A 60,948-nucleotide genomic window follows, 5' to 3' on the forward strand; every position below is an offset into this window, starting at 1 on the left:
AATCTTGTTTCTATTTGATAATTTTTGGAGTTATGTGTACTATGAACACTGTAAAGCTGATTTATAATTTTATTTTTATCTCCAGCTTGGAGACACTCCAAAATGTGACAGATACGATAATATTCTAGAAGCACTAAATAAAAACAAAACCATGTAAGTGTCAACAATTACATTTTGTACTTCTTGATTGCGCTAAGGTGATTGGAAAGATTATTATTTTTTTTTTATCTAAAAAGTGATGGTCTTTATTTGTACAGTGTTAACATGTCAATTTTAATCTTTTTAAGGTTTATGTCTGGGAAAGAAATAAAGAAAAAGAAACATTTGTTTGGGCTGAGAATTCGTTTTCCTCCTGCTCCTCAGAATACAGACTCGAAAACAGCACAAGAGCCAGAGAGAGCCTCCCATGAAATCAAAATCAAGGGCAGAAAGTCTACAAAGCCTCTACCAGACAGCAGGTAAAACAAATGTTCTAATGCTAGTGCATTTCAAAAACATGCATGCAAATGCATGTCTGCCAATCATCAAGATTAAGACGTTACTTCGGTAAAGTTCTTTTTATATATTTTTTTAATCCTTTGTTATTTTTTTGTGTATAATAAGCTTTGGACAATGAAAACATGAATGATTAAATAAATGTTCTTTAAGGTTTAAATACAACCTTAATTTGTTTTTATTTATTTATTTTTACCAGTGAAGTAACAAATGGAGTAGGAAGAAAAAGAAAGTATGTAGGTCATTCACATGAAACGCTTGCAAAACTGAGACGGTCCTCAGAGCTCTCAACCCAGGTTAGTATAAAAACCCTGTAAGTGGGACTTGTTTGTATGCATGTAGAATAGCATTTGAAACTTGCCAGCGAGATCTCGTGCTCAAGTTTCTTGTCTTTTTTTTTTTTAATGCTAGGATCTGGACGAACCACCGGTCTTTGAAAACAATTCCTTGGATCTGCTTTCTTTAAAAAGGTGGTTGTTGTTGTTGTTGTTGTTGTTAGTAGTAGTAGTAATAATAAAAAGTTATTTGCTAACATTGGCAGACGTTATGTTTTCATAATTAGGAGTGATAAATCTGCACAGTCCTCGAGTACCTCGGATGTGGAATCGACTGGTGCTGCAAGCACCACTGAAACTACCTCAACAAGCATTTCAAGACAGTCAAGGTAACTCACTAAACTAAGCAACTTTATGGTGCAGTCAGCACTTGGATTGAATATGTTTCCTTTCTTTGCTTCCATGCAGTTGTATGCTAATTGGCTGTATTTTTGTTTTAGTTATTTTAGCTCCAGCAGGAGAACCCGTGCAGGCAGACTGTGGCCCATCGCTCGCCCCCCTCTGAGAAGAGGGAGGAGGCGAGGACGGCGACCTCGAAGGACACTCCAGACTTCAAACCCAGAGATCGATGGAGAAGAAGAACCCAAGGACGACTGTCAGTTCTCAGGATTAGACACCGACCTTGTTAGCAATTTAGATCAGGAGGTGCAGCTAAATCACCTGAAGAATTCCATCACTAATTATTTTGGTGCTGCTGGAAGAATGGCTTGTGGGGAAAAATACCGTGTTTTGGCTCGTCGTGTAACTCTCGATGGGAAAGTGCAGTATCTTGTGGAATGGGAGGGAGTTACTGCATCGTGAGCTTGGAGTCGCATTATGTTCACTGCAGATATTCATTCTGTAGAGGCATGTTATGTGGCTGAGAAGGAATTAATAATGTGACTTTTTTTTAATATATATATATATATATATATATATATATATATATATATATATATATATATATATATATATATATGGATATCACAGTCTGCCGGTCAGTTTATTCAAGACCAGTCGTGCACTACATGTTCACCTATATATTAACCGCAGCTGAATTTCAGTATCCTGTGAAGTCTAGCTAGGTTTTATGTTGTACAATCTGATTCTTTTACTAAATGAGCAGTATTGCTTTACCCAATTTTACTTTGGCTGTTGGTATAAATATAAAAAGAGGATCCAAAAATAAGAGTGAACTTTTCACATATACAAATCCATGTAGATTTGCCCTTTCTTTAAAAGCTGATTAAAATAAATGAAGGTAAAAAAAATAAATTAAATTGGTTTTGTGATTTGGATAAAATTATAATTCAGCAGATGTTATCGGACAAGTGTTTTGACACCACAAAATATTTTACGCATTTCATGTATTGTATTACATGTATTTCTTGATTCTTCTGAAATGTGAAGGTTATATCTGTTACATTAATAAATTATTGGGAATCTTGATTAACAGGAATATTTTAAACTGCAAAGTCATTTTTTTTCCCAGACAAAACATTTTGATCATCCTTTTTGTAAACAGTTTGATAAATTGATTTTGCTCAATTGTAATGCAGTTTTAATTCGTAACAAATGTCAAACACAAGTTACACAGGCAAAGTACCATGTTATTGCTATTGTCCAATGTGAAGTGTGATATAGCTTTGCATATGTAAACCTCTTAAATGTAAATCTTTTATGTGACTAGCAGTAAATGTCTTAACATATTTTCTTGCTGGTTTGTATTTTAGTAATTTGTTTCCTATGCAATTGAAAGTGTTGAAGAAACATAAGACTAGAGCAATTTTCAAGTTAAATGGTTTTGCCATAACTACTTCCGGACGAGTTTGCAGTTTTTAGTTACATTTTGACTCGAGCTCTAATTTCTGGTGCTATTTGTTGCAAATTTGCATTTAGAACTGGTACATACACAGACAGTTTACCTCTCAGGATGTCATCAGAAACGTTTATTGTACATATTTTTTTAAACCTTTTTGGAAATGATATGGACTGCATTTTGATGAATAGTGGACAAATGTGTCGACAACAAAGCAGCACAGTGCTGGTTTGAAACTTATTTTCTCAACAATATAATGCTTGTAGAAACTTTGCCAATCTCATGCCCTGTATATATTGTTTAATGTTCTCATGTACTTTCAGTAGCCTTTTAAATGTAATGTGTTGTATTAAGTGCAGTGTTTTTGAAGAGTACATTTGAGGCTACAGTCTTTTACCTTGACATTGATACCTCTGTCTCTTCTTGTTTTTTTAAATCAATAGTATCAAGGATTTTTTTTTTTTTTTAATATACAGGTAATGAAGCTTTTTTTCTGTTTTGCCAGTGTTGGACTTTAACTGTTTTTTTGTTTTCTGCTGGCTTTGAACAGGCTTCTTCGGCCAAAGAATAAAACCTCTAAAAAAGAACAAAACTTTTTTTTTTTTTTTTTGTACTGCTGTGTTTAATGAAATGTCCATCTAATGTCTATCATTACCTTCTACTACAATTTAATGTCTGTCTAATAAGAAGAGGCACATTTTAGATTAAGGTAAATTTATTCTGTGGGAAAAAATCAACACAATTGTATTGGCGTAAGAATAACAAACATTGTTAAAAATACTCGGATCCCCACTACACCCTAGTATTACTGTAGATTCAGCCCATGATCGTTACACCAGGAGTGCTAACCAAGTTAATTAAAAATGAAAGGCAAGTAGGATTTGATACAAATTTGATACAAAACTGAAGAACTTACTAGCAAAATGTGCAGACGAGGAGACTTTCTAGGTCTTGAAAGCTAGTGATTTTTTTATTTTTTTTAATTTTAAATTTTAATTTTTTTTTTTTTTTTTTTTTTTTTTATCAAAGTTTAATCTAATAACCGCTATCAAATGCTCAAATCTCGATTAACTCCCAAAACAAATCTCTCTATATAGTAATATCAAAGTGAAAGACACTACACTGCCTTAGTTTAACATTACTTAAGCCGAGACTGGTAACTGTAACTCGAATAATAATAATAATAATAATAATCTTACAGTATGTGCACTAGAAAGTAAGCAGGATTATGTCTGTATTAGCTCTAGGAAAATGAAATATGTCAATAATATGTACCCTGCTTTCGTTGTTTGGTATGGCAATTTTAATATGACAGAACCCGAAACGAGATCTACACAATAGAGAAAAGGCATCGGTTCTGTCGAACCCAGGTGTTGATCTACGACACAACTGTACAATTAAATTTATCTGATTTCTCTCCCTGGTTTATTGCAACCCCTACTATTTTGCATGAAGTTTTATTTTTCTAAAACTTTTAATGACCTAATTGTAATTTCTTTCATAAAATACAGGGCATCACTGCTTGGCAGAGTGCGTTATAAATGTTCCACAACAGGGAAGAAAACCTGACAGCAAATGTGGTGGCTAATAAAGAACGACTGAAGAGCACAGAAAAGAGCCTGCAGAACTTAGACAAATCAAAGTAAGTTCTCTCGTTCTCTCATTCTCTCTCTCTCTCTCTCTCTCACACACACACACACACACACACCCCTATATATATATATATATATATATATATATATATATATATATATATATATATGAAGCAGAATCTTTATCAAGAAGCCAACACAACACAAGGAGCTGCAGAATGGCTGAACACAAGAGGCCTTCGAACAGTGCTGCAGCCAAAGCCAGTTTCAAAGTAAGAACCAATTGCCAGGTGCATTGCCACAATTGCATGACCTTGGGAAATAGTTTACAATTGATAATCTTGATGAACGGTACATCTTGGACTTAGATGTATATGTAATTAGATGCCTTTTTTAGGCAAATAAATACAACTGTTGTACACAGAACCAGCCCGTGTGCCTTGTCCTGTGATTAAATAAGGATGCCCATTCCTGCCACTTTCACAGATCTTAAATGAATCACCAAAGACAGATTCTGCTCCTGGAGTTAACCCTTATATCTAAAGTTGTCAGTGTGCCAGAGTTGGAAGATCAGATCATTGGAATGCACTAAGGCAAGCATCTCCTGCTGCACATTTATTAAAAAGTTCAGTGTAATAACTGTTCTTTGTCATTGTGGGGGATTAGGGAATTCATGACTACTCCTCCTTTCATCGGTAGACTGGCAGTATCTAAAACTGGGAGGGGCATGAAGACTGATCTCCTCTATGCCTGTGGAAGGTGGTTCTATTTGGGGAAGCTTGCCATACGATTGCCTATGCCATGTGGATCCATTGAAAGTTTTACGGTTTTAAAAAAACTTATTTTTTTCTGTTTCGTTACCACAGATGCAGAAGAGAAGCTGGAAGAGAGTCATCAGACTGTGAAGACCATGGAGAGAGCAATGGAGAAGATGAAGGAGGAATTGAGGAGAGTGAATACTGAATTCTCTGAGAATTCTAGACTGGGGAACAGGTATGTTTTTTTTAGTTTTAGTTTTTAGTTAGAGTTTATTTTTTGCATCATCTGTCTAGCTACCATTTATAGAATTAGGGTAAACAAAGACTTGAGTTTATGTTTTGCAAGCCATAGCTCAATACATGGATTATTATTTGAAATTTATTTTGGTGAAGTTGGCATTTATAACTGTTTAATTATCATGTTCTATAACCAAATATACTCCACACTAGGTGACATTCTGGTATCAATAACAGTTTGGTGACATTTCATTGGTCATTCTTAAATAATTGAATTAATGAACAGACTGCGATTCATCATATTTAGAGGAAGTCACCAATCTCCTATAGACAGATGTATTTATTTATTTCTCAGAGCTGAACAACAAAGGAATGAAGCCCTGATTAACACAGAAAAACTGACTGTAGCTTTTCAACAAAACAAAGACATATTTTCAGAAAAACTGAAGAAGATCAAGTAACGTTTAGTAATGTGGAGGCTGAAAAGACGGAGCTGTTATCTGCCCTGACTGAATCCAACCAGAAGATTTCTAAACTAGAATCAGAGTTGACAGCTAAGGATAGGATTCTCGAAGAAAAGGGCTCCTTGAAGAGGGAAAACCAGGAACTGAGAACTCTCACGACTCAGCATAGTGAGAGACTGGTTGCGTGCCAGAGAGAAATTGAAGAGACGCAGTCTGAACTGGTCAGCCTGGAGTCCATCTTGTCACAGTTAAATAACAGAGAGGTAGCTGCTGATTTCAAAGGCTGCAGATTGTTAGCGTTCTGTAGCCATGCAATTAAGTGAAGTTTTAGTTATTGCATACAGTATTCAGTACTTCTGCATAATTATGTGACAAAAATATGTTTTAATCTGTTTTTTGTTTTAATTTGTTTTTTAAAGGATATGACTTATACATCTGGTAGTCTTTCCTTATGATTGCTTTGCTGCTGGCCTCAGTGTGGATGACACTAGTTTACTGTGCAACCATAACACAATTGGCCTTTAGCAGATATAGACGTGTTCCGATCAGGATCATTTTAAAAATGTTGATTTGAAAAACCTTTACTGTATTTCGATTTCATGTGTTTGAAGTGTTTTATAATGTTTGAATGTGGTTGTCCCTTAATGTTTTCTTTGTTTTTAAAGGTGGAAGTTGGAACAGTAAATGCAAAACCCAGCAGTTCAAACCACTCCCTGTCTTCAAGCCTGGGCAACAGTAGTGAACAAACAAAAGCACTGGTTCAGGACCTCCGGTATACTAAGAAATGTGAACTGTATTGTACTGTGATGTTGAAAGATGTTTATACAGGATATGTTGCTGAAATTAAACATATTCCAGGATTTAATTATCATTTTGGCACTATCCTCTCCTTAAAGGCCTTTAAAAAGTACCAAATAATAAAACAAACAACAACTCGACCCCTTTTTGGATGGCTGACTTCTGACTGACCCTGGAATGAACTGAAAAAAACATCCAGTCCGGGGCACACTGTTCCTCTTATAGAGCACCCTCACAGGTCGGGAGGGAGATTGTTGGCTCATTCGCTTTCTGTCACAGTCTTGATTTGCTTTAGTAATTCTTACATGTTTCAAAGGTCAGTTGCACAAATAAGAAATAAAAAAAAAAGTTAAATAGTTTAAATCTTGAATTTCAGATTGAAGGAAGAAATTTGGCCTTGTAGTTATTTTTTCCCTTTGAAACGTTTGCCACGTTTTCATCAAGCCACCTGGTGCCACTGTTTGCTAAGTAAAAATCTCCAGTTGCCAAACTCCAAACTGCAGTTGCAAACTTTGTCTATTTGTTGCAATGTGTGTTATGCTGCCACTGTGACAAACAGCTATAAGATTTTATTTAACCTTTATGTACCTAACTGTGGCCATTATTTGGACTATATAATATATCACTAACAAATTCTCTTTTATTTTCTGTTTTCATAGGAAAACAATAACCAAATTCAAAGCTTGAAAAGGACTTTTAAAAAAGAACAGAAGGATATTCTGTTGGCATGTGAAAATGCCCAAAAAGAACTGGAGGGCAAGATTGAATGTGTAAACTTTTTATTATTTTGTTTTAATCGGTAACACTAATAGTTATATCCATCACTAATAGTTATTATTATATCAAAATACTGATTCACAGGATTGGCATGTAAATGGTTTATATGCTTATAAATCCATTAGTGATCATATAGTTTACCCTCTCATGAGTACTTTAGTAGTGCTGCTTGTGACCCTGTAAATATAATTAAATATAATTAAATATAATAAGTTTACACTCCTGCTTGATTTTTGTTCTCTGAAGACAGAGACATTCTTTGCATTTGTTTGCATGGGGTGTTCTCACTAGCTCCAGAGTGATGTTAAGCAGAAGCAGCTGAAACTGAAAGAGCAGGTGAGAATGCTGTCCATTCTGCAGCAGAACAACCAGGCCAAGTACCAAAGAGTAGGGTCCCTGGAATCAGCGCTGGCACATACTCAACAGGTGGGCTGGGCTGGGCTGGGCTGGCAAGGGTCTGGCTGCCAGGACCTGGCACTATTGAACTGGTCCGCTTTTTCGTGGGTGTAGTGTGTCACACATAGTTGCTTTGCATTTGGTAGTAAATTAATAACATTTAGCATGGTGCTGCACTCTCTCCAAAAATCTTTTGTAGGTATTTCAGGGTCGAACATTTATCATTTCAGCAATTACAGAATAGTTAGCAATTTGACACCCAATGGACTATAAATGCACAAATTAAAATAGGAGCAGTTACATGTTTTCAGTTGCTTCTCGCTACTTTTATACTTTCAAATAGAGCCCAAGGAGTCAGTACATCCTGTAATGTGCAAAATTGCAAGTGGAAAAGAGAGTTGGTTATTTTTCTTTTGAATTGACTGGATTTTTGCATATCTAAAGTTCCCAATGTTCCATTACCTGCTGCCAAAAGTAGAATAATCTTTCCAGAATTTGTGCTTGCAGGGAATACAGGGATGAATAAAATATCCCTCTACTGCATTCTGTCATGCACACATGATAAAGGGATCAAAATGTACCCCTTCCTGACTCATAGGGGTAACACATTGTCATACTGACATTTCACATTTCTTCTAGAGAAGCACATTTTAATAGCTGACATGCTACTTAGTGTAATGCATCTTCATGTAAGGCCTTTCCATCTTCAAGTAATACAGAAATGTGTTTAGTTTGAGTTCAGATAAGTTACCTCTGTTTGTCATACCATGGTCCTAATCTAGATGGCAGCAATGGACAAATGCGATTCATATCAATACAGAAACTATAAGTCTTTTGATTGTCATTGAATTTATTAAGTTTCTTTTGATTTTTCTAAATAGCTTTAATTTAAAAAAAATGATTACAGTTTAGTTGTGTGTGTGTGTGTGTTTTTTTTTAATTTTTTTTATGGATTTAATGTTTTATCACATTATCTATAAATAAGCCTCTCCCAATAATGTGTATTATTTCAGTTGGCCTGATTGTTTCAGAAAAAAAAAAGTAACATACGAGATAATTTAACAGGTATTTTTCAGATTTTGGGCTGCAGCCATGAGTAACAAAAGGAAAAATGTTATAACGTGCCAAAGCTTCCTCAGTCTCTCGTGTTTAATAACTTTAAAACAGTGTGTTGGAAAATGTTGGGTACCATGGATGGTAACATGACCATGGCTGTTTTGATTTATGTATTGGTAAGAATTTGCTATGTGTTGACAGGAGCTGGAAATAAAAAATAAAAGGAAATACGAAGCATTCCGGGATTTCCAGAACAAGCTGAACAAGCGGCAGAGAAGGTGTGTTTCATTTAAAAAGTACACCTAAAGGACTGCACATTTTTCACAAAGTTTCAGTATTTCTAGACATGCCAGTAGAGTAAATGTGTTGTATGTACAAAAATCAAGCTTCTTTTCTTTTAAAAAGTGACCATGGTGTTTTATCTTTCTGAATCTCTATAGATTAGGTACCTTGAGGCAGCACTGTCAGCTTGCAAAGATGAGTTAAAGTTCTACCTGCGGGAAGTGGAAGACCACAAAGAGCATTTTGAGATGCAGCTACAGAAAAAGTCTGAAGAGGTGAACCAGCTTCTCGTTAACACGTTCTGTGTACTAGATGCAGGGTTTAGTACTCACAACACTGCGTTTAGTTCAGGACTTGCATAAAGTGAAAGACTTCTGTTAACCAACTTGTGTGACACAAGCCTAGATCTATTTCTGTTTTTTTTTTTTTTTTTTTTTTTGTAAGATGTTAATCACTAGTCTGTGTGAAACCATTCATGAACTTTGAACGAACGACCCCCAGACAGACAGGAACACTCAAACACACATGTATGCAAAAAAAAAAGAAAAAAAGAAAACCTACCTAAGAAAATTTTGCAGGTTTGTTTTTCATCATTAATTTTAATAAAAAAAAAAAAAAAAAATATTATAATAAAAATACCATCAATGGTTGTCTCTAACCAGCTTTCTGTTGCAATCACTGCTGTTGTGGACTCTAACTAACTTTCTAACTTTTTTCTGTAGGCATGTGAGTTTACTGAATTTAGCTGAAAGGCTTGTGATATCGGAGCAGCAGAAGTTTGCATTTGAATCTGTTTGCTGTTCAAAGTGCCAACCAGTAGCCCATGGAATGCTTGCTTGTTGTTGAGTGTGTGCGTGTTCTTCAGGTTCATCTCCTGCAGAAAGAGATGAAGTGCAGCATGCTGACCCTGCAGGAGACCAGCTGACAGAACGTGCTCCTGCAGCAGACCCTCCAGCAGCAGCTGCAGATGTTACAGTAGGGGAGCTGCCAGATCGGAGAGCTGGAGGACAGGCAGGCGGCGGAGCTCGAGAGACAGGTACCCACGGGAGTCAACAAGTGAGCCATGTGGAGCTGCTTAGACCAGCTGGCCAGATTGCTTAATACTTACAAGTGGCCTTTTCAACATTTTTGGTTATAAAAGTAATAGTAACAAGCCCTTGTCAAGGTTACTATAAGGCCTTGAAGGGGCACATTGCCCATTACAGGAGTAATTTGACTGCAGTGTAAATTTCACTGGATAAATGTCAAGCTTTTGGTTATTTAGGCTTCATAAGAACAATCCCATCTATGTGAAATCAGTTTAAAGAAATTTAAAAATCCTTTGGAATGAACCAGTTTTCCGTTAGAAAACCTGATTTGGGTGGAGTCGACTGCTGTGGATCTGTTTACTGTGGTTTCAGATTTCCTAGTGGAATTGGGTCAAAGTGACTGAAATGTTTATCAGCTATGAGCTGTCTTGTGAACCCTCTGGTAAAAACCTGCCAGGGGTGTGAGCAGTCTCTAACTGGAGTGGAATGGTTTTCCACGTCTGCAGGAAAATGTCATGAAACACATGGCATGCGTATAAAACAAGCCTTTGTATAGTACTCTGTTTAGGCACAACTTTCAAAAATTCAAATAACACATTTGCTGGCTGTTAAGTGTAGACTGTGCTTGTAGAGATAAGGCATATTCAGATGATATTACCAATAACTCCTTGAATTACATCCCTTGTTTGAGATAAAAAAAAGTAGTTGCTGTGCTTGCCTCAAGCCAGATGTGCACATGGTAGTCCTATTTCTTTGAGGATATTGTGCTCTGACAGCATTGTATTCTGTCCTAAATTCCTCTAAGTCACAATCCTTCTTTGGAATTGAGTTCAAATTTTAAAAAAAAAGACATTCTTCGGAATAAAACAGCTGCAAATTTTATTTTTACTTTGTTTTTTGTTGTCTTTTTTTTTATCCGTTTAGGCAGAGATTTGGCAAGTATAAGGAAATGAGCTTAACTTACATACCAGCCTAAGCTGTAAATGCAAAATTAGAGTCATCATTATTGTGCAGATCATTATTTCTGGGAAATGCTTGCTATGCTAAAAGAAATGCTAAAAGGGGCTCTAGCACTTCTTTTTTACATTATACTTCTGCTTTGGCTCGATATTTCATTTTCCTCTGCATCAAGCTGCCCCAATCCCTATATAACAGTGGGGGGTTGCAGTTAAAGAGAAGGCGCTAGTGTTACCTCGCTGCCATGTTATTCTGCAATGCTCGTATTCTAAAAGGTGGATTTGATTTTTATTTTATGACAGGTCTCCAAATTAGAGCAAGAACTTCAGAAGCAGAAGTAGGCCCGCGAAGGAAGAGCTGAGGAACACAGAAGAGAAGCTTTGGAAAGTCTGTCAGGAGTCTGAAGATAAAGAAAGACAAGTGGTCTGACTTTCTTCTGCTATGAAGTAAGAGTGTTTCATCAAATCAGCCTGTGGGCACAGCGGAGAAAATGACCTGACCAGTGTTCAGTGCAGTGGGCATTACTGACAGTTCTCTGACCAGTGATGTCCTCTCCATTGAGTATTGTTACAATGTTTTTTGTTTTTTTGTACTGGATTATATTAGGGTGCTAAACACCATTACAGTGAGAGACTCCAGTAAGATTATGAGCCCTTAATTATGGCTGACCGAGTGTTAAAATAAGCTTTTAGTGTTTGGTGTTAAAAAGCTTATGTCTGCAAAATCCTAAAAAAAGTGACAAGTATGTATCTCTATAGCTTACAGAATCAAATTATAACATGGAACTGTAAAGATTAATTTTCCCGAATTCCAGCATATGACAGCTTTCAAGGAATTTAAGCTTTTCATTTCAAAATGTTACAGTGCTTATAACATAGACCTGTGACCTTAATATGGATGCTATATTATGACCATGTGACTTTTCGGCTTCTATATGTTAAAGATTCTGTGCGTTAGGATGTTTTTTTTGTGCAAGAAAAAACAACCCTACTGTGGCAGTATTTTTACAAAGATGCCAGCACTGCAGCGCTGTGGTATATGCGAGGTTACACAAGCAAGGCAAGCTAAATTGAACTCTGACCCAACATGTCAGAGTTCAGTTTGTGGTTGATGGGGGTGCTTCAAGATTTCGGTATGGAATCCTAAATCTAAACAAAACGTATTTTGTAAAACATGACAAGGCTCATGACTTCCAGTTCATGCTGATGTGAAATGTTAAGCATTTCAGATGTCTTGTTTACATGCCTTGTGATTGGAGCTTGACGAATACAGTACTGCATTGTGCTTATAAATGTGTCCAGGAATCTTTCTTTTCTGAACATGACTACTGAATACCACAGTAAATAAATAACAAACACCCTGTTTTATAAATATAGTTAATTGCTTTGATATAATTACATTTTCCACAGTCATTATCCCCTGTGGGTTATTCATATTCCCCACAGCTAGGCTATTTTTAGTTTGTACACATTCAGAGAAAACCAGTAACCCATTTGTAATTAACTAGTTGTGGACATTCATTGGCAGAGGTTTGTGATAGAATCAAAATCTGGGTAATGGAAATTTACACACATGTTATATTTGTTGAGAGCTGTTAATCTAGTTTTGATTAAAGTTATCTATGGTCATTCTTTACTACCTGTTCTTGAGATTTTTTTTGGATCTATCTCAACTGCTTTACACAATTTCTGGATTTTATAGAACCGCTTATGAAGGTTGTATGTGAACGGTTTGCCTGAATTTGATTAAACTTGCCATAGAAAAATGTTTTTTAATACAGGTAATAGAAGTAAAAAAAAAAAAAATCATATCAAGCAGTAAGCATTTCTTTAAAATAGAAATGGTTTGATAACATAGATCAAGCCCTTGGCTCCTTCAGTTGTTTGGCATTTGTATTATAATGCAGAACAATCTAGCATAGTCTCTAAACCACCACAAGGGGTAAAATGATATTCTGATTGAAAACAAATGATACACGCAAACAAATATGACACACATTTTCTTTTATGGAAACTAATTTGCGGAGGAAATACTGGACTATAAATAGAATGGAGGCATACAGTGAAAGGGAAATGGAAAATGCAGATAATATTTGTCTAGGCTTTTGGGCATTTGATTGGGCATCTCTTATTTCCAGAGGAATGCATCATTTCTCAATACTTATTTTCAGAGCTAGAGACAGCAGAATGGACAGTGTGGTGGCCTTACCAGTGTATGTTAAAATATAGGTTATATATATATATATATATATATATATATATATATATATATATATATATATATATATATATATATATAAAATCTCCCTCCTAAAGTCCAACTGCCACTGCCTCAGAGTGGCAGGAGAGTGTAAGCGGGTTCTCAAGACGAAGTACAAGGGCGCCCCCTGACTCTGGCAGGTTTAACTGTGCTGTGAACGCTTGAGTAAGATACTCGACCAAAGTGGAAGGGGCACTCGCCAACCAGCATGGTGAGTTATGGTGTTATGGCCAACCCCCCCATGATGAAAGCACAAATAAAAAACTTTGCCCTCATTCCCCAAAGACTGGATTGCTGCTAACCAAGGCAGCAGCCGGTTAGGCATGAAGGCAGAGGGTGCTGAGAATCACTGGGTTACGATTTTAGGGTGCCGCAGAACACTGAGACTGGCCATGTACAACTGCAGATCTCTTTCAGGTGAAGCAAGACTTCAAGAATTGGAAGAAGAACTTGGAAGAATCAATTGGAACATCATAGGACTAAGCAAGCTACGGCAAAAAGACGAAGGACTACTAGAACTCAAGAGTGGACATCTTCTACCGTGGCACTACAGATGGACAAACAGGAGGCGTTGGATTCATTGTCCACAAGAGAATCAAGAATAACATAGTAGAGATTGGCAGTGCGTCAGAGTGGTCTGCAAGACTGATAGTGAAAGCTTCAAGGAGTATGAACTTCAGGTCATCCAATTTTTTGCACCAACAACAAGCTATTCGGATAAAGAAGTCGTAGATTTTTATGAAGAAGTACAAGAACTACACAAAAATGTGAAGAGCCACTATAAGTTCATCATCTGTGACTTCAACGCCAAAATAGGAGCCCAGCAAGAAGACGAGAATTCGGTCTGCAAATTTGGACAAGGCAACAGGAACGAGAGGGACAACAGACTAGTCGAATTTGCAGAGAACATTAACTTACTCATCATGAACACCTTCTTCCAGAAGAAACCCATCAGGAAATGGACATGGAGAGGACCCAACAGAGTGAAGAATTAAATTGACTGCATACTCACTAACAAGAAGCACACCGTACAAGAGGTCTCAGTATTGAGCAATTTTAACACAGGACGTGACCACAGACTTGTAAGATGCAAAATACACCTAAACACAGCACTGGAGAGAGCGAAGCTCGTGATGACGAAATCCAACACAATTAACGTAGAAATGCTCCAGAAACACAGCCTGGTGTTTCAGCTGGAACTGAAGAGTAGATTCAGCGCTTTTCAAGATCTGCAAAAAGATGAAGCAATTGAGATAAACACAATCTATGAGTAAGTGATGCAAGTAATTGCAGAAACGGCAAAAAATATCACTGGAACACAGAGTACAAAATGTGACCAGAAAGTCATGCAAGAGACAAAGAAATGGAAATGAAACAAACAGCAGCTCTGAAGACTGAATACACTGAGCTCTGTAAGACAATAAGAAGGTATCACTGAGGATACATGGTCATGCACATGTACGTTGGTAGAGAAAACTATTGAAAACAACCGAAGCATGAAGAAAGCAAAACAAAGACTGATTATTGGGGGAAAAATTGATTTTAGTAATGAAAAAAGAGGACAGGACTGATTTTGAAGAGAGTTGAAGACTTTTACAGAAAATTATATCAAGATGAAAAGAGCAATGTAGCAAAGGACGAAGACGAGACGGGAAAAACGCAACCCGAGGAAGAAATTCCAGACGTCAAACAAATGAAGACAGGAAAGGCACCCGGAGAAAACTGCATTAACACCATGAAAGAAGGCGGTGAAGAAGTGACAGAAATACTGCTGCATATTTTTATAGATTGTGTTAAGCAAAGTTCCAAATGACTGGAGCAACGCATCAGTGATACTTTACATGAGAAAGGAGATGAAGAGGACCTCAAGAACTACACACCTATAGTTTAGCTAATTTAGATTAATCTACAACATTTTACCAAGATACTCACCAACAGACTTCAAGATAAGTTTGACTCGGCACAATCAAATGAACAAGCAGGATTCAGGAGTAGATTTAGCACAACGGATCATCTTCAAGTTGTACGGCAAGTGATTCAAACTAGCAATGAGTACAAACTATCACTTTGCCTGGGATTCATCGACTATGAAAAAGCCTTTGACTCTGTTTACACAAGATCTGTATTAAACTCTTTGAAAAATAAGGAATTGAGAAAACATACAGAGACTTGATCAGCGACAAAGTCAAGATTACAAAAGGAGTTTGTCAAAGAGATACAGTTTCCCCAAAGCTCTTCTCGTCCACCCTAGAAGACATTTTCAAAACACTAGGTTGGGAAAATAAGGTGCTGCAGATCAAAGGAGCCTACTTAAATCACCTACGATTTGCTGACAACATCCTCATATTTGCCACATGCCCAGAAGAATTACAAACAAGAACACAAGAACTACACAAGGCTAGCATCAAAGTGGGTTTGAAAATGAACCTGAAGAAGACTCAAGTCCTGTTCAATAAATATACCACTTCACAGGTAATTGAAGTCAATGGGATCAAGCTTGAAGAAGTCAATAACTACGTATACTTAGGACAGTTAAGTTTCAGCAACGGAGAACCAAACATGCAAAATCAACAGAAGATCAAACATGGGCTGGAGTGCCTTTGGAAGATTAAGCATGGTTGAATTAACAATCTTATTTAGCATTACTATAAAACTTGTACATTGAACATTCTTGGTGTACAAAACAATATTGGCTTTGGTTATGACTTCTTTGTAGATAACCATCAAGACAAACAGCATGCATTATTTATCAAGAAAAACAAAATTACTGTAGAGCCTGGACAGCTATATTTCTGGGGCCAGGATTAGGAATGTCACACTGCTTTAGGCTATCTGCAGTCATATGACTCCTCCGCTCCACAAAATCTGGGTTTGTGAAGGGTATTTCATGCTGTCTATATAAAGAACTGCTCCTCAACATCCCCGGCAGTGTGTGTGCCGTGGTGGTGTCTAACCTGCTTGTCCCTGTTTTGCTGTTCAGACAGATGAAGATGGAGATGGATGACTGCAGGAACAAGCTGTCGGAGGTGGAGAAGGAGCTCCTGAGGCTGAGAAGAGACAGCAACACCAAAGCCAGCCAGCTCGACCTGCTCGAGTGTACCCTGCAAGAAACACGGGGACAGCTGGAGAAGAAGTCTGATCTCGGTACAATAACGTTACCTATTACTACCAGCCTCAGTACTGTAAGGTTGCCTGTTGGCAGGCTTTCTACAGGAACATTTCATTTTAGCCATCAGTGGTGTGTGTAATTATACTGTTTATAAGGCTTCATTTTGGGATTGAAGGATTTGCAGATGCATCATTTGAAATTGTTTTTAATTAGATTTTTTTTTTTACACATTATCATAGTGGTTGAGAAGTATTTATTTTTCTAGAATAAAAAGTAAAAATACTTATCAGATACTGCACTTAAGCAACCTTTCTGCTTTTGTAACCCCTCTTCAGACCTCAGGGTCCTATGGCTTGCATGTTGTACTGTAACACATTGATGCAGATACTGTATACTGAAGAACCTTTGTTCACCGTGCAGTGGTAGACCTGGAGGAGAAGCTTCATCGCAGCGAGGCTGACCGGCGCAACTCCCTGCAGAGGACCCAGCTGCTGGAGGACCAGCTGATGAAGGTGCGGGGGGAGCTGGTGGACACCATGGGGCAGCTCCAGGAGCTGAGTGACGTGCTGCAGAAGACACAGCTCTCCGCCGGGGAGAAGGAAGCAGTCATGGAGATGCTTGCCACAGAGCTGAGGTGAGTCTGAGCCCGGTTCAGGACCCCCAGCACTGAACAACTGCACACACAACATCAGGACTTGTGACCTGATTGTCTTCTCCATTGCATCTCCTGCTGTCCTCTCTGCACCTCACCACTGTGGACCTGACCCTGCCTCCAGCTCCTTCACCTGTAAATCACACTGCCCTCACTGGGAACTGATTCAGAGCTGTATTTTCTGAGCACTGATTCTGTAACCTGCTTTTTGTTGTCTCTTTAAAGAAAGATTGTCCTCCTAAGTAAACTCTGTATACAAGAGAAAATTATAAAAAACACATTTGATATATATATAAAAATAATGTATTTTAAATGTTTTAATTTTATTTTGTCTTTTTTTCTGTTCCCAGTACAGTTGAATGTTTTGTGTTTTGAAAAACCTCTTAATAACATTTTATCTGGAGTGATGTGTACTGTGTGTTGTATGTGTCGGGCAAGAGTTTACTGTTTATGGTGTCATTTGTTTTATTTTTCTTTTAGTTCATGAAAAAGAGCACTTAGTTGAATAGAATTAATTTGTACTATCAATTGTAAACAGAATTTTACCTGGCGGTAGTACTACAGTACAGTTAAACTGATATTATATGGGAGATATTGAAATTGGAGATGGAATCTATGAAAAAGACCTAGGAGTTTTTGTTGACTCAGAAATGTCTTCATCTAGGCAATGTGGGGAAGCTATAAAAAAGGCTAACAAGATACTCGGATACATTGTGAAAAGTGTTGAATTTAAATCAAGGGAAGTAATGTTAAAACTGTACAATGCACTTGTAAGACCTCATCTTGAATATTGTGTGCAGTTCTGGTCACCTCGCTATAAAAAAGATATTGCTGCTCTAGAAAGAGTGCAAAGAAGAGCGACCAGAATTATTCCGGGCTTAAAAGGCATGTCATATGCAGACAGGCTAAAAGAATTGAATATGTTCAGTCTTGAACAAAGAAGACTATGTGGCGACCTAATTCAAGCATTCAAAATTCTAAAAGGTATTGACAGTGTCGACGCAAGGGACTTTTTCAGCCTGAAAAAAGAAACAAGGACCAGGGGTCACAAATGGAGTTTAGAAAAAGGGGCATTCAGAACAGAAAATAGGAGACACTTTTTTACACAGAGAATTGTGAGGGTCTGGAATCAACTCCCCAGTAATGTTGTTGAAGCTGACACCCTGGGATCCTTCAAGAAGCTGCTTGATGAGATTTTGGGATCAATAAGCTACTAACAACCAAACGAGCAAGATGGGCCGAATGGCCTCCTCTCGTTTGTAAACTTTCTTATGTTCTTATGTTCTTAAAATGTACCAACATACCCACTAAAAAAACACAGACACACAGCTCCAAAGTAAAAACAAACAAACAAACAAAAATAAACAGCTAGGCTCTGGATATTGCTCTACCAAAAAAAATGGTCGATTTATAATGCCTTTAAATGGAAGTACATTTCACAAGCAAACATATTGGACTGGATTTTTTACTTTCCCTTAAGTGGTGTTGAAGATGCACTTTCATTTTAAGTTAAAGGGACATGCATTGTGAAAGTGAACACAATTTAAATTTTCAAAGAAAATGTGGACGGGTATAAGTAAAGAAAATGTGGACGGGTATAAGTAAAGAAAATGTGATTTTGCATCATTAAACAAATAATGTTGTCTTAAGCACAGTGGAATATAGGGCCCATTGGATGTCTGAGACAACTCCAGCCAAAAATGGATTTTCCCCCATTAAACTGGAATTGTCTGCTTGGCCTAGTGTGCCCTGTTCAAGCTGTGTGAGTAAGATGCAGAGCCCTTAGCTGATTGGTGGCCTTTTGTTGTTGTTGCCTGGTTCTGGTCAGGCCACTACATATACTACTGGTTTGTGGGTTAAATATTTCATATGCATTACAAAATGTAAAACTTTTCCAAATTCCAGTTCAAATCAAATGAGTATTCATGAATTGTTCAGTTGATACATACTAAAAATATACCTTGGAATGTACAGTACAGCCATATTTTAAATGCAGAACCTAGATGGCACAAGATGTAACAGAAGTCTGCTTTCTTCAGAAAGCATGTGAGTGTGGGGTGGGCTGATTTTTAGTAAAACTTCAAACTTCAACTTCAAAGCATATAGATTTAAGAGATAGAACATGTAAAAATGATCAAATAAGGACAAACACGTTTCTTTTAGCAGCTCTAAAATTGAAATAACTGGAAGTTTAACTACCCACATATAACCAGTATCCGTGTAGTGCCCATTTCATCTGGCCTGTAAAAGCCATTACACAGATAACCCAATATTGTGTACTGCTTGTTTTTAAGGCTTGTTTACAGGCTCAGCTGCCTTAACTTTGATCAAATCATGCTGTATCTCTTCTGATAACTATTTTTAAGATCCCAGTTTTTTACTAGCACTAAGCAAGCAATTTGTATCTTGCCAGGGTTTGACACCATAATGTTTTTAGTTTCATCCTGAAGGAGTGTTACTTCCACACCATGTTTACTGCTTTGGATTGTGAGAGATGGAGATTTTTGGCTGATCTCTGGCATGTGTATTTATTCTAAGAAGCAATCTGTCTTGTATGAGTAGTTGGCCAGATATTGGAGGAATAAGCCTCCATCGCCAAACACACAGACACATCATTTTTCAATAGAGACGTGAGGAATATAACTGTACCATTTGCCTTTGACCCAGAATGGCTGCAGTATTGTTTTCCTGATGACAAAAACTTTCGGATTCTGGCTTCATTCTCCACAATTCTCCAGTTTGATCCTGGGTAGTATAGAAAATAAATGAACCCTTTTGTAGTTTGACAAAACTGCTGCCACCACACTATCAAAGCCGTATATCTCAAAGACAAATAGAGGTAGTGACTTCATATTTGCAGAGTTATATAAACACTACAGGCTAAATGTTTTGGTGGCCTTGATCGTTCATTTGATATATACACAGCACACTTGAGTGATTGTCTCTGCATCCTGGTACACATGTATACAATCATCCTCTCAGTCATCTTCCATTACTAATGCTGTCCAATACAAATTAATACTTCACCACATAGTTTTAAACTGTAACCATTTGAATGATGGACATATATATATATATATATATATAATATATATATATATATATATATATATATATATATGTATGTATATATATATTGAGAAAAAGGAAGACTGCTGTGTACCAAAATGATCTATATAGATAAGAAGAAAGATATTCTTATTGCTTGTACTAATCCTACGAATTCTTCTTTTTTGTTTTTTACTATAAATCCATGAATTTTTCCATCTTAAATTGATTATATATATATATATATATATATATATATATATATATATATATATATATATATATATATATATATATATATATATATATAGTGCCTTGCAAAAGTATTCAGACCCCTGACCAATTCTCTCATATTACTGAATTACAAATGGTACATTGAAATTTCGTTCTGTTTGATATTTTATTTTAAAACACTTAAACTCAAAATCAATTATTGTAAGGTGACACTTGGTTTTATGTTGGGAAATATTTTTAAGAAAAATAAAAAAAAAACTGAAATATCTTGCTTGCATAAGTATTCAACCCCCACAAATTAATATTTGGTAGAGACACCTTTCGCTGCAATAACAGCTTTAAGTCTTTTGGGGTAAGTATGTACCAGCTTTGCACACAGTGTCGGAGTGATTTTGGCCCATTCTTCTTGGCAGATTTGCTCCAGGTTGTTCAGGTTGGTTGGACGACGCTTGTGGACCGCAATTTTCAAATAGTGCCACAGATTCTCAATGGGATTGAGATCAGGACTTTGACTGGGCCACTGTAGGACATTCACGTTTTTGTTTTTGAGCCACTCCAATGTTGCTTTGACCTTGTGCTTGGGATCATTGTCCTGCTGAAAGGTAAATTTCCTCCCAAGCTTCAGTTTTTTAGCAGACTGAAGCAGATTCTCTTGCAGTATTTTCCTGTATTTTGCTCCATCCATTCTTTCTTCAATTGTAACAAGATGCCCAGTCCCTGCTGATGAGAAGCATCCCCACAGCATGATGCTGGCACCACCATACTTCACAGTAGGGATGGTGTGTCTTGAGGCATGGACAGTGTTAGGTTTGCGCCACACATAGCGCTTTGAGTTTTGGCCAAAAAGCTCTATCTTGGTCTCATCTGACCACAAAACCTTTTCCCACATCGCAGCTGGGTCACTCTCATGCTTTCCTGGCAAACTCCAGACGTGCTTTCAGATGGTACTTTTTGAGTAACGGCTTCTTTCTTGCCACCCTCCCATACAGGCCAGTGTTATGCAGAGCTCTTGATATGGTTGACTGGTGCACCATTACTCCACTCCCAGCCACTGAACTCTGTAGCTCCTTCAAAGTGATTTTTGGCCTCTCTGTGGCTTCTCTCACAAGTCTCCTTGTTGTTTGAGCGCTGAGTTTTGGGGGACGGCCTTTTCTTGACAGTGCCTGGGTGGTGCGATGCAGCTTCCACTTCCTGATTATTGATCCAACTGTGCTCACTGGGATATCCAAACACTTGGATATTATTTTGTACCCTTTCCCTAATCTATGCATTTGTATTACTTTATCTCTAACTTCTGTAGAATGCTCTTTGGTCTTCATTTTCCTTCAGATTCACAGCCTTACCAATGATCCTTCAACAGTGGGGTTTTTATCCAGAAAATGTGACAGCAACTTTAATGGTTCACAGGTGGAGGCCAATGGTAAGGTAATTGTGTCCTCGTTAGGGCAATTTCTTTCATCGGTGCAAACTGGGAGCTTCCACAGCACAGGGGTTGAATACTTATGCAAGCAAGATATTTCAGTTTTTTTATTTTTCTTAAAAATATTTCCCAACATAAAACCAATGTCACCTTACAGTAATTGATTCTGAGTTTCAGTGTTTAAAAATAAAATATCAAACAGAACGAAATTTCAATGTACCATTTGTAATTCGGTAATATGAGAGAATTATTGGTCAGGGGTCTGAATACTTTTGCAAGGCACTGTATATATATATATATATATATATATATATTCTCATGTTTAAACCATTCGATTAAAGTTGTCGTTCTCATTACAGTATCCCTTCAGTGTAGATGATAAACAATGGTGCAGAATGTTTAAAAAGAAAACTGGTTTAGTTTAGCCTGTTAGGTCAGTTTTATAACTTGAATACTCCTCATGATCAGCAGATTTGTGAAGCAAGGTTATGATGTTTGTCTCCCTTCCCTCACCTGGGGCCATTCGGGGAGTAACCTCTGAATCTGTGCACACCTGTTGCAGAAACTCCCAACTGAGTGCATTTGCATTATATTTGTATTTGAAGGCCAATTTGAGAATATACTGCTGAATATACTGTCAGTTTGCAAGTGATTCCATGTTAAAGACAGGCAACAGAACACAGACTATGCAGCAGATTTTCATTTTTTTTTTTTAAATCATGTATAAAATTAAAATTCCAAGTGATGCAACACTTTTGGCCATGTCCCATAATAGGTGCAGTTTTTTATACTTTAAGATCAGACTTTTCTGTGTGTCTTGCTTATTTGCATGTGACTTGTGATTTAGAATTAGCATTCCAATTTGGGGAAATTTACAAGGGATATATTTACTTTTGCAACAGTTAAGAGTGAAGCCTCTGTCCTTGTTTTTATCTTGTAAACTTATTTAGAGCTCAGAGATGTCTCAAAATAGCCTGTCTGTGCTTTGACATATGCTTTGTGCGTGGCTATCTGTTTAGTTCAGGATTGACCTGTTTGTGAAGGTGTGTATGAAAGAGGTCAAAGTTGAAACAAGCTGTTGATTGTCATTCTTGATTCCTGCAGGGAGTGTAAGGGAGTTGGAAGACAGAAACAGCGAGCTTCTAGACATGGATCAGGCGCTGAAGGAGAGACAGTGGGAACTCAAACAGAGAGCTGGCCAGGTAAAGCAGCTTTTCTCAACCTGTACACTGCTGTCTGGAGCACCTACTTATTCACATTGTCATCTGATGCTTTGTACGTTATTTGAATAGACTCTGTTGTACAGGTATATGGACAGGAAGCTAATGCTTCTATACTAACTGTACTTCAATCCTGTCATTTATAAACACGTTCACATTTCAGATTACAAAGCTGGACGTGACAGTGCATGAACGCAAAAACAAAGTGAGGAGTGTGTGTGTGTGTGTTTTCTCCAGGCTCACTGTGTGTTGGAGGTGTGTGTGTGTGTGTATGTTTTCTCTCCAGGCTCACTGTGTGTGTGTGTGTGTGTTTCTCCAGGCTCACTGTGTTGGCTGGCTTCAGGGAGCCCAGCTCGTCCGGGAACTGGTCAAGACCAACCAGGAAAAGGTAGCTGAAACTCTGCCACAACAGAACTAGATACTGATTCCAGCAAGTTGCATATTGTTGACCTCCAAAAATATATACATTCAGTGATGAAAATAGTAAAGTAATTCTAATAAACCAGTTTTGCCACATGTTGGCCTCTCAGAAGTCTAAGTTTCAAAAGGGGTGTTGTAAAACATTGTGTCCTTGGGCGTTCCCCTTCACTTTGTCTGCTTCAGGGTGCTCGTGAAAAACAATTGGCAGAAGAGCTGAGAGCAGCACAAGCCCGGGCCACTCAGAATGCAGGCGAAGCTAAATGGATTGTCGGAGGAGATGGAGCAGATAGACCAGGCCCATAAGCAGGAGGTAAATGTGCTGCGAGAACTACTTCCATGCAATCCCTTTACTCCCCCCTCGCCATGCTTTCTTACCCTTACGTTTACACTCAATCCCATTGCTGTGAAATTTTAGTAAGTCAGTGCCCTGGGGGATACATGTCACCTCCATCAGTTTGAACGATGTGTCTAAAAAAAGCAACACTCCTCAAGTTGTTATAACACATTCCTTCACAAGCAGTTCTATCCTCTGATCAGCTGGGCTAATGTTGAATTTTCCTCATCATAGAAGAAAAATCCACAGTTCCAGCACCTCTTCATAGCCTGAAAACCACTTGTTTGAATTATCCCAATTTTAGAAATGCTGGTCAATTTTTTAATTGCCTTATTTTGAGTTTCTGGTGAGGTTTGGTAGGAAGTCTGTTTGATCTCATAATTTTGAATGAGTTACCAATGAACTAAAGTGTTCCTGCTGGATGTTGTACTCCGCTTGATTGTGCTGCTGCTAACTGTGTATACAGGTTGGTTTTCACGATGAGAAACAAAAACTTATCAAGGCCTTTCTCCAGGAGAAAAACAAATTTGAAACGGTATGTGTTTGTTTTTCCTCTATTATGTTTATGCAGCATACCCATACATTTATGAAAGCGTCATTGCTACAGTTTTGAAAAAGACATCACCACTTACTACCCATAATAACAACAGCATGAAGTGTGCTTTACTCTGTTTATTGTCTGGAATTCCAGTTTACCTGAATATTTTTTCTCGGTTAATTGAATTTGGTCAGTAGAGTAGCCGAAACCAGCTAAAAAGGTGAATGCAGGTGTCTTGCGGCAGGGTTCCACAGCAGGGAATGAACACCTGGTGCACGCTGTGTTTGCTGCTCTGCCTTGTAGGAAGCTCTGGAGCTGGGGAAGCAGGTCAGGCTAGCCCGGGAGCAGCTGCAGCACACCCATCTGGAGCTCCAGAAGGCTGGCAGGCAAGAGGAACGGCTTGCCCTAGAGCTCGACGAGACTATCCAGCTCTCCCAGGAGAAGGTAGCCGACACTTCATGTTGTCTGGATCCGACCAAGAATATGCCTTCATCTACCTGTTTGTTTGTATCATCACTTTCAATCTAATTCAGGTGGTTTGAGTAACAAGATAGAACTAGGACCCCTTTTTAAAGTTTTTATAGTTGTTCCTGTTTTTTTAGGTAGGTAGATATTTAATAATAAATATATTAAAAGTAATCAACCACCAACCTATAGTAACACCTTTCAATATTTTATATGTGTATTTTAGATAGCTCTAAAAAACAGCCCTTCACATTTATCGTCCGAGATTTCTGCTTCTGCTGCTGTAATTGGGCGTTTCCCTTGACTTTTTTTATTTCTTTGCTTTAGGAGGCCAATACAATACTGTTAGCAGAAGAGATGGGAGCCGCACAGGCCTGGTCCAGTCAGGTAGAAGTAAAAATGCAGGCGAAGCTAAAGGCACTGCAGGAAGAGATGGAGCAATTACGAGAGGACCACAGGCAGGAGGTAAAACTGCTATTATGTTCTAAAACTTGTACGTTAATTCCCCTTGCCATGGGAACTGAGTTAGTTTGGTTAAATTGTGATTAAGCGGCTTGGAGCCGAGAGATCCTGTATTCAAATCCTGGTTCAGCCCAGTTTGGACCTCAAATCACTTGACCTTCCTGAGCTGCTGTCACTCATCCCACTCCGTAACTATACTTTGTTAGGGGAAAAAACAGCAGTCCTCTTAAAGACCCTCTTACTTGACAAATTATTGTCAACTGATGTGACCTAAAGAGATGTGTGTTTCCCCTTATTAGCTTCTAGTTGCAAAAAAAAAAACAATTCCCCATTACAAACTGTGCTGCCGTCAACCAACCACTTCAGAACATGAAAACCTACAATTTATCAGTGTCGTGGTTTTATTATTTTTCTGGTATGACTGTTTATATTTACTCATGAATCCTGATTTCTCTGGAGAACCCAACAGGCGACACTGAAACTGGCCACTGCAGACAGCATTCTGAGCCCCTGGAGCACTCATTGCATGAGCAGTGCAAACAAGCAATGCATCTGAAAACATGCTGTTCACACACATTGGGTCACACATTCGGTAACTCACGGGTTGGGTTACATTTTTTCCTATTATGAGAAAATGTTTGTCCTTTCAAAAAAATAAGAGTGACTTAGTGCAAGAATAACGAGAATGTGACTGTGGGCTGCTGCTGGGTTTGGCTACAGATTAAACACAATTACAATTACCCTTTGGGCCTGCTGAAAAGTCTGGAGGTGTGTCTGTGTGTTCTAGTCATATCAGCACTATTCATGTTTCACTTTAGCACAGTTTTAAGTTCTGCACATACATTACAGGCCTGCAAGATTTTGCCGCTGTATGTGCACGAGACAATGTATGTGTAAATGAACAAATAAAGTTTTAACTCCAAACCCAGCCTTGTGAAATGCCTACATGACCTTACTGTGTAACCAGTGCTTAATCTGGGAATAGCCCCAGAGCCTCTGGGTGTGCTGTGTCATATTCCCGGTACCTTTAGTTACAGATCTCATTAAATGCTTTCTTTTTAAATTCTCAACACAGTTGTATCAAGTGTGCACGTTCTTGCATGCATTCTAAAGAGAGACTGTAGCCTACAGTCCTGTAGCCACGTTTGTAGCCTACTTTAAATTACTTTACGATTTCAGCTTGAGTGCTTTTAAGTAAGGTGACACTGGCTGCAACTGTATTGTTGATTTTATACACAAATAAGCTTACTTGATTTGAAAAACGTCATGAACGATACAAGCAACTTCTTACACTACTTGGTTTGATTAAATGAGTAGTAGATAACAAAATGCGAAAGCTGAACATTAATTTCAACAAAGAACAACGACAACTTTTTAATTAAACTATAGAGAGAGAGAGAGAGAGAGAGAGAGAGAGAGAGAGAGAGAGAGAGAGAGAGAGAGAGAGAGAGAGCTTATGTTGCATACACATTGCTGATAATAGTGCAGACCGTGGATCAAACCAATGTTTGTATTGGGATGCATATTTATTTATTTATTTTTTAAGTCTTCTGAATGCCTTTTAATTAGTTTTTTAAACAATTTAAATGCAAAACCACAACAAAACATGTATACAGGCTTTTTTTAAAATTAGTATTTGTCCAGCGGTTGCCTTTAATAATTTTTTCTGCACATAACTACTGCTTTGTATATGAAGTAGAGTAAGTGAGTGTAAACATCTAACACCAGCACGAACAATACTCTGTCAAGTTAACGTGTTATGATTTTGAATGTGCGGTACTTAAGGACGGTATTGTCATTGCTTGTGCCCCGGCACCACTTTCAAGCACTGTGTGTAACCACCTGTAGTTTACCTTTTAAAGTCATTTTGTTCTCTGTATTTCCCTGTCCATCTCTGCTAGCAGTAAAGCCTGCTGGCACAGGCGTGGCCAGAGCAACTTCATACTTGTTCCTCCTTTAGCAGTGTCTGCTGCAGTAACACTTTTTTCTATTTGTTTATACACATCGAAGAAACTGCCTTCTAACGGCAAGTGTGGAAGATTAGATGGTAATGGGTGTAGGATCAGGTGTGGTTGCCTGCCTGATTCAAGCCTGATTCATTGCACAATGGTGCTGCATCATGCATACTTCTCCTAGGAGTTCAATATTTCTCGGTCCTCCTTCGACATTCAAGTTGAGGGGTTTCTTAAGTAGCTCATTTACAGCAGCTTGTTGATTCCTCTTTTATGTTTTCTGGCACATTTATGACATGCTTATTTACAGCAGCTAGTATGAACTGCACTGTCTTTCAAGTTGTGTGCAATTCGGAATGAGTCTGCTAAAAGTCGTCTGTCTGTTCCAGTGTGGTGCACCAGACAATAGTTCCTATTGATAAAATAAAGAACCAACCAAATGTAAACTAACTGGGGTAGCAAAGAAAAAAAAAGTGGTTTACATGTGGGTTTTGTGGTAATATGTGTCGTGTTTAGCAGTAAAAGGATGGTGTGCCATCAGGAGGAAGTGGGAGAATCGGTTTGAAAGGCGTGTGTTGTGATTTTTTACTTTAGGTTCTGTGCGTCTGAATTAGCAATCCATTTCTGTCAAGATAACATAATGGATCAGGGTACACATTGCTCTCCACTGTGCACATCCATTCATTATATAGGTCTCAAATGTGCAGTTTTGAAAGAAACACATGCTACAGCAAACATGTGTCCTATTATGTCAATTTTATGTAACTCTTCAACTTAACACCAGCAATAAACATATCAGTAATATATTATAAATACATAAATGTATTTGTATTTTTGTAGCTATGAGCCACTGATAGATTGACTTGTCATTAATTTCCCCAAGCCCTTCACCACTACAGCAGCAGCCTGCCCAGCCTTCTTTAACAGCCTGCCCTGTTCATCCTCAACACATGGAGAGACCGTTGCCACTGTCACTGTCTTATCAAGAGCAGGTGTGTCCCTGTCGCCTGATCTCTTTTACTGTCGTTACTCTTGCATTGCTACCAGCTGGCTCTCTTCATCCACTGTAGGGAGAGCACGTCAGAATCGTGTGTCCTGTTATGTGAGATGGGTTCCATGCCATGTATTAGGACAGACAGCACACAGACTTCGAAGAGGCCATCCCACAAAACTATCTCAAAGGGAAACTGCCCAAAATGCCGTTCCTCGCTTTCCTGCTATGTCCTTAGCAGTGTCACCATTATCTACAACTATTGTTCCCAAGTCTCCTTCAAATGAGCTTGGCTTGGTTATCAATTACTATAAGATGATGAAAAACAAAATGATAAGAATTCCTTGTTTTTTCAGGCATTCTTTGTTTTTCTTTAAACATAAATAATACATCAAGTAGGCAAGATTTCAAATTTCCAGTTTGTAATGACTTCTCTTGAAGTAGTGTGAAAAAATATTGTAGTTTTTTCAAGTCGTCCATTTTGTTTGCAACAGTTTGTGCCTCAGTGTATGAAATTAAATGCGCCTGTGTGTTTGAAATAAAGATGTATCAGTAGCGAAGAATATTGACAACAAGTTCTTTGTGGCTTTTTCTAACTCATGAAAAGATGTCAAAGTAACAGAGGATATGAAGACACATCTGTTAGCATTATGATATATAATTAAAATAGTTAACTACCATGCTGATAGCATTTTGCTTCTGAACTTGCAATGCTACATTTCAAAATGCTAGTGAAATGAGTTCCGTTTCAAACAGGATCAACCTGCAATACAAACAGGAAGCAAACTAGGTTGTGGCTTCAATATAAATAACTGCAGCACTGTCCTATGTTATTACAAGACAGGTTTATTAAAATTGAATCTGTTAAGAGTTCTATCTCTCCTCCTTGAAAACAAACGTTATATAGATTTATTGACTGAAAAGGAGGAAAAGAGAATGAAATGCCCACATGAATGAATGTGTTTCTCATAGTAACATACAACCGAAGTATTCAGTCCACTTTGTTTTTTGACCTGTTTAGTTCTTTAATCCATGTAGTCTTGACTAGAGAGAAACTGTGTTGTTGTGAGCCAGAGTTTTCACGTAGAACTTTCTTAAAATACTGCATGGCTGTTCTCATAAAATGTGTGCATATTGTGTGATTACACCTTGAGGTACAGTATATACTCACTGAAATACTTGACATCTAAACCACATTGCACTTCTCCTTTACACTGTCTAAGCAGCAGCCATTTCGTGCAAATTTATTGCTTATGAAAGATGAGGGACAGTCACACTGGATACAGTCAAATACAGTCTCGGCAGGATCGCTCAATCCTGACCTGCTGTCAAGTTCTGGGTCTTCATAAGTCTGAAAAAACCCTCCAGACTAAAAAGGCAATGAGGAAGTAAGGAATTCTCCTGCTTTGAACAAAGAAACGAACAGGCTGGGCTGGCTTCACACGTACATAAAACCAAGCTGTGTGTATCTGCAGACATGCTAAGGCTTTGTGAGCTCCACTAAAGGTACTGTGCCCTTATAACTGTAGTACTTCAAATACTGGGTAAGTTGATCCCTCTGTTTTCTGAATCTTTGCAAGTTGCTCCTTTAATCTTTAGTTTTACTGCAGTCTGGCATGCACAAAAAAATTATCAAGAAGTACTTTGGATGCCAGGTGCTAAACATAAATGAACCCCTTCCACTCCACCCTTGCCTACTCTATTAAATTGCTGCACAGCAACTAGAATGAGTTTGATCCAGCTTCCAAATGACAGTTAACTGCTGGAGCAAAGGCTAATGGAATGGAATGCTGTATTCAACTTTTTTGCTGTAAATGCCAAACACATGTGACCGCAGCTGTAATCTAAGGATATTTTAGGGACTGGCATTAATATTTTTCAGTGCTCTAAATGAGAAAAACATGATGAAAACAGCGAATAACATCGGTTCTGTGGGTTTTTTTTCCTCATGGTCTATTGTTTTATTTTTTCACATCCTTTTATTCCTTAATCAAACTTGTCGAGCTACCAGTTTTCATAGTGTGACCTCTAAAAGGAATCTGAACAGCAAATGCTCAGTGGTGTGCAGTGTAATTACTATGAGACACACAGCACCAGGGAAGCATTTGTACCAACCAGACCTCTTTCAGAGCACAGAAATAGAGCTTTTTTTTTTTTTTTTTACGACTTCCCCAGGATAGGAGCCAAACCTGAGTCAAGGGGAGAAGAGAGAACCATTTCTTAAACATTAAACCAGAATTGGCTGGTCGTCATGCAGACTGAACACCTGTGGCTGCTTATTCAAGGGGCTTCTACCATTAATTTGTATTGAAAAAAAATTGTTGTGGGTGGCTGCTTAGTTCAGGTGACTGTAAATACAGGTCTTACTCTACATACTGTGAAAGGAGACAAAGACTGCAGTGTTATATCTATAGGCCATTGTGGCGGAGTGTCCCGCCCCTTTATGTTTCTTAGTGTTTTCTGTTGTATGTAGCTTGTTTAATGTTGGTGTTTATGTATAAAATACACGGGATACAAATATGGGTTGCGAGCACAAGTGTTTAAAATGTATATTTTGTATTTAGGCACGAGGATTGCACAGCACTTCACGTGCAATTAAAATAATATGTGAGGACGGGGAATTGCACTTTTATTAATTCACGCGCAGTTGTACCGAGACTCCAATTGAATGATTGACTAGCAATCGAGTCTGCATGTTTTCACTCACTCGGGGTTGTGTTTGTGAGTGGAGAACGGGAGAGAGAAGGAGTTTTTTGGGGGTTTGGAGAGCAATTGCTGCAGCATGCTGGAAGTGCCAGTACGGTACTTGTTTGTCTGTTTGTCCACTGTCTTGTTTAGTGTTGTCCGTTTTGTTTACCTTTTTATTTTGGCCTCAAGTGCCGTGTCCTGTTTTGTGTGTTTTGTTTAAACCTTTTTGTTTATTATTTACAATAAAACCCTGGATGCCGTAGCGTCACAGATTCACCGCCCTACCTTTGTTGTTCTTCGTCCTTCTTCTGCTCTGACATTAACCCTGCAAAGCCATCCTGGTCACAGCCATGTACAACCCAGCACAGAGACCTATAGTGAAAGCTAACCCGAACTGCAAAGGGGCTGTCTGCTAATATACTTCACATTGCCAGCAATAGAGACACTTTACCAGTGCTATGTTTCCAAACTATTTTTTTTTGTTGTTTTTTTTTTAATGTTTTTTTTAGTAGAAGAGGTATACTGTGCTGAAGTAGAAGACAACAAGCATTAATTTCCTACAATAGCTTGGAAAGAAATGTCTTTACAGGAGAGAATAGTGAAGATGAACATTGGAGAGGGACACTGCAGCTTTAAATATGTAAAAGGTAAAGCTATATTGAGGACCTTTCATTGTTAATTTGAGGATATTGGTTGTTGGAATGCATGAAGTAACTAGTTCCTAAATCAACCAGTTCTTGACTGTTTCTGGCATTTAAAAAACCAGCGCAGGCTGGATTCTCCTACATTAATCCAGTCGTGTTCAGCAGCATACTGAACAAAACATTAGGGTAGGCAAAAGTAGAGTCCACAGCAAACAATGTGAGCCCCATATTGTAAAGTGAGATTAATGTGACACGCACACTGCTTCACACTTCTTTGTACTCAACAACAGCTTGGAAAACACCACCACAACCATGTACTGCAATACGTCAGACCATACATTTACTGAAATCTAGAAAGAAATCAATTCATATAGGACAACCATGACAAGAACAACCATTCATATGTTATATATTTCTCTTATATATAGTATATATAATATATATAGATATTATATATATTATATATATAATATATATATTATATATCCACATCATGTGTATATGTGTAGTGTGAACACAATCCATGTGGTATTCTTCCATGTTGTGTAAATCCCCTGTGCTTCATTCCAATCCTCCAACATCAAATATGAAGAGAATGACATGGAATTATTCAAGGTATCCCACTACCCATCGGCTGTACTTTATCCTGCTAGAGTTGATCATTATTTTCATCTCATCCTCTGAATATTTTCTAAGGGAGTTTTCTTTTAGTTCCTATAAGCTTTGCTGTCAGCTCTGTAATTAGAGCCATGCTAAATATATCTGCAATTGAAGAGCTCCCATCTGAAAAAGTGCCACACCCAAATTACAGCCCTGGGATCCGCCAGTTCACCGGTTTAACATTAATGTGGTTTGACAAACAGTCTAGAAGTGAGCCTGATTGCCTTGACAAAAACATTATTGCTGTCTTTCCTTTATGAATCAAAAGAACAACTAGCCGTCTGTCAAAAAACATCTCATTATACCACGCTGAAAGATAAAGATATGAGCCTGTGTCTGATCGGGCAGTTTTCTGCTAGGAATCCAGCCTCTTGCCGTTCAATACTGCTCCATAATCTCAGGGAATTGCTGATATGGGGCATCCCCTTATTGCAGTGGGGAAAGGCTTCAATTGTGTTCATCTCTCCTGGAAATACAAATGATTGCATGTTTAAAACAGGTAGCTTCAAAACATTTGAAGAGCTAAACCTAGCTGAGCTCTCTTAATTCCTATGATAGACATATGTATTTTACTCCACCCTACAATTTGGGAGGAGTATTGTGATTACTGTGTGGGATTATACATTGTTTTGTAATATTTATGTGGTGGTGAAATTAATAAAATGTTCCTGCTGTTTTCCTTGCAATGTGCAAAATAAACAGGGATGTTAGGTAAGTTAACACAGTTTAAATCTTGCAGCTTGATGAAATGTGGTCTTGTGTTACAGTTAACTGTCACAGGAGCCTGTAGGAGCCCTGTGTGGTTCATTGCAAAGCTCCGTGGAAAAGAGAGCGGTCTGTGTCATCCATTTTCTTCCTTCCTCCCATGAAGTGAGTTATTGATTATTTATATCAAAGAAGAGAACTGTGTAAATTATATATATATATATATATATATATATATATATATATATATATATATATATATATATATATATATATATATATTTGTGTGAAAGAGATTTGCTCAGTGTCTGAAGTCCATCCTTGTTCTTTTGTTCTTTCCCTTGTTGTAATTGGTATAAGCTTTTCTTATTGGGCTTGCCAAGTTGCCATTAAAATAAATAAATATTTTCAATTATGCCAGACAGGCAGACAACATTTGATCTCACTGCAACAGAATGTTGCATACAAAGGCTGTGTTTCAGATTGATAGCATGTCACCCACATCTGTGTCAAATTAAATTCCAGATTATATATGTGTGGGTGAGTGTGGATGTGGGTGCGTGTGTTGTGTTGTGTAAATAAAATGCCCTCATAAGAAACTGTATTTAATTTTCTATGATGCTCCATATGGTATCAGGCCTTATTTGAATGTATCTTTTGTTAATCAGGTAACAGGACTTAGAAGACTGAATGAATGCTTAGCTTGTCTGGTATAAAAGTGTTAATAATTTGGAGCTGCTTCAGGCTGTGCAATGCTATGGGTTATAGTTGTTTGTAGCAGTACTTCCCTGTATTAAAACACATTCAGTTGTGTTTTTAACAAAATTCAACATGCATTATGTCGATAAGTTTACATACAATTTAATTGAACCAACTGAAAATACATAGCAGTTGGCTTTCAAACACCTTGTTTATTTTAAGTTTGAGAACGTTGTTTGTGGTGCGAGGCTGTTCAAAAGCAACCTGTTGACTGTTTTTTGTATGGTTGAAGCAATGCATAAATAAACAGCGGCTATATGACAGTAGCATCTCTCTCACATGGGACATTGCTTCGTGCCAAACTGCAGTTGCACCTTACATTTTGTCAAAATGAAGTGTGTAGGGTTGTGTTTAGTTTAGCTTAACAGGCCTATATGTATTATAAAAGATGTTATAAACGAAAATAATAATTTAAATAATAACGTGTTGTAACATTTGCAAACATAAAGATACAGTAATTATTTGAAAGGATTTTTTTTTCTAGAAGTGTGTATTACAAGTATATTGGATCAAGTGTTACTCAAATCCTCGATTGTAGGTTGTTATGGATCCTAAAGGTAAGTGTGGCTGCCTGTTGTAATCAGTATATTGGCTTTGCCTGGTTGGTGCAAATGCAATTTGGAAATAAACCAGTGGAGAAACCGCAATTGTAAATGAACTATAATAAAGATGCTTACAGACGCACCTATCTGTAGTTTAATGTGGGTTATTACGGGGACTCATTTAGAATTTTTATAAGATTGTGGGAATAGGCATTTTTGTGAAACTCCAAGTTTTTAATGATTTGCAAAAATTCAAAGTGCCACTACTCTATGTAGTGTCTGCTGTTTAAATGTGCTACAATAGCGGTAGTTGCTAATGCCTTATCATGTAACAATTCCTAATACAATTATTATTATAAAACGTTGCTGCTTAAAAATTAATAATGAAAAAAAGAAACTCGTTCATTTCCTGGTTTGCAGGCCAAATCAAAGTCTCGTGAACACGCCTGCTGGTCTCGTAAGACTGGGGTGTGTGCTTTCATTGCAGAACCTGGATTAACAAGCGGCGTCCATATGTGTCTTCTTCACTGAACATCTTTCCAGCGCTCATCCAACACCAAATAACATACCAGTAAGTAAGCAGAGTTACTCAGCCAAGATAGATGCACAATGGTGCATATTATTGCAAAGATTTATTTTATTACAGTATTTTCTAAAAACTTTGCATTTGTTCATCTTAAAATAACATTTGACATCTTCCGACATTTAAACAAGATATATATATGTGTGTGTGTGTGTGTGTGTGTGTGTGTGTGTTCACGTATATGTAACATACAAATTGTTTTTGTTTTTTGTTTTTTTTTCCTTTCAAAAAGTTTTCAATTACGTGTTTTACACGAATCCAGCTGTGGCTGCGTTTCTCTTCCTCTGCAGCAGAAAACTTGCTGTCAGGCAGAAACGCAGCTCTCAGTGTATACTGTTTCAGACAGTGCTTAAACTTCTAAAATTTCTGCTGTTTTTGTTTTGCAGTTAAAGGGACTGTGTTTCCATTCAGGTTTACTAAGCTCTCCCTTGGGAGTGAGCACGCTGAATGCAGGAAACAGACTGTTTGCGCAGTACGATTTGCACACATTTATCTATTTATTTACCAGTGCAGCTCAACTAGTAAGTTTCATCTGAATTATGATACAAATGGATTTTTGTCACGCACCCAGCGGTGAGAGACTCAAATGAAATGACATTTGTTGCCTTTTTTTTTTTTTTTTTTTTTTTTTTTTTTTTTTTTTTTTTTTTTTTTTTTGTATGGTTGAAGGCATGCACGCAAAATACTACAAACTGTAATAATAGTTAAATAAAAGACTAATTGAAAAATATTGAACGGTAGGTTTTTGACTTGCCTACTCCTTTATAAATCATTTGGAAAAAAAAATAGAAAAACAGGGTTATTAGTTATTAAAGTTCTGAAGTTGGCCTGTATTGCTTTGCTTATTAATAATTGCCTACAACCATTTTTGCACTTAGAAAATCAATGGAGCGCAGGCTGTATGCATCCTCACTCTTTATTAGCTATTTTTTATTTTCTTAACGAAGATATGTTTAAATAAGATTATGAATTACTGTGTACTTTTGCCACTGCATGTTAAATTTACTTTAGCATTTTGATTTATTGAACTCATTCTGCTCATTTTACGTGGGTGGTAGGGTTTGAAGCATTACCTTGGTGTACATATATTTAAATACAATAAAACAGAAGCCCCGCCCTGGGATTCATGTCTGATAGGTATCATGCTGCTTCTGTTTTTCTTGCTTCCTCTTTTTTTCTCTACCATTACAGTGTGATGATATTAGGTAATAGGGAAGTGGGCCACTGGTCTTCAAATAAGATGGCTACAAGCAGCTAGATGAATTATGTAGGAGTAGAGAGAGGTTTCTCAATCATAGTTCATAGCTTAATGCAGAACCAGATCACGTTAACTACGTCAGCAACTTTCATGAGTACAACATGCACACACAAAAAAATATCAACTTCAATAATGGACAAAAATCAGCTTACTGAACAGCATACAGCACATCATAGTACCACATCAGGACAATAACATCTCTAGCATGTAGTTATAAGCGTAGTGTATTGTTCCAGTATGTCTGTTAATAGCATGAATTCCACCTCTGCAGTCTCTTTCCTGTGGGGCAATGGCTGCTGAACTTTTGGAAAGAACAGACACTATTTGCCTGCCATCACAGGAGTTTTTCACACATCCGGAGCAGAGTGAGGCTGTCCAAAAGAAATTAATACGTTTGAGTGCTTGCCTTTATTATCGAAACAACTGTGAAGTCATAGTGGAGTTCAAACACAGAGTGCAAACACCGTAGCTCACTGTATTCACAGTAAAGCACACACAAGTAATATCAAGCATGGAAGTGTTGGTTGTTTCTAGGCTTAATGCCCTGTTCATTTACAAAAAGCAATGGCTACAATGTTTCTATTTAATACCAGGCATTGCAATTTTTTGCAAAATAATTACAGTATTCAGTGTATACAAGGAGAACTGTAAATAACCACAATCAGAAATGATAAGAAGAAACTATGAAGTAGCTTCTACGGCTAGCTTAATGACAGTGCTACAAGATTTAGTGATTAAAAATATTGTAACCAAAGTATGTCTCTAAAGAGATGTTTCTCCTCTGCTGCAAACAGATAAGATACACTCAGAAGCATGGGCTTCATTAGATCTATTTTACGCTCCTGGCTTCTTTGTTCTTTGCTGTTACCACGTACCTGTGGTTTTTCATGAGAAGTAGACTTTAGGCCACCTGTATTTATCGGAGCGCTTTCAGGAAGTTGCAGCAACTGTAATTCAAGTTTCACATCTTCATTTATTATAATGCTGTGTTACTGTTAAACTGTTGTATTGTTAAAGTAATATGCCTTTTCTTTTGCTGCAAGAACAATGCATTATGCTTTCAACCTTGTTCCTGTAAATTTCCTATATGGGTTTTATGTTCCATTAATTAGTTGTTACCTATTAACCAGGAACAAGGCTTTGTGTTTTAAAGTCAAGCTCTGCTTAGTAAATCTGCTTAGTTGAAACTCCACATTGCTCAATACAAAAATTATATATGTATATATAGTATATATATCTATATCATACTATATTATATATATATAATATATATATATACCATATATATAAAATTGATTATGTGTGTTTGTCTTTAGACCTATTACCAGGTATATGGTAAATATAAAATGTAATATTAAAATGCATCTTTATGACTGTAAGCAATGTTCCAAAAAAACAAACAACATTTGTGAAGCAAAAGTTTGGCCGAGATCTTTCTGTTGGTATTCTTTAAATAACAAATAATACTCTCACGGTTCCTTTAGTGCCTTTGGCATGGGTGGCAGGGGTGTGTCTAGTAAAGTAAATTCAATTTAAAGCTTATATAGTATCTTAAAAATGCTGATTTCCATGAATAATAACTGGGCTTTGACATGCAGTGATAAAGAAATCTAAAGAAATCTGTTCCACGGACAAGCTTGACAAATTTCCTTTCTGGATTCTCTGTGTTTTTGGTTTCTTTATGTCATGAATTAATCTGTTCCTGTGTAATCCATATACTTCTTGGCTGTTTTACCCCTTATAAAAGTTGTCCATAGTAAAAGCATAGCAAAGTATAATAAAGCACAGTTAATGCATAGAAAAGCATAGACAAGCGTTGGAAATCCCAGAGTGGTATGATAAAGCATAGTAAAAAAAAAACATGCATAAACTATGGTAAATGCACAGTATAGCCAGGGAAAACTGCAAAATTACCGTGCAATTCTAACATCGGAAACTTTTAGGGACAGCCTACAATGTGAATCATTGGACGGAGAACCACAAATCATGATATCGAAAAGGCAATTGTAAACAAGGAAAAAGGATTTAACACTTCAACAGTACCTCCCTTATTGTACAACGATGCCTAAAACGTTCAACATGTTTTATATTTCATTGTTGCCACTCATATGATAGTGAATGAGTCATAAGATTAACATTTTAACAATAACAACGCCACATAATACACATGTTTAAACGACTCTTTCTGTTAAACAATTCTTAAGCTCTTTAAAAGCAACCAGCCTTTAAAAAGATTAAAAGACAACGCTTCACAAACAGATCTTTAATGTGGGCTGAAGTTGTGGTTATTTTAGGACAGTACATTTTTCAAGGGCCTAGGGGCCCTGTGGTCTGCAACCACCAGCCAGACTGCATGCAATGGATGAGCATACAGTTTGGAAAATACCAGACGGCTAACTCGAAAAGATACCTAGGGGCAGGTCACATGATGCAACCACAGACCAGCAGGAAACATTTAACTTTGCATAGCTGGCAATCAAAAATAAGGAGTTGTGCATGAAAGAAAAGCCTTGCCGTGAGCAATCAGGCTGCATTACTGACTTAGGCCTCAGGAAGCCCTTGAGTTTAAATATAGGCAAGTCAAATGTCTTTAGTGACCGTGTGTCTGAGCCTCAATGAATACGCTGTATCTTCTTTCACAGACAATGGTGGCCCACAAAGAATTCCAAAATGCCGGGAAGCAACCTGGACTGCAGATCTGGAGAATCGAGAACATGGACTTGAAACCTGTTCCCAAGAATCTCTATGGAAACTTCTTTACTGGAGATGCTTATCTGTTGCTGCATACCACCCAAGCTCCTTCTTACAAACTCCACATGTGGTTTGGTAAGCAAGGCATTTCAGTTTATACTACACTGAAATGTGTGGGTCGTGCACAGCTTTTTGTTTTCTGTAAAGATGCAGTGAAGTCTGGGTGTCTAGGATGTGTTAAACCTATGGAGGCCTAAGAGTTTAAATCCATTTCAGGTAGCAAGTGAAAACCAGTCTACGAAGTCACCATGTTAGAAACCCAGTTTTGGGAGTCAAATAAAGAACAAATGTCATCCCCACCCCCAGTTAATCTGAGTTGAGAGTAAATGTATTGGAGGCTTGTGGGAAAGCTGTTCTTTTAAAAAGATAAATGGGACTTGAAAAACAACCACAAAACCCCTAGATTTCTGGGCCAGATGTTTGGAAGGAGCACTTGCCTAAAAAGGTTGATGAGCTGCCCAGTACTGCTATGGTATAGGGATAAAGACAATCTAAAAGGAAAAGGTATGTTATTTAATTTGGCAACCAGGAAAAATAACTTAGCTTGACCTATGCATGGTGGAGCCAAGCAAGTACTGTATTATGAGTTGTATTCCCTTTTAGCCTTGTGGGAGAGACCTGAGTAAAACGAAGGAGAAAACTAATAAATACAGAGCACACCAGCCCCCTAATTCCCAAATCTGTATCTTGGTATCTTAGACGTTGTATATAGATGTAAGAAGGTTGCTTGACCACATGAAACATCTGTTTGCAGGAGATGAATGCTCTCAGGATGAAAGTGGTGCTGCTGCCATTTTTGCTACTCAGCTGGACGATTACCTGGGAGGGAAGCCTGTGCAGTGTCGTGAGGTTCAGAACTACGAATCTCTCAGCTTTGTTGGCTATTTCAGATCTGGCATCAAGTATCAGGTAATTCAGAACAGGTAATAGCATTAGATGGATTTGGTCAGTGCCATTAATCATTTGGATGGTCAAGAACTGTATGGATCAAACTTTATTCTTCACCTATAAGCCTAGAAACAACTTTAAACATACCCATTACTTGAATGTTATTGCTCTAAAATTTGAATTCTAACTAAGGAATTCAGTGTCAGCAGAATGTTAAATTCTGAATAGTGAAGCTGTGTTTAGAAAAACTGTGCAGATTTCAGAACAAAATTACATGCTAGCAGACTACTGCTGAAGTTCAGGCTGTTCTAGCTGCCCATCTGTATTGCATTAAAGTGGCAAGAATTGAGCTTCACTAAGCTGCTTCAGAAAAGCATTGGAATTATTTAAAGTAACTCAAAGTGGAACTGGGGACAGTCCAAAGTGTCTGGCGTTAAACCAGGACAGTTTAACCAAGATCTGTTTTTTTTTGCCAATTTCATTTTCAGAATTCTGCATTCCCTTTTACAAAAATAAACTGATCATATTAAATCTAAATCAGCGTTCCATAATGTTGAACTTAATTTCTCAATCTTTTTTTTTTTTTTTTTTTTTTTTTTTTTTTTTTTGTGCGACTTTGCCATGTGAATCATCCGAACATTTTATACAGAGACTCCAGACTGGGGTTTAAGTTTTAGTTGTTTTCGGTGACAAATAACTTATCAGTACCAAGAAGTTTTGTAATGTCCTGATCCCATCGTTTTCCATCTTTCTCCATCTGCTACTCTTTGAATGTATGTTGATCCTCTTATTGTCTTATTGCAGAAAGGTGGCGTTGCCTCAGGATTCCAGCATGTGGTCACCAATGAGATGAATGCGAAGCGTCTGCTGCATATTAAAGGGAGGATAACCATCAGAGCCACAGAGGTTGACATGAGCTGGAAGAGCTTCAACAAAGGAGACTGCTTCATTATTGATCTTGGAAAAGTAAATCCAGTATTTCAGACATGTGAATAAATGAACAAAGGTTTGAGATGCACTCAACAGGAGAAGTGTATGATCAGTGTATTTAGGTGGCATATAAAATCTTACAGTTGATGGGGATAATCGCACGTGGGTGTACTCATTTGCAATGATGTACTTGCATCCTCTTTCTCAGAACATCTACCAGTGGTGTGGAAGTGAGTGCAACAGGTATGAACGTCTGAAGGCTTCTGAAGTTGCCATAGGTATCCGTGACAACGAACGGAATGGGCGTGGCAAGATTTTAATGCTGGAGGAAGGTGATGAACCAGAAGAAATCATTAGAGTAAGTGTAAATGAGCATATGTCAACATCTACACAATCGCCTCTTCCTGGAGAGACTGCCCTGTAACAGAGGATTACCTTGGCATCTGTGTGACGATATAATGGAAGCTGGTGGCAGTTTGTGATGGTGTTAATTTGTGATACGAATGCTTGTTCAATGAGATCACTAGAGATGTATTCCTGTGTTTCCTTCAATCTGTTAACCTTTTAGGATGGAGCTTTTAGGCTTTCTATGCAAAATGTTGAAGTAGAAATTAAACAATGATATTATAGGTTGTACCATTTTTTGCATTTCTCATAAGGTGAATTGTTCAACTGCTACCCACCGATTCTGTAATCGGAGCTGTTCACTGAAGGAGAAAGGCTTTGTTCTAAATAGCTTCTTTTTGTTTTTTAGGTGCTGGGTCCAAAACCTGCAATTCCACCAGCAACTCCCGATTCTGAAGTGGTTGAGAAAGCCAACAGAAACAAAGCCAGCCTTTGGATGGTAATTAAATACATGTCTTGATTGTTTCCATGTCACCAGTTAAGTGTAATGAATACTATATAGCATCGTTATTTTTGGCAAATTATTTTAGGACAATTCAAATTCTAGCTTCTAACAGAAGTCACATACAGTTTAAGCTAACAATAATAATGCAAACTTCACAAGAGCTTTGTGACTTTCTGTAGTAAATTGTGTTTGCAAGTAGCCTCCAAAGCCAATGTCTGTACGTGCTGGCATGTGCAGCCGAATGAATCTGTCATCCTATTGTTTGTTTTTTTTAGTTACATGAATAAATATTATACAAGTTATTTTTTATCCAAGGAAATGTAAACCTAGGCAGTGGTGGATGTGATTTGGCTTCGAAGTCGAGTGTTTGGGTGCAGTACAGACACTCGGTTCTACTTGCCTTCCTGCTCTAGATCTCTGATGCTACCGGATCCATGAAGACATCTCAGGTAGCAGCTTCAAGCCCCTTCAAACAGGAAATGCTCTCGACCGACGAGTGCTACATTCTGGACAATGGCGTAGACGCCAAGATATTTCTGTGGAAAGGTGGGGATCTTTTTGGTTGACCGTTATCCAAATCCTTCTTTATTTAATGGTTTTGGATAGTTGCAGATGGCAGCTCTGAAGTAAAAGTGTTATATATTATATTAATAGTGTATTTAAAAACAAATCTCCCTCCACAAAACATGGCTATACCCATACTTATTTACAAGTAGCTTCCAAATAGTACCATCAAAACTGTAGTGACAGTGACTTCCAGTGGGAAATGGGTTTCTTGCAAACAGTTTCTAAAGAAATACTAGTACTATATTGTAATGTATGTTTACAAATGTTGATAGCTTTCGTTTTGTTTGTAAATATATCATCAAACATTAAAGAGCAATTTGATTTTAGCATATTGGGACATTTTGCCTGCTTTTCTTCAGGAAAAGGTGCAAACCCCAATGAACGCAAGTCGGCTATGAAGACTGCTGAAGCATTCGTAAAAGAAAAGAATTACCCAAAGACAACTCAGGTAACAGCTGATACAGCCATTCCCCACCCATTGCTGATGCAAACAGCAGTACTGACTTCAATGCGTGCTCCAGCGTTACAATACAGTAACACGCCTTGGCCATGTGTTCTATTCAGATCCAGATCCTCCCGCAAGGTGGGGAGACTACACTCTTCAAGCAATTCTTTTCAAACTGGAAGGACAAGGACCAGACCGAAGGCCCCAGCGAGGCCTATGTTGTCGGCAAGATTGCCAAAATTAAACAAGTCCCATTCGATGCCTCAACTCTGCACTCTGACAAAGCAATGGCAGCCCAGCATGGCATGGTAGATGATGGTACCGGCAAGGTGGAGGTAAGACAACAAGCAATTTCACCGTCTAAGACACAACCGAATTCCTTTTGTATCCTTAACAGTTATGTATGTATTTTCAGAACCACTCATCCAAGAGGGTAGTTGAATCTAGGTTATGATCAGTCTTGCTTCTGCTTGAGTTCTGATTAGCTGGCTTAAAGAAGGCTCTGTCTTGAACATGCTGTGGGTTTGTTTCTGTGTCTTTTACTGCTGACAACTGTGATATGTTTTCTACATCCTCATATTAAATGCACACCTTGTTAAGGCTGTTTAGTGACTGCTGTCGGAGGCTTTTGCGCTGTTAATGAAGGTAAAATGTCTGTTTTCAGATATGGCGCGTTGAAGGAGGTGACAAGGTTCACGTTGAGCCTTCAACATATGGCCAGTTCTTTGGGGGAGACTGTTACCTCATCCTGTACAGCTACAAGACTGGAGGAAGGGAAAAGCACCTCATTTACACCTGGTGAGTTTCTCTTCTTCATATGTTGTACATCAAGTCCTAATTAGTTATAAGCATACAGGAGTAAGACTTGGGATTTTATATTGTACAGTGTCAAAGTTAACTGACTTTCAGAAACATATAGAACACACAGTACTGCCTCCTGACATTTCCTCTTGGTAATCCCACTTTATGGATCTCTTTTTTTTTTTCAGGCAGGGGCTGAAATGCACCAAAGATGAGCTGGCAGCGTCTGCCTTCCTTACAGTTAAACTGGATGATTCCATGGGAGGTTCTCCAGTTCAAGTGAGCAGCTATTTCTTGTTTTGTTTCATTTTTTTATTTAAAAACCTATTCACCTGTTAAACTTGCTACAAATAAATAAAGAAAGTAATGTATTAATTGTTTATGATGCACCCAAACGTTTAAAGATATTTGTACAGAATAAGCTGTGGGGATTCATGATTTAAAAGATAGCATCTCTCTCATTAAAAACACTGATTAAAATAAGCTGCCTGGATAGAATACCAAATAAATGTTCTGTAGGCTGCATGCAACAGGTTTTAGAAGTCTGACCAGTTGCTCTATCCCTTATTTGTTCCTTCCAGTCTGGCCTCCTGCTTGCCTGCCTGTCCCACTAGTATAAATCCCACTCTCTAACCCTACAGGTGCGTGTGACTCAGGGCCAGGAGCCCCCTCACCTCATGAGTCTATTTAAGGGGAAGCCGCTGGTTATTCACAGTGGGGGCACCTCCAGGAAAGGGGGCCAGTCTTCCGCCGCGCCCATCCGTCTCTTCCATGTCAGACAGAGCTCAACCAGGGCAACCAGAGCCGTGGAAGTAAGTCAATAAGAAACATCTGCTTGAGATTTCTACTGCACTTCCAATGACTGTCTTTGGGAAATGAAGTATAATAAATATTTCACATCTGAGCTGTGCAGACTCAGGTCTTGGGAAGGATTCATCTTTCATGAAACAAAAGCTTCCAAGACTAATAATTTATGGTGCCAGCAGAATGAACATTGCAATCAGTTAGAAAGATGAATGGATATGATCTACTGTGGGTTTTTTTGCACAACTTAGTAATATGAAATCTGGCTACCCGTAATCTAGCTATATTGACTGCTTTGTATTCTAAGCAGTTGTCTGTTTGTTTTGTAGGTGGCTGCTTGTGCATCCTCTCTGAACACGAATGATGTGTTTGTGCTGAAAGCTCCAGACGCTGTGTATGTGTGGAAGGGAGTTGGAGCCAACGATGAAGAAATGGTGGCGGCCAAACATGTGCTCAGCCTGTTGGGAGGAAAATCTGTAGAAATTGCAGAAGGAAAAGAACCAGGTAGGGTAAAGACTCCAATGAAGATGTACTAACTATTTAATAAATCCTCCTCACCAATCAACGTGTGCTCACAAACTCTTTTGACTATTTTGGCTGGTTATAAAGTGTTATAAAGGAAGGAATAAAACAGGGTTTACAGCTTTACAATACTGTATTTGACAGGTGGATGGTTATTTTATAAGATACTGAAAATTTCAAAAAATAGTGTTATTGTAGGAAGCTCTCTGTATAATAATGGCATCATAATTAATAAGATCTGCTTGCTTCAGTTATTGTTAAATGTTTTGGAGCACATTATATTTTCTTGTAGGGGGCAGACTAGATGGATTTGTGGGTGGATTTATTTTGTGACATGGGCACTGCACAGAAAGAAGGATGCTGCTAATTATATATTCCTGTGCTTGCTGCAGCCTCTGCAGCGCCTAAAAGTATTTTTAAGCATACCATTGAAATCCAAATGACCCAGATGGCTACTTGAAATAGGTTTATTTCGTTTTCACAATTCAAAACCCAAATCAGCTCCTAATAAGTGACATTAAATTCCTGTGTTAACCTAGCAAAGTCACTGCAATGCCTATAGTCATAATTTCTGTTTTTGTCATAACTACTGTATGGTAACCTTTTGAAAATGCCAGAATAAATGTCAATAGGCATGTGGTAAGTTTTATTAACACTGCTTTTATAACCTTCTCTTAATGACCCTTTGACACTCCCCCTGCGGTCTCTGTATAAAAGTGTTTTTGATAAGTTATATTTCTGTTGGTTATCCATACAGCTGCATTCTGGGCTGCTCTTGGTGGCAAAAAAGAATACCAGACCTCCAAGAGTCTCCAGAACAGTATCAAGCCTCCCCGTCTTTTCGGCTGCTCAAACAAAACTGGACGCCTGATTGTAAGTTAAATCAGTACAATATTGCTGCTGAATCATCTCATGCTGTGTTTCCTGCTGTTATCAGTGCTTTGGGTTGAACTCTGCACTTTATTTCCAGGCTGAAGAGGTTCCGGGTGATTTCACCCAGGCCGATCTGGCCACAGATGATGTAATGCTGCTTGATACCTGGGACCAGGTGAGTGCCCACCTGCTGGTAACATCTAACTTCTATTAAGAGGCTGTTTTAATATCATATAACCTTACTGTGTGTGTTTTATTTTATTTAGCTCTTCTTGTGGATCGGCAATGATGCTAACGACATCGAAAAACAGGGAGCTCCTAATATAGGTGAATAATACGTAACTTTGGTCTGTATGCCTTAAGAAATATGAAGTTTGCATTAAGAGCAAGGAGATGGTCCTGTACACTGTTGCTTATAGAGAGTATTTCACATTTACATTTTAATAACTAGTAAATGTCATTTGAAAAAAAAATCTATATATATATAGCGCTGGAAAAAATTAAGAGACCACTGCAAAATTATCAGTTTCTCTGGTTTTACTATTTATAGGTATGTGTTTGGGTAAAATGAACATTTTTGTTTTATTCTATAAACTACTGACAACATTTCTCCCAAATTCCAAGCAAAAATATTGTCATTTAGAGCATTTATTTGCAGAAAATGACAACTGGTCAAAATAACAAAAAAGATGCAGTGTTGTCAGACCTCAAATAATGCAAAGAAAATAAGTTCAGATTCATTTTTAAACAACACAGTACTAATGTTTTAACTTAGGAAGAGTTCAGAAATCAATATTTGGTGGAATAACCCTGATTTTCAAGCACAGCTTTCATGCGTCTTGGCATGCTCTCCACCAGTCTTTCACATTGATGTTGGGTGACTTTATGCCACTCCTGGCACAAAAATTCAAGCAGCTCAGCTTTGTTTGATGGATGTGACCATCCATCTTCCTCTTGATCACATTCCAGAGGTATTCAATGGGGTTCAGGTCTGGAGATTGAGCTGGCCATGACAGGGTCTTGATCTGGTGGTCCTCCATCCACACCTTGATTGACCTGGCTGTGTGGCATGGAGCATTGTCCTGCTGGAAAAACCAATCCTCAGAGTTGGGGAACATTGTCAGAGCAGAAGGAAGTAAGTTTTCTTCCAGGACAACCTTGTACTTTAAAATCTGTTTTTTTGATACCCTCTATAGCTAAAGAATACATGGATTCTGACCCCTCTGGAAGAAAAGGAATTTCTATTACAACCATCAAGCAGGGGAACGAACCCCCAACTTTCACAGGCTGGTTCATGGCATGGGACCCCAACATGTGGAGCGTCGACCCGCTGCAGAAAATGAAGGCTGGCTTTTAAACTTCCCTTGTTTCTGCAGCCAATGTAATGTGAGGCAGCCTACAGCTTCAGAGCAGGTTCCTTGCTATATAATAATCAGCACTAAAGTAATGTTTAAATAAATGGTGAAATTAATATGAATGCTACTGTCTAAATATAATAATAGCCTTTTCCCTTTTTATGGGGATTGCAAAGAGCAAGTGCAGCTGTTGCTAAAAAAGTGTTTTAATCATTTTATTATCAGTACTTTTAAATGAGAAACCTGGATCTATTGGTCAGAGCTATTGTGTGTTTGTAGGATCAGGAAACATATGCCAAATTTTGAAATGAATATATTAAAGCCAAAGAACATTGCCAAATGATGCGTTTACAACTCTTAAAAAATGCACCTTGCCTTAATCATTCCAATGATATCAGCTATTTTAATAATGGTACTACTTTAAAAAAAAAAAAAAAAAAAAAAAAAGCTATGCTTTAGAAAAGCTTGGGGAGTTTTGATAAATGTAAAGGTTGTAGCTGGTTTTAATAAAGACGCAAAGATTATTTTACCACTGGAGTCTTGTCTGTTCATTTCATGCACGGTCAATTACACACTGAATAATATGTAATGTCACATTTTACTTTATTAATTATTAGGCTTTCAATTGAAAGCAGAAATGTAGGACAAATAGCAGAGCAGAGATAGGGAAGAACATGCAAAAGAGAATAGCATTAATGTTTTCACAACTTGGTTTTGTGAAGATGCTGTGACCCATCAATAACTGCTTGTAAACGGTGGTGTCCCATTAGTTTCTGTGCTCCTGCAAGTTGATATTTAAAGAGATTGTTATCTGCCAGTACTACTTCAACCCACCCAACAGCATCATGGAAAAAACAGTCTGGCTGTTTCACATCTGTTGCTGTTTTCTGAAGTGGCATATCTATATCATGGTGTGGCGGAGTGTGTGTTTAATGTTGGTGTTTATGTATAAAATACACAGGATATAAATATGGGTTGCAAGCACAAGTGTTTAAAATTTTTATTTTGTATTTAGGCACAAGGATTGCACAGCACTTCACGTGGAAGTAAAATATGTGAGCACGGGGAATTGCACTTTTATTAATTCACGTGCAGTTGTACCGAGACTCCAATTGAATGATTGATTAGCTATCAAGTCTTGGTACAGCTGCATAAAAGCTACATCTTTTCACTCACTCGGGGTTGTGTGTTTGGTGAGTGGAGAACGGGTGTGGAGAGGAGAAAGAAAAAGCATTAAGCAGATAATAATTTCACTCACCGTGTTTGTCTGTTCGTCCGCCGTTTGTTAGTGTGTTTCGTTTACTGTTTGTCTGTTTTGTTTGGCGTCAAGTGCCGTGTGCTGTTTTGTTTAAATCTCTTTTGTTTATTAAATGCTGAGCACAGCTCAGCTTCACCAAACATCCACGTCTATGTCTGTCCTGTGTTATTGTTCTGGGTCTGACATCACCCACTACAGCAGTCTTTGTCACACATGGCACATGACCTCTTGTGGAATTTCACAGTTACTCCAAGGAGGATTTTCCAACCTCTGGAAAACGTATATCCAGAGGTTCAGTTTCAAAAAGTATACTAAATAGAGTAACATGGCATACACATAATATTTTGTTGTTTTCTTTCACATCAAATGTGGGGGCTAAGTTCAAACGTTATGTAAAGACCAGTTCCTATTTTAATAATCTAAACTGCTCTGCAACTGTACAGCTATGGCCTAGAATTTTAGGATTGAGACATCATTTAAAAAAATAAAAAATAAAATTAAACACTCAAAATATATGCAGTACTTTGTAAATCAAGATTACAAATAAATCGTACGCCACAGATTTGAAACACATTTTAGTATTTATGCACTATTTCAGAAATGCTTGTGTTTTGTTGTTGTGTGCTTCTCAAATCATTAAAATAAACATTGAAATGTGTTGAAGAATCTGTTGAAAGAGCTTTACATTTGGTTTAACAGTGGTTTAGCCCTGGTGTAATTTAGAGCAGGGGTTCCCAATCCTGGTCCTGGGGGACCCTTGTGTCTACTGAAGATGCAGAGGTCTCCCAGGATCAGGGTTGGGAACACCTGGTTTAGACGGTAGAAGGTTACCGCTTCATAAATTATTGGGAACTGTTACATCCAGACTGGCCATCGCCTTTTGCCTGTCTTTGTTGCTACAATCATTGCTCCAGTCTAGTAAACGGAACTGAACAGAAACCTGGTCATACATTTTAGATTAGATAGTCTTTTTAGCACCTCTGCAAATTGTTATACAGTAAACATTTTGCATAATGAAAACAAGCACACTACACTGCCACTTGTTATGCAGCAACTCTGCTAACTATCCTGCTTATAGGTTAGCCTAAATCCAATGTATACTAATCCTAGAGGGTCCAGGTGTGCACTTTTTTTAAGCACCTGAGTCAGCAGCTCTGCAGATAAATGGTGGCAGAGTGGAAGAGGAGCCACTTTGTTGTTTCACATCCACCCCTCTTGTCGAGCTGCTTCCACTCAGGAACCATGGACCAGAAAACAGTGCCCATCATAGGCTGCTCCTCTGGGATAGGCTTAGCGCTGGCAGTCAGGATCACCTAGGATGAGAAAAAGAGGTTTAAAGGTGGGTGCATCTCCTGAGAGTGGGGGAATGGTCAGCATATACTGTAGAAAACAAGTGTGAAAAAAGGAAATTCTCCATACAATATACTGTGCAATACAAAAAGTATTGCAGGCACCAACAGCCGCAAGAGGCTACACAAGCTAAAATGGCATGAAACAGTTTCCTAAAGTTATCTCTGTACCAGGGATTTGTAAAAATGTGCTGTCATTAGCATTTTTTTATTATTGGATTTTAATGACCAGTAGCCAAATGGTGCATGTGGGCTATTGACAAATCTCTTAAAAGGAAAGCACACCCCTCTGCTGTAGATGTTTAATCACATGCCAAGTGAAAGGAATAAACGTCTTAATGTGACTTTTTCATCTTCTTTTATAGCTATCCGATTTCCTTTCTTTCAGTTTACGCCACCTGAGAAACCCAAGTAAAAGCAAAAAGCTGGTAGAAGCAGCCGGAAGAACCCTGGGCAGAACGCTGGAGATCAAGCAGCTGGATGTGTGCGATGAGACGTCCATAAAGGCATGCATGGACAGCATTCCTAACGGTTCTTGAAGCATGTAGGGGATTTGCATTGGAAATTCTGATTGCCCTTTAAAAGTGTGTCTTAATGAAATAGATAAGCAACTGTTCTGACTTTATACAAGTCTGGAAACGTTATTCAAATCACCAAAATAGGAAAAAAAGCTTGTGAATATGTCACTTTAATGAAAACCTAGCTAGCCAGCTTTTTATATATATATACCCAATTGAAGTTTTTCCATGTTACACAGGCACACTTCACCGTGCATAACTACCAGTGCTGTGGCACATCTTCCAGGAGTGGTGATGAAGAAGAATGTTATCTGTCGTGTTTGTTTTACCCCAGTCAGCAATACAGGAATGGGGCTCATTGGACCAATTGAGTGTCAGTTCCTGGAGGAGATGAAGGCAGTGATGGACACAAACTTCTTTGGACTGGTCAGGCTCCTCAAAGAGATCCTGCCTGACTTGAAGAGGAGGAAGAGGGGCCACACCATTGTGATCAGCAGTGTAATGGATATTCAAGGCAAGCAGCCCACTGGATATCTGTGCACTACCGACCTGGCTCAACACATTCTTCTAGACAGAAGGAAATAATACTTCAGTTTAAGGGTCTGGTTCAGACAACCAACAATACATATACTGTACATATAAATATGAGACAAAGGGGGTTTTGTTCATTTACAGGAGTTTTTTTCTCCTTTTGAAAAAAATTGAGTTAATTTGAATAGTTCAGAAATGCTTGTACAGTGTTGCACTATTCTGTGAAGTGTATGCGTTATGTGCTTGTATTGTGTATCTGTCTAGATGCTGCTCTGGTGATTCATTCACACAATACGAACGGTGCAGAAATATGTTTTATTTGTATTTATTTTCACAGGGATCTTGTTCAGTGATATCTATGCTGCATCTAAATTTGCAATGGAGGGGTTCTGTGAGAGTCTAGCTAATCTCTAGGTCTAGGTTTAATCTCAAGTGCACCAGTAACAAACAATATCCCAAAGAAGCACTGAATTAGATTATGGCCAAGACTTTTTTTGCTAAATGCAATGTAGTTCATTTTTATTTTGGATGAACGATATTAAACAATGCTCATTGAAACTTACCAGCGTTAATGAGCACAGCATATTAAAGTATTTATTGAGTAGCGGTATCTAAAACCACAAAGTGTCTTATCAACACCACAAGCTTTTTAAGAACAAACGGAAAACACACAGGATATCCTTCTGTTTTTTGCAAGTTGATCTTAATGTATACAGACCACCTCTCTTAAAGGTTTTACTCTGTACTTCTGTTAATTTTAAATGATATACAAGTATAATAAAAGGAGGCACAATGCTGTCTTACCTAATACCACCTCATACTGGAGTATTCCAGTACACAATTCCAAAATTGAATACATTACTTTTGCAAAGTTTTTTTATTGTATCAAGACAGTTAGATGTAAACTGGTGGCACTTGATATAAAAGAAAAAAACACTGGAGGTTTTTTTTTTTTTTAATCTTGCACTGTTTTTTCTGAACATAGGCATTTGTGTAATTAGTTCACTACTTACATATCAAAAAATCCAAAACTCAGCTACACGTAGTGTATGGTACTTAGAAACCTGCCAGAAACAACGCATTGTGATTTTTTTATGCATTTAATAGATTTCATCTGCGCTTTTACATTTGACTGCCTGTATGCATGCAAAGATTAAGAGTCCTGTTTGAAAGAAACAAAGCCATGTTATTTTACCGACCACCCAGCCTTACCCTGATTGAGCCTTGCCCTGTGGTCACTGAGTTAGAATGGAAGGTTTATGAAGAAGGCCTCAAGACGGACCTTTCTACAGCAGATACAGAGACTGCCAGCATGTTCACCAATATTTACCTGAAGAATTGCAACCAGATCTTTCAGAGCCTTGGACAAACCCTAGAGGACATAGCAGAGGTACATCTACACTGTAACAATAACCACAACACAGCTGGACATAAGAACATAAGAAAGGTTACAGGCCATTTGGCCTATCTTGCTCATCAAGCAGCTTCTTGAAGGATCCCAGGGTGTCAGCTTCAACAACATTACTGGGGAGTTGGTTCCAGGCTCCCACAATTCTGTGTAGACAAGTGCTTCCTATTTTTTACTCTGAATGCCCCTTTATCTAGTCTCCATTTGTGACCTCTGGTCCTCGTTTCTTTTTTCAGGCCAAAAAAGTCCCTTTTTAGATTCAGTTCCTTTAGCCTGTCTGCATATGACATGCCTTTTAAACCAAGAATAATTCAGGTCGCTGCTCTGTGCACTCTTTCTAGCGCAGCAAGAGTGAACATCCCCAAATGTTGTGGTCATTTGACCTCAGCAAGGGCAATTTTTCCACAAGGAATAAGAGTTTTAAAGGAGTAATATTAGCAAGAAAATTATCCTATTCCTTTCACAGAACTTTGTCAATGTACTTGCTGAAGGATAGTAATTATAAAAGCTTCACTATGATTTTTTTATTAGGCATGTAAGAGCCTCCTTCTGATATGTGCTAGAGAGGAATATGACTTAATACAGTTGAGTTGAACTGTAATTACTGATATTTATATATATATATATATATATATATATCTATATATATATATATTATATATATATATATATATATATATATCACTTGTCCACAAAATAAGTTATCTACTGTAAAGCATACAAATGATTAAGTTACTAAAATACGATTTTTGTTAAGAATAAAGGACATCTCCAGTGAGAACAAAACCATTGTTTCATGTGGCTTTCCATTTCCTTAACACATGGATAGCAACAGTATTTATTATTTAATTGACACTATTGGCTTTAATGACACTTTAATTATTATTAAGGTGCCATAGTATGTTCATACAACATTATGAAATTGCATACTTGGACACTAGGAACACCACCAAATGAAATGGCTACTTACTATAGTAAAAGTAGTTTTTGAACCTCTGGCAGTATACTTACAACACAGTTTCTAAGCATATGCAATTAAAATGTACTTAACGTCACTACAAATAAAGTTGGGAGCCTATGTAAGGAAATGCAAGGAGTTTTCAGCACTGTACTTGCGCTTATACATTCATTAATTAAGTAATTATTTTTTCACAGCACACGCACAAGATAATCACCACAGACAACCCGCCATTCCGTCACCAGACCAACAAGCTGTACACCCCCATGACCACCCTTAAGTATGCAGATCCCTACGGAGACCTGCCCATCGACACCTTCTACAAAATAGTGTTCGAACACGACAAAATCTTCAACGCCAGCCTCAACTTCATCAAAATACTGTGCTTGGGGAGCCGCAAGAGCTTCAACCTGGGGAAGCCTCAGCCGTGAAAATGCGTCGACTGCACCAAAGAACACCAGGCCCCCCCTTCTCGCCCCCGCTCCCCCTCTAACGACTCCTGACGTTTCTGTTGTTGGCTTGCGGCTGTCCTGTACACCCCTTCTCTGATTTAACATTGTTCAAAAGAAGACTTCCTGTATAAACAATATAGATCACTGATGACAAGGCCAGAGAGATGTGTAACAAAAACAGTAAAATAATTAAATAATTATTTTATACAATATTTAGATACAGCTATTATGCTGTCAGGTATAAAAAATATATATATATATATATATATATATATATATATATATATATATATATATATATATATATATATATATATATATAAAGAAACTTATTATAATTATTAAGAAGTAACTTCCCGAAGCTGACAATATTTAGCTGACAATATTTCTTCGAGTTTTATGTTACGGACATCCATTATAATCTCAGCAATCTTTTATCTGTTGTGGTGATTACAGTGTGCGTGTGCTGAGAATAATAAATAAATAAATAAATGCATTGTTTAAATAACCAAGGTAATTTATTTTTGTATTCCTTGCTTTTTTTTTCTTATATTGAACTTATTTGGAAACCACTTTGCAATGGCTCACAGTGAAAGTATTTTTATGAAGATTCTTTGTTATGTTGCTTTTTTGTTTTGGTTTTAAAGAACCACAAATGCGAACATTATTTTGAGGTATGTTTATTGTAAATATGGGCAGTGTCAATGAGACTGATTACACTATGTAACACAATTTTTGTTCCTGGGTAATAAGTGTTATTTCCTAATTGCTTATGCCTCAAAAGTATAGAAAATGGCTATTATTCCCCACAAACTTTGCTTTTGTGACCAGGACAGTGATATTTTGAAATTTACCTATTTCCAATGAGAACACGGGCAAATTTGTGTCTTTTCGCTCACATAAAGTCAGAAAAAATAAACATACGAATCCAAATTAAAATGTATTTATACTAAAGTAATACAAAAATGACTACAAAAGATTTAGAAGTGAGTAGTTTTTCGAGATTTACAATTATACTGTAAATCACTTTCATGAATCAGCCCCCAAATGTAGTCTCCCATCATATTCTCGTTATACTGTCCTTGATAGTGACGTTCATCTAGAGCTCTGACAAATTATTTCATAAGGCCCAATTTGATGTGCAGTGGTAGCATCAGCACCTTCCGGGGGTCCACCAGTGGCTCCCACTTGACGTTGTTCCTCCCCACAGAGAACTCGATCCGCTGTGGCCAGTCCCGCCTGTGGTAGTGCGCCTTGGTGTCCCTGCTGTCCCAAAGGCAAAGATAGCAGAGAAACTTGGTAAAACCGCCTTGGAGACCCATCAGGAATGCCACCATTGCATTCTCTTGATGCCATCTCAGAAAAATGCAGATATGTATCCACTTAGGCAGCTGGAACTAAACTGAACTGGTGGGCTTAAGGCCCCAATATTTATACTACTATTTATATTACTGGAAAGTTCTAGAAAGTTCTAGAAGTTACTCCAAGTTTACTCAGCACTGAATCTATCTGGAATGTTGTGGAAAATAGGTACATTTCAAAATATCACTGTCCTGGTCACAAAAGCAAAGTTTGTGGGGAATAATAGCCATTTTCTATACTTTTGAGGCATAAGCAATTAGGAAATAACACTTACTACCCAGGAACCAAAAAAAAAAAAAAAAAAAAAAAAAAAAATTGCTAGACAGTGTTATAACACTTGTCTTTCTGACATTTATAAATATGTATTTTGTTACTAAAATAACAAATTCATGTCTGACTCATTCTTTAATACCTTTATAACAAATCCATTCAAAATTGATAATTTATTAGAAAGCTATACTGTATGGTGTTTTGGGAACCTAAAAGCAAATTCTAATTTTATCAAATTAAATCAAAACGTTAAGGTAGTAATTAACTTAGGTTGATTCCAGATAGTCGTTAATATTAATTGAAAAACAGCTAGTTTTGTTACCAAGACAATACATTTGAAATCTACCTTGATATATTTAGATCAACACAATTTGTTTCACCCACCCTTTAGTGATTATAATCCACAGACCAGACCATAATAGGATGTATTATCACTTTAAAATCATGCCGTGCATTGCTGTAAATATCTGATATAACATAGCTGAAACAGTGAATGACTACACTTAGATACTCAGGGTCTAGATACAATATTAATATTGTATATACAGTATACCCTGTCTCAGACGTTTGATTGAATGTCAGCGTGTGAATGAAGCAGTGAAATACAAATAACAATAAAACACATTCATAACAATTTATCTGTAGCCAATAAGGGTACACTTACACAAATACAAATACGTACAAACTTTGTTCCTATTCATTATCAGTGAAACGCGTTTAAAGGAGGTCATGTCCAACATGTTGCTAGCTTTTGTTGAATTTGCTTTAGTCGTTTGCTTTCGCAATTTGGAAAATGCTGGGCAATCTCTACAGGGAAAGGGCTATGTAAACTTACAGTGAGGTGGCAATCTGGCTAATCACAGACACGATACAGCACAGCAGCAATAATTGTTGTGTAACCAGATTCCATTTGGCTAATTCAGCAGCCCATCACCTCTCTGTTCTCAAGGGATTTCAATCTATAAATGGTAGCAGATGCAAATCTGGGAACTATGTTTACCTTCTGCAGCTGCAATATTCTGTTAACTACACACGGCCCATTCATTTAAATTAAACATCCCAGTTTATAAGACGGGTGATGTGAAAAAAAATGCAATTTTACACTTTAAGGAAAATATAAAACGAGTGCAATTAAGAAAGTGTGGTTATTGCATTTCCCCCCTACTATATACACATGCTAGTTACACCACAGCGCTGTGAAATGGGGCAATGTTATACTAATAGTTTACAATGTATGCCACATTATTAAAAACAACACAATAAACTTTTGTTTGCCCCGCGTACAGTTTCTCAGTCTGCCGCTGTGTGGCAGCACTGTTCTGCCGGAAACGGAATGAATACCGAGCACTGCAGTGTGGGATAGTTTCCGGAGAAGACGAGAGAGCTCCTGTAGCGCCGACTGTGTGGATCAAATACTGAAATGAATTAAAAATCAAATTTCCTCTGAATTAATGGTCTAATTTAAATGCGATAGGTCATTGAACGGGATACATCTTGTTATCGGTTCAGGGGAAGGAAAATGTTGTGAAAGTGTCTCTAATGAGTGCAGATGTAACAATACAAAAGAGGCGACTGAACGAGTAACCAGCTGGAAAACTGCTCAACTAGCTATATTATTGCTATATTGGGTTCACACCCCCTTATCTTATTGTACTGTTACATATTTTTGGCAATCAACAATTCTGTTTGGAATTCTGTTTTATGTAATTGAGTCATTGCATCAGTTCTGGTGATTACTGTTTCATTGCAGAAAAACAAAACTAAAAAAATAAAAAATAAACATCAGAGTGAGGAGAGTTTAGCTATTGTTAGTTTTAGGTCGCGCTGTTATCCTGTTGCAGTGAAGTAAGTTATATTATTATAAAAAACCTTATACATAAACAATGGCTTCTTCGTCTGGGACCGATGACGACCTTACCATACCTAGGGCAGCTATCAATAAAATGATTAAGGAAACCCTCCCCAATGTCCGGGTGGCAAACGATGCCAGAGAACTGGTGGTGAACTGCTGCACTGAATTCATTCACCTCATCTCATCAGAAGCGAATGAAATCTGTAACAAGTCGGAAAAGAAAACCATTTCTCCAGAACACGTCATCCACGGTAAGACATTTTTGTTGTGCTAATTTTGTTCTGTATTTCTGGGCTGTGTGGTTCAAGCATTCACACCCAGGGAAATGAAGATGCTTTCTTGTTGTTGTGTGGTCACTTTGTGCTTGACCCGCCGTTTGTCCGAGCTGCGAAGTTTACTCAAGCGGATTTGTTTTTACTCATGACTAGCTGTACTGCAACTCGCGGATCTGACCAGGTTAGCAAACACTTTCACAATATCTTGTGCTTTCCATAGTACTTGATATATTTAAATACCCAAAGAATGTGAAGTGATATTTAGTCCAAGTTTATTTTTTTAATTTTTTTTTTTTTATGGAACCTCAAGTTAATTTGAAAGATGCATTGTCTCACGTTAGACTTGCTCATGTGTGTGTGCTTACTGTATCCTTTCAAAATGTAGCCTTCTGTACTACTTTATCAGTAACGTTGACAATTTTCCTCCACCTCTGAATCTGTTGTTACTAAGTACCATATAACAAAAACTATGCAAGTGCTGTTATTTAATGCTAAAATGCTTCGCAAAATAGCCAAAACTATTTGTTACCCTTATTAGTTTGTATTGTTACTGTATAAAAGCTGCTCTAATGATTGCAGTGCCATAATTAATGTATTTATTAGTAATTCTTAATAGTCCAGCTCTTTTTTACAGCTCAAGTAGAGATTGGCAGGAAATACCATGTAACTGATTTTATTCCTGTACTTTGTCTGCCCTAACAATATCTGTTTAAAGCCTTATTAAAATCTCTGCAGTATCTCTTACACAGTCTTGCTCTCTTTTTGTTTTTTCAGCACTTGAGAGCCTGGGGTTTGCTTCTTACATTACAGAAGTAAAAGATGTTTTGCAAGAGTGTAAAACAGTAGCACTTAAAAGAAGGAAAGCAAGTTCCCGACTGGAAAACCTTGGCATTCCTGAAGAAGAGCTGCTCAGACAGCAACAGGAGCTATTTGCAAAAGTAAGTCGTGCACATTCATTTAAGTGTCAACAATCCTCAGTATGCTTTTTCCCTCTTATAAAATGTTAATTGAATTTAACTAAATCAGATCCTTAATGAGATCTGTAACAGATAAAAAGGGTAGGCAACTTTGACTTTATCAGTCCATGTCCTTAATTAAACTCAGCCCAAGTCCTAAAGCACTCGCTAATTCAATACACCTAATAAACCTGAAGGCTAATGCTGTATGTAGAACAGTGTAGAACCGCTGTCATATTTTTCATACTCCTCAGTTAAGATCCATGTCTCGTCCCCACAGGCGCGGCAGCAGCAGGCAGAGCTGGCACAGCAGGAATGGTTACAGATGCAGCAGGCGGCCCAGCAAGCACAGCTGGCAGCGGCCTCGGCCAGCGCAGCACACCAGGCGGGCTCCTCTCAGGATGAAGATGAGGAGGATGACATGTGAACCTCACCCAGCCACCAGCGTTGCCAACTTCTACAGCAGCTTCACTCTGCACACAATCAGACAAACACGTAGTCAGGCGAATGCTTACTTTCATTCCGTATGCATGTCTTGATGGACTGGGGCATTAACAATGCAGGGACACCTCTGCCTGTCAGTGAAGACCAAACCATTGTGTTGCTGTTTCCAGCTGCACCATTCAACTTGATTGTTTTTTTTTTTTTTTTTTTTTTTTGGTGGGTGGTATTTAACATAGGTAAAACCCCAGTAAACGGGTCTGTGTCACAGATGAAAGATAAAGAAGTCCCCTGCAGAATTTTATTTTAAAATATCACAATCCTAGCTTAGACTGTTCTTTTCTGACTGGTATGGTGACGTGCATTCACGTATTTCACACATGACGTGCCCAGGTATGAATACAGTATTGTTCCCATTTTACAAGTGTAGAGTAAATGTTGCAAATGTCCAAAGCTGGGTTAGAAGCCTCACAGTTTCACAGTGGTTTTTCTTCCCTCCCCACCCTCAATCTTGCTCCTTTTTAATTTGTACTTTATTTGCTAGGAAAGTGCTAACACTCCTAGGAGGGATGGATGCTAAGAAAAAGTACCTTATTTTCAATGTCTTCCTCATGAGGACCTGTCTCCTTTTTTTTTTTTTTTTTTTTTTTAACCCCTGATAAGAACAGACTGCCCATTGTATCCGCTGTCTCCAGTTGCATTACAAGATTGACCTGTCAAAAGCTGCATTTGCAGGTCACTGGAAGTCATAATATTAAGGCTGATTAGTAGTTTGTCTTTAGACTAACCAGAATGTGAATATTCTTTAAGGAATGAACAAGGGATACTTTTAATTTGCATTAAGCAAGTCTGGCTTCACTTCTAATTATAAAGTTGCAAAACACAAATCGTAGGAACCGCATGCATGTGTCATGCTAACGTTTTGGTTAATTTTATCTGTATTAACTTTTTAAACTTTTTTTTTTTTTTAAAGCATTCACTGTTGCTATTAGATATCAAGTCAGACCAAGTTTATTTGTAGTTTGTAGGGTTTTCTTTCCTGTTTATGACCCATTTACATGAGTTTAAATGCAGAATCATATCACACAGGGTTTACTGTTTCATTCTTAGTTACAGGTGAAAAGGTTACCCAAGGAGGTTTACAAAGACACTGAAGACTTCTTTGCTGTTTTATAAAGCTCTCAAAATAAATTTGAGTTTTCTCTCGATATTATTTAAGTTAAACCCAGTGCTTTTTTCACAGTACAGTATTGCAGTTCATAAATGACTTCTAATGCAAAGCAAAGCCTAAGAGAAGTAGGAAGTACTTTCAACCCAGCCTTGTAGTACCAAAGGAAGAATTACCCTAGCAATGGAAATGGATGAGTCTGCAAAAGTAAATGTAAGAGTAAGCTATTGTGGTTTGAGATTGGTAAACATGTATAAAATAAATACATAAAGGTGTTTTGTATTGTAAAAAAGATTTAGTAACTTTCATCTCGTTCAGTTCTTGATACCCAAGAAGGACGATTATTTTCTGGAGAAGCGTGTAACGCTGCATTGTAAATGTACTGTGAAATATTAAAGTGATTTTGTTGTGACTTCTCATGGCAGTATCCGTTCTCATGCTTTTTCACAAGCTGTATTCTCTGAGCAATAAAATTCTGACATTTTATACAAGGAGCGAGTTGCTTGTTCTCATTCTTGCAGGTCACTTTTACATTCTCGTCTGTGGAAGTGTAATTTATGAAGGCAGCAATCACAGTCGTACTTGAGCATTTACTCAATGCCTGTGAAATATGTTTTTCCTGTAGCTTTATTGTCTGTTAAGTGATGGTTGTATACCTAATGAATGCTGCCTTAATCCTCACCCTGCTGGGTTGTACACAGTACCCACAGGGCATTCTTATCTCTAATGCTGGAAAACCTGCAAGTGCTACGTGGTTGGCATCAACTTACAGTATATGATAACTGCAAATTAGTCAAGCAATTAAAATCCACCTCTAAGCAACCAGAAAATATGTGTGCCTTGTGTCTAACTGCGAAATCCATCTTCACACTAACTCAGAGGTGCATGCATATACAGAGCTGTGCATATTTCTGAGTCCCTAAAAAGGCTGAGGACAACTAGTTTACCAGTCCCTATATCCCTATATATATATATATATATATATATATATATATATATATATATAAAGACAGTCTTAAATCTTGTCATATCATAGGGTGTCAGCTTATCGATTTTGTTTATCATTATTGCACATCATGGGGAGTTCTACAATTGAGAATACAATGGACTGTTATGTTTCTATACATTTCAGCCTATCTTCTGAAATTTTTATTTTATAAACACTTAAGACCAGCCCCTTTATATCCACAGGCTTGGGTGGTGAGAAATGAGCTAAAACAAATGGCATGCGAAAAAAAAGGGGGTTACTGTAGTCAGATGTGTAGTTATATTTTTAACCACAAGGTGGTGTTGCTGCTGTACAGTAAATATGATTGTGTCCAAACTAACAATTCTGAACACTGCCAAACTGTTGATGATATAATGACTACAAATAGAGGATTTTGATTGGGAACCCTTAAGTGCTTACTGGCAGCAGACCGATCAGTTTCTCAAACAGATGCTTGTAA

General features: G+C 37.8%; 5 protein-coding genes across 6 annotated transcripts in view; all 5 read left to right on the top strand.

Annotated features, from left to right (window-relative positions):
* LOC121326883 (metal-response element-binding transcription factor 2-like) overlaps nucleotides 1-1,759 on the top strand; it is a 6,074-nt gene extending 4,315 nt beyond the window's left edge. Inside the window, exons 10-15 of the mRNA XM_041270502.1 lie at nucleotides 86-153; nucleotides 288-458; nucleotides 695-791; nucleotides 907-965; nucleotides 1,058-1,159; nucleotides 1,271-1,759. Of these exons, the coding sequence (XP_041126436.1) occupies nucleotides 86-153; nucleotides 288-458; nucleotides 695-791; nucleotides 907-965; nucleotides 1,058-1,159; nucleotides 1,271-1,631 (858 nt within the window). The 3' untranslated portion in view covers nucleotides 1,632-1,759. The remainder of the gene's footprint in view (nucleotides 1-85; nucleotides 154-287; nucleotides 459-694; nucleotides 792-906; nucleotides 966-1,057; nucleotides 1,160-1,270) is intronic.
* A 14,307-nt stretch (nucleotides 1,760-16,066) lies between these two features.
* On the top strand, nucleotides 16,067-17,264 carry si:ch73-389b16.1 (coiled-coil domain-containing protein 18). The gene is made up of 2 exons (XM_041270516.1): nucleotides 16,067-16,376; nucleotides 16,762-17,264. The coding sequence occupies exons 1-2, from the start codon at nucleotides 16,217-16,219 to the stop codon at nucleotides 16,977-16,979; spliced, it is 378 nt and encodes a 125-aa protein (XP_041126450.1). The 5' UTR covers nucleotides 16,067-16,216; the 3' UTR covers nucleotides 16,980-17,264.
* Nucleotides 17,265-34,538: 17,274 nt separating this feature from the next.
* scinla (scinderin like a) lies at nucleotides 34,539-47,231 on the top strand. Of its 2 annotated transcripts, none has more exons than XM_041270500.1 (17): nucleotides 34,539-34,646; nucleotides 38,559-38,742; nucleotides 39,422-39,576; nucleotides 40,360-40,521; nucleotides 40,694-40,843; nucleotides 41,240-41,329; nucleotides 41,749-41,881; nucleotides 42,262-42,350; nucleotides 42,467-42,682; nucleotides 43,012-43,145; nucleotides 43,337-43,427; nucleotides 43,790-43,960; nucleotides 44,282-44,456; nucleotides 45,232-45,347; nucleotides 45,445-45,522; nucleotides 45,614-45,674; nucleotides 46,544-47,231. In XM_041270500.1, exons 2-17 carry the CDS (start codon nucleotides 38,562-38,564, stop codon nucleotides 46,702-46,704), a joined length of 2,163 nt encoding a protein of 720 aa, XP_041126434.1. In that variant the 5' UTR covers nucleotides 34,539-34,646; nucleotides 38,559-38,561; the 3' UTR covers nucleotides 46,705-47,231. The 2 variants fall into 2 exon arrangements, with proteins under 2 accessions (XP_041126434.1, XP_041126435.1); XM_041270501.1 differs by lacking the exon at nucleotides 34,539-34,646 and adding an exon at nucleotides 35,076-35,179.
* A 1,971-nt stretch (nucleotides 47,232-49,202) lies between these two features.
* zgc:109982 (uncharacterized protein LOC553564 homolog) lies at nucleotides 49,203-53,155 on the top strand. The gene is given in 8 exon segments (XM_041270866.1): nucleotides 49,203-49,299; nucleotides 49,698-49,706; nucleotides 49,709-49,840; nucleotides 50,162-50,341; nucleotides 50,696-50,760; nucleotides 50,762-50,790; nucleotides 51,565-51,748; nucleotides 52,922-53,155. Coding segments are annotated over 8 exon segments (930 nt in total).
* A 3,021-nt stretch (nucleotides 53,156-56,176) lies between these two features.
* dr1 (down-regulator of transcription 1) lies at nucleotides 56,177-58,989 on the top strand. Its single transcript, XM_041270515.1, has 3 exons — nucleotides 56,177-56,911; nucleotides 57,710-57,873; nucleotides 58,172-58,989. The coding sequence occupies exons 1-3, from the start codon at nucleotides 56,692-56,694 to the stop codon at nucleotides 58,316-58,318; spliced, it is 531 nt and encodes a 176-aa protein (XP_041126449.1). The 5' UTR covers nucleotides 56,177-56,691; the 3' UTR covers nucleotides 58,319-58,989.
* The last annotated feature ends 1,959 nt before the right edge of the window (nucleotides 58,990-60,948 follow it).

This window comes from Polyodon spathula, chromosome 14 (genome assembly GCF_017654505.1).
Source record: "Polyodon spathula isolate WHYD16114869_AA chromosome 14, ASM1765450v1, whole genome shotgun sequence".
Taxonomy (NCBI): domain Eukaryota; kingdom Metazoa; phylum Chordata; class Actinopteri; order Acipenseriformes; family Polyodontidae; genus Polyodon; species Polyodon spathula.

Excerpts from the sequence above, each read along its gene's own strand:
- scinla (XM_041270500.1), top strand. The coding sequence starts at position 38,562 with ATGGTGGCCCACAAAGAATTCCAAAATGCCGGGAAGCAACCTGGACTG. Across the intron at positions 40,522-40,693 it reads TCATTATTGATCTTGGAAAA|AACATCTACCAGTGGTGTGG; the intron begins GTAAATCCAGTA and ends CCTCTTTCTCAG. Across the intron at positions 42,683-43,011 it reads ATGGTACCGGCAAGGTGGAG|ATATGGCGCGTTGAAGGAGG; the intron begins GTAAGACAACAA and ends GTCTGTTTTCAG.
- dr1 (XM_041270515.1), top strand. The coding sequence starts at position 56,692 with ATGGCTTCTTCGTCTGGGACCGATGACGACCTTACCATACCTAGGGCA. Across the intron at positions 56,912-57,709 it reads TCCAGAACACGTCATCCACG|CACTTGAGAGCCTGGGGTTT; the intron begins GTAAGACATTTT and ends TTGTTTTTTCAG. Across the intron at positions 57,874-58,171 it reads AACAGGAGCTATTTGCAAAA|GCGCGGCAGCAGCAGGCAGA; the intron begins GTAAGTCGTGCA and ends TCGTCCCCACAG.
- si:ch73-389b16.1 (XM_041270516.1), top strand. The coding sequence starts at position 16,217 with ATGAAGATGGAGATGGATGACTGCAGGAACAAGCTGTCGGAGGTGGAG. Across the intron at positions 16,377-16,761 it reads GGAGAAGAAGTCTGATCTCG|TGGTAGACCTGGAGGAGAAG; the intron begins GTACAATAACGT and ends TTCACCGTGCAG.